The following is a 51633-nucleotide window of genomic DNA, read 5'->3' as shown; positions in this document are numbered from 1 at the left end:
AAGAGAGACAATAGATGGAGAAAGAGAGACGATAGATGGAGAAAGAGAGAGAGAGACGATAGATGGAGAAAGAGAGACAATAGATGGAGAAAGAGAGACGATAGATGGAGAAAGAGAGAGAGAGAGAGACGATAGATGGAGAAAGAGAGACGATAGATGGAGAAAGAGAGAAAGAGAGATGATAGATGGAGAAATAGAGGGAAAGTGAGGGAGCGAGAGAGAGGAGGGCGGGAGGTGGGTAGAGAGAGAGAGAGAGAGAGAGAGAGAAATGGCAGGCTCGCTAACAGGCTCCAGTAAAGAGGAACCAAATCTTTATTAATAATTGGCTTATGAGTATTACAATAATTGGATCCCCTCATCCTCCCCCCCCCACCCTTCTCCATGTATCTGGCTGTAAATTAAACGACAGAGGGAGGGAGGGGACACTGGGCGTAAGATAACGCTGACATGATCTTGGCCTGGTTTCCATATCAAACCCATCTCTATGGTAATAACAATGCGATAGGTAAATATGCCATCATCATGAATAATAACGGTACTGTATCTCTCTCTGTCTCCGATAGTTACATAGCTCTATTGATATGTAGGGTATGTTGTTGATCGATATCTCATTAGCAGTTAATTTGGGAGGGAGATTGATGCAGTGTCAGTAGCACCTAGTGCTGACTCTAGAACACAGTGTTAACCTGGCCATTAGACACACAGAGAGACACCCTCAATGGCCCAATACAGCCATTATCATTACCTGCCTAATTGTTGTTGCCATTGGGAAACAAGTGGCCATTTTATGCTTTCTGTGCTTGAGATCATTCAGTACTCATTTGTGAAAGGCTACTGCAGGGTTTCCCAAACTCGGTCCTGGGGCCCCTCCTGGGTGCATGTTTTGTTTTTTGCCCTAGCACTACACAGCTGATTGAAATAACCAACTCATCATCAAGCTTTGATGATTTGAATCAGCGGTGTAGTGCTAGGGCAAAAACCAAAATGTGCACCCGGGGGGGGGGCAGGACCGAGTTTGGGAAAACCTGGGCTACTGTACCGTGTGTAGGACTGCACATAGGCTACTGGAGTCTATAGGACTGCCATTCAAATCATATGATGGGCCAAGACAGTAGCCATTAGCTAAACTCCCTACTGTTGCCAATTAGCAGTAATGCAATATAGACTGTTTCATTAGACCTAATGTAGATCAGGCAAGAGGATTAGAAATAGCAGTGTTATAATTTATGAAACACTGTTTAAACATGGACCATGTCCTAAATCAGTTCCTCTGAAATAAAGATTTGGGCCGCGTCCCAAACCCCTGACGGAGGGCTTGGTGATGGCTTGCCAGAGTGCTGAACAACTCATTGGACAGTGTTTACGCTAATCTTATTGATTTGTGGATGTGGTGGATGGATGCCGCTCCCATTTCATTTTACATTTACGTCATTTAGCAGACGCTCTTATCCAGAGCGACTTACAGTTAGCGCATACATTATTTTATCGAACCCACAACCCTGGCGTTGCAAACGCCATGCTCTACCAACTGAGCTACATCCCCTGCCGGCCATTCCCTCCCCTACCCTGGACCAATTGTGCGCCGCCCCATGGGTCTCCCGGTCGCGGCCGGCTACGACAGAGCCTGGATTCGAACCAGGATCTCTAGGGGCACAGCTAGCACTGCGATGCAGTGCCTTAGACCACTGCGCCACTCGGGAGACCATTTCCACAGGCTGCTATGGTGGTGAAGGAACAGGGGTTACAGGGAGGGAAAGATGGATGGATGGAGAGAGAGAGAGAGAGAGAGAGAGAGAGAGAGAGAGAGAGAGAGAGAGAGAGATAGAGAGAGAGAGAGAGAGAGAGAGAGAGAGAGAGAGAGAGATTGTAAATTCATCTTCCACCCAGGTAATACTTCAGTTGGGCAGTGAGAGTGCCAACTCCTACACTACAGCTGGTGCTCTGTGGAGCCCTGTAGGGCTAACTGAGGGGGTATATCTGCAGATAGACAGTGTGCCCACAACGTCCCATCACTGACAGTAGTTTGTGTGTGTGTCTGCCCACAGTGTGTGTGTGTGTGTGTCTGTGTGTGCCTTTGCCCATCAAAGGCTGAGTCACGCTGTGCAGAGGGCCTCATCCTTCAATAGCAGTGGCGGCTCCTGAAAAAATTATCAGGAGGGGCAATTTTTCTGATGATTTAGGTGACCTACACACATTTAAAAAAAGATATGTCCAGCAACAACATGAAGACAGGGGCAGCATATAAGTCAATACCAGAAGCATTTATTGACTGATCTCAAAAGTGTTGGCTTACCAGGGTTGGTGGAGCCCTCAGTTTCATCTTTGCCTCGCAAAGCTAACTCAAACACGCAAAACTTCACACACTGGATTAGCCGGCTGAGGATGTGGCGGTTCTTGCTAATGTCGTAGTAAATATATTTGTTATAGTGAATATGGAATATGATATGTTGAGTAAAATGTTGTGCTAAGATCTATTTAGGTCAGGAGCTGGTTATAAGTTCTGTTCCTATCCAATAACAATGGACAAAAGGGTCCTATCTTGTCAGCCTTGTCAGCAGGTGGCCAAGGACAACACCCACGCCATAGGCCTCTCAGTTCTTCCAACTCACGAGTTCTTGCTCTGAGGACACACACACACACAAACACACACACACACACATCATCACTGTTAAACACACACACACACATCATCACTGTTAAACACACACACACACACACAAAAATCCCCTCTCTTAGGCTGAACATTTGAAGACAGAGAACCCGACTCAGAGCCAATGCAACAGTGACAGTAGCCTGCAGGGGACCTCGCCCAACTCATCAGGACCAATCAGAAGATCAGAACTACTAGATTGAACCTACTTCATTTATTGCATAAAATGTCTGCACACAATGTTTCGGGGCTCTCTTCAGATAATAATAATAATAATAATAATAAATAATAATAATATGCCATTTAGCAGACGCTTTTATCCAAAGCGACTTACAGTCATGCGTGCATACATTTTTGTGTATGGGTGGTCCCGGGGATCGAACCCACTACCTTGGCGTTACAAGCACCATGCTCTACCAGCTGAGCTACAGAAAGTGGATACTCATGGATGCGCATTGCAATTGTAAAATGTCAACACAATTGGAGACACCACGTCATTTTTGGAGACATGTTATTGACAGTAAACTATTGTAGATGCGACTGCTAACTAACTAAAACATTTTAGCTGGCTAGCTAATCATCTTAGCTAAATGTGGGGCAAACAATTCAGTTATTTACCGTTAATTTGAGGGATTGGGGTGAAAGAAATCGAGTTACATAGTGATACTTTACGATATACTGTATTGACAATATCGCAATATTTTAGCGCTAGTTGGCTGTACCTGCACCAAAACACCATTATTGTTCCTTCATAGCTTGTTCTCACATTGGGAGCCAATTTGTTTTCAGCACTTTTATTTCCATGACTGATCAAAACTCGTTCTCATGGCTTTCTGATCCCTCTGCAACAGACATATGGTGCGCAATAAAATCACAGTATCGAATCGCAATACGTATAGAATCATGAGACTCGCAATGCTGATGCATATATCTTATCGTGAGGTTCCTGGCAATTCCCAGCCCAAGTTCATTTTTAAGAGTTTGACGAACGGGTCCGTGAACGCGATTCCAGATATATTTACCTCTGAATAAACTGCCTTTATTACACCATATCCACATCCAGTAAACTTGTGATTATCAACACTAACCTCATCGTTGTGGCGGCGGACAGCTAGCCTGTATCCCTCGTCATCCAGTTGAGTGAGTGGCAATGTCTTTTTTCGTTCGTACCAATTTTTGGAAAATCCTCGGGTGTAGGACTTTCCGCCTTTAGTAGAAACCTGTTGAATTATTAAATTTGGTCTGGGAGGTCCTAATTGTTTCGTTGCCAATTTATCTTCATTTGTTCGCCGACAAAAAGGAACTTCTTTCAAACAATCCACTCTTTTCTCAGTTACGTTCATGGTTACGTAACGTATGACGAAAGCGCGTAAGTGCAAGCCCACAGACACCCATTGAGATTGTATTGAAGGCTCTGAAATTTGAAAAAAATAGATTTTACATGGGAGTCTATGACAGAAGTTCTGGGCGATTTTCAATCTGACTGAAATCGCCCCAAAAGGGGGTGGAGCCATTTGAAGCACGACTTTAGCCTGATTCGACATTTAGTGGCAGTGTGGCACTGTGGCAGATCAGACGTATAGATTACAACACTGATAACTACTGTTGCCGTGATATAATTGATTAGAAAAAAAATCCCTTCCTTTTCCCGTTTGGCAGTGCGTCGCCCATATCGCCCTATTGAACAGGCCGTCCCTGTTCAATAGACTGCAGCCGCCATGTAAACAAGCCTCTGCAAAACAATGAGCTTCATGGACTGAGTCAGAAAACAAGGCCTCAGCCAATGAGAGCCATGGATGGACTAAGGAAAACAAGGCTCATCCAATGAGGTCCATGGACTGGCTATGGGCCTGTCTCTGCCTTACATAAATATTACATAATGCTGTGTTACTGTATGCTCATTGATGTATTCTCCTCCAACTAGTCTACCCTGCACTTTCAAAGCCTGCAACAGTATGTGGGCATCCATCAGAACCCCTTCATTCTGGGTGATCCCTCCCCACCCTCCACCTCTCCTCAGCCATCACATCTCCTTTCCGGATCAAACCCAGAGTTTTAATCGTGACAAATCAGAGCATCAACCCCCCCCCCCCCCCCCCCCAAGAGAGAGACTCTGGCACTAGACCGTCTGCTGCTCTGAGTAGTTAAGACCGTTGTCAGACCAGACCGCCAGTTAACCAACTGCTGGTGGTCCATTCAGGGCCGGTCAATGCTGAAGAGATGATGAGCTTCCTTTGAACTGCAATCAAAACACTGCTCACTTTGTTGGCCTGAGTATGCGGCATCAAACACTCTCTCTCTCTCATTCTTTCATTCTCTCTTTTCCCCCTCTTCTTGTTGCTTTTAGTGGGTGCATACTGTCTGTAGCAGCTGCTGGCAATTAAAGGACTGTATGTGGAGTCTCGGGCCAGTGTGGAAGAAAGAAGGGAGGATAGAAGAAAGAAAGAAAGAAAGAAAGAAAGAAAGAAAGAAAGAAAGAAGATATGCCACTCCACTCCTGGCCGGCCCTGCCTGCCTCTCTAGTCTGTCCTCATCACCAGAGCTGGCTAATGTGCTGCCATGTTTCTAATTACCCACCTCAACATGCAGCGCTTCAATGGTGGCAGAACAAATACTAGAAAGGCTACAGGAAAAACAGTGTGTTTGGAAGAGAAGAAAATAAGAGATGGAGGGAGAGAGAGAGAGAGAGGGAGAGAGAGATTGTTTGTGGCAGCTGTGGGAGAGGGAGGGGGGGTGATCAAAGCGCTGGGTGTTTACATGTGGCAAGCCAACCATTTCGAGTGTCTGGGAGAGCTGATTCCAGAGAGGAAGAAGAGATAGAGAGAGAGAGAGAGGAGGGGATAGAGAAACAGAGAGAGAGAGACATGCATCTCTAGCCTAGCTGAGCCTAGCCCCATGGCACAGACAGACACTGTGCCAACCCTTTCAGGGGAAAATGAGCAAACATTGGAGAGAAGAAGGAATACTAATTTCATTAAGTCAACATTGATTCAGGGAAAAGGCATCCATGGTGGCCAGGCAGTCACAGCTGTGGAGGATGGAGCCATACAGTACTCAGATGCTATTTCGTTGAAGGAGGTGGAGGGAGGATGCAGGCTTCAGGGGACGCAGATACATTCATCTACAGAGCCTCCTGTTGGCTATGGCCACCATGCACCAACAGCCTCTTCTGGTCAACAGGCCCCATAAGATGCATTATAAGACTGAACGACATTATGACGCTCATGGAGTCCTCTCTTACTGACCTCTGCCATACCAGCAGGCTAAATCTTAGCATTTCACTCCGCTGTGTCTTTGTATGGTAGTTCAAGCAGGGCTGACAGGGGAGTGACCCCCTCTAGCTCTGGGTCAAAGAGAGAGTGGGATTAGCTCCAGAGACATGCAGCAGCGTGGAGCAGAGTAGGGCAGAGTAGGGCAGAGCAGGGCAGAGCAGGGCAGAGCAGGGCAGAGCAGGGCAGAGCAGGGCACCGTGGTGTTGGACAGCAGATGGTGATCTGACGTAATACCAGGGCCTGACCTCTTCACACACACACACCATAAAAACAGCTGCTCCTGAGTCCGGCCCTCTCAGTTACATTTTAGTCATTTAGCAGACGCTCTTATCCAGAGCAACTTACAGTTAATGAGTGCATACATTTTTCATACTGGCCCCCCGTGGGAATCGAACCCACAACCCTGGCGTTGCAAACGGCATGCTCTACCAACTGAGCTACACGGGGCCAACGCTGATCTCCCTCCCAGCATCATCTCAGCAAGGATAAACAGTTACACAACTCAGCGTGAACAGGACTATCAGCAGCACCCAGTCTAAAGAGGAATGAGTGTGATTACATTCAGAGCCCACTCAGCCCATGAGGCTAATGTTAATGGCCTGCTAAATGTTCTCAGTGAAGGCATGTTAACCCAAAATAATAGAGGGTGTTACAGTCGCCCCAGAACACCCTGCCTGCATCCCTGCATGGAGGAGAGCAAATGCTCAATTACCTTGTCTCCAGGCAATTATTTGTCCTGTCCCAGCTATGGAGTGATGCAAATTACTTTAAGTGCACTTTGTAGGGGTCGCCATTACGAGAATGATGATTGCAGCTACACACATATTCAGCTATAGCTTCTTCTTCAGAGTGTGGTTTGTGTTTAGCCAGGGCTATTCATCAAATATAGCATAAAAAGAAGAGAGAGAGAAAGAGATAGTACCACTCCTCCCCTCAATCCATCTAACTACAACCACTTCAGTTCCATTTATTCACTTTCATCACTAAGTAAGTCTGACACGTATCTGGAAATAAAGTCAGTCTACCAGGGTTGCTTCCTCTCTCTCTCTTTCTCACTCTCACTTTGTCTCTCTTTTGTCCTCACTTTGTCTCTCTTTCATCCTCTCTCTATCTCTCTCTCTCCCTCTTTCTCTCTCTCTCTTTCTCTCTCTCACTCTCAAACACTTTCAATCTGTCTTGTTCTTCCTCTCTCTCGCTCTCTTTCACTCACTCTCCCTTGGGTTGTAAATGGTTTTGTAGTAAGAGCCAGCCACCAGCAGGTGTCACTGATGGCTTCTATGGTTCAGAGCGCTGCGCTGACTCTATAGGTTGGTGAAGCAGAGTTCAGTGACCTCAGTCATATCACAGCAGAGCAGGCCAACTGCCACTCAACACCAGACGACAAAGACAGACACCTGTCTCTGAACCTGTTCTACAGCTGACTGGCAGTAGTTACTCAAAAGCACCACATACACAGCCATGAATACAGTAGGCTAGTCTATGTAGCCTTTCATTAATTGTACACAGGCTGTCATAAACCATCCCATCAATTGCTTTGCAACTGAAGGCTGATGTACCTCTGACTAGAATGTGTGTTGTAATTTTTGTCTAACTGTGTCACTGGGAGCAGAGGTTACTGAGGATAACAGCAGGCTTTGTGTCAGCCAATCAGCAGCCAGGTAGACACACTGAACAGTGGATAGAGAGATGAGGGTTGAGAGGTGAAAGTGTGGTGGTTGTGTTGTGGTTGTGTGATGGTTGTGATGGGGTTATGTGGCGAATACTCACATGTTGTGTAGGACACACCAGCCGCAGTGGGGGTCACCGGAGCTCAGGCACTCTCCACACGTCCCGTACTGATCACATGACTCTATAGGGATCTGCATCACCTGAAAGAAACACAGAGGAACACACAACAGGGTTACCATACAGTTACTATCTTAAGTTCCATCACAAGTCAGACATGACTTAGAAAGCCACTGTGTATCAGACGGGAAGCCTGCATATCAGCCTTTCAGCATCTACAGTAGAAATGGAAATACTCATGTTTTGCATTCACTGTACAGTTGCATTCACTGTACTGTTGACCCATTAAAACAAGGCCGTCGCTGTGAATAGGGATCACGTTCTGCGCATGTCAGTGGAGGCTGCTGAGGGGAGGAAGGCTCATAATAATGGCTGGAACGGAGCGAATAGAATGGCATCAACGTTGTTGACACCTTTCCACTCATTCCGCTCCAGCCATTACCACGTGTCTGTCCTCCCCAATTAAGGTGTCACCAACCTCCTGTGGCGCATGTGTTATTTTACACACATGTTGCTGCTGCTCACGCTCCACCTCCCTTCACCTTTCCCTCTTTACTCACACTCTTCTGAACTATGGTGGTGTAGTATAGCCTATGTCTCTGCCTCATATTTCTGAACAGCTGAAATAAAAAGCCTGCGCCGATTTGAACAAACATATATTATGAAGGCTATACAACCTTCTCTGTCTGTTGTAACGGATATTGCAGTGGCACAAGCAGGACACAGTCCCTACACATTGCATTGGAGCAAAAACAATCAGTGTTTTGTGTGATGATGTAGGCTTGTCTTTATAGCTGCTGCCATATTGTAGCCACTAGCCAGAGTTCCTGAAAAAAGAACATTAAATCACTGATTAGACACGCAGCTATCTGCATGATAGATAGATGCAAAAAACTCCCACTTGAGTTTTGCATTGGGGCAAACAACTATCTGCATTTCAACCACACACAGGCCCTAGTAACTGCTATTTCGCTTCTCAATGATCATGCAAGTATGGTATGTGTAGGCTCCCTAGCCGCTCCACCTCTGGGCAGCCAAACGTTCTAGGTAGCCAAGTGTGTATCCGGACCGGTAACCAAATCATCAAATCAAATTGTATTTGTCACATGCGATGAAGACAACAGGTGTAGACCTTACTGTGAAATGCTTACTTATAAGCCCTTAACCAGAGCGTGACAATGGGTGAGTTCGTTTTGCATCGCCCAGGAGACCGGCGCACTATTATTCCTTATGTTGTTTATCAACTGCTACTTTAGACTGCCTATTTGTGATGATAATATTCATAGTTATGCTGCCATATCGTAGCGAGACTTTCTGAAAGAATAACAGGTCAATGTTTGCAATGATGATGAGAAAATAACATTCCATCTCTATTTTGACTGCCTGCTTGTATCTTGCTTGTGTTTCATATGTTTGCCTAAATAACTGCGTGTAACTCTGCTAAGAAGAACATGAAATCTCTAGACTGCCTTGTGTCGCTTATGTTTGCATCAGACAACTGTTTTTCTACCAATACATCCCTGGATGCTGCCCAAAAACAAATCATGTATCCTGAAAAGCAGCTGCAATTCTTGAAACATGACTCACTCAACTGTAAACCATGAACACACTCCCACAAGGGGTCAAACTCAGCTGACCTCCCTCTCCAAGCCTGACTACTTGACTTAAATTGCTCTATTTCCATGTCTGGCCATGTCTTGGTGTGTTTGGTAATGGCATTCATTGGAGCCGCGGCCCAGGCAGGTCAATAGGTGTGATCGATGCTCTCTCCTATCTCTGCCATGGGAGTTCCACCATGGTATGGCTCCACCACTAAATTGATCACCAAGTCACTTAACTAGACCTGCTTTACTAAATCATTCTAATTACTGGCTTTGGGAATCAAAACCCCCACCATAACATCCAAGCACACACTTTCATTCACACGCTACACACAGCAGTGAACGCAAATAGAAGTGGAAACCTCCCATTACTAGGCTACTGACTCCATATTCACCCACTAATCTGCACTAACAAACATCTCTTTCTATTTACATCTACACACACACACACACACACACACACACACACACACACACACACACACACACACACTCAGTCTGCTGTAACGACAGTCCTGGTCCAGGTGGTGAAAAGCACACAGAGGTGCCACAGAGGTGCCACATAGTGTCACGTCCCTCCAGTGTGGTCCACATGCTGAGTCTAGCTAGCTCTACTGCCACATGTCCCTCCCTCTACCTTTCTGAGGCTACCTCAACATGGCATATATCTCTCTGCCTTTCAGTGCTCCGTCTGCCAGCTGGGAGGCCTGTATGTCTGTCTGTTCACCTCAGGCCCAGAGGACAGCTCCAGCTCCACTCACACCTGCAACTCCCCTGGCGCCTGGGGAGCCTTCTATACACAGTCCACAAAGACCACATACTGTAGAGCATATCTCCACACAACAGATGGACACACATTGAGAGAATGCTGAGACACAGGGGGAATACAGAGAAGCTGTCAGCTTTACAACCAGGGTAAGTCAACAACATGATGGTCACTAGCAACATGGCTTCCCCCATTATCCTTCCAACAATATCTTTACAGCTACAGTATCTTCTATTTCCAAGCATCAAACATAGCAGATCAACACTCTCTGACAGACAAGGCCAACCTCTCTCTATTCAGCTCTGTCTCGTTCTGTCTCGCTGTTCAGATCGATGGCCAGTGTGAGACTGGGGGCCCACTGGGAGGGAGGGGCAGAGTAACACCCCATTTGGTGCTTTTAAGAGGCCTCTGTGTTCCCCAAACACAGTCCTCGTATATGGCTTTATCACCCTGGGATGGGTTAGATGCTGGGGCTGGGTTAGGAGGCAGGGGCTGGGCCCCTATAGCTCCCCAGCTGTCCCCTAGCTCTGTAGTGAGGCCCCCAGCAAACAAAGGGAGCCATTGACACGTAAGTCGGGGCGTCAATAGCGGCTGTACTGTGTGAAGGGGTCTCCACACTCACTCCTGTTACATTAACCCCCCATAGACACAAACACAGACACACACACACACACACACACACACACACAGACACAGACACACAAACACACAGGGGAGCTCAGATGGGCAGGACGTGTGGATGTGGGGGGGGGTTAAATGAACCCTGTCAGTCACCCGCCTCCTGCCTCCAGTGCTCCAGGACAAACAGGTGGCAGGCTGTAATGAGTTTCACACTGCACAGGAGGCTGGACACATCAGTAACACCACCGTTCCCACAGCACAGGAGGCTGGACACATCAGTAACACCACCGTCCACACAGCACAGGAGGCTGGACACATCAGTAACACCACCGTCCACACAGCACAGGAGGCTGGACACATCAGTAACACCACCGTCCACACAGCACAGGAGGCTGGACACATCAGTAACACCACCGTCCACACAGCACAGGAGGCTGGACACATCAGTAAAACCACCGTCCACACAGCACAGTCTGACCACTAATACACACACACACCAAGAGAGAAGAGGAGTGGAGGAGAAGGAGGAGGAGGAGGAGGAGAAGGAGGAGGAAGAAGAGGAGAAGGAGGAGGAAGAAGAGGAGAAGGAGGAGGAAGAAGAGGAGCAGGAGGAGGAAGAAGAGGAGAAGGAGGAGGAAGAAGAGGAGAAGGAGGAAGAAGAGGAGCAGGAGGAGGAAGAAGAGGAGAAGGAGGAGGAAGAAGAGGAGCAGGAGGAGGAAGTACATACAGAGATCCAAATAAATAAATAATTATTGTTGTAATAAATCATTCTCTGGGATTACAGTACACACACAGCTCCAACTGTATCATGTGTGTCAGTATCATCTATCAAAATAGTTTTCTCCGCACAAAACTCTATACTTTCACTGACTGAGGCAGATCCATTTCTAGGCCATAAAAAGTTACAATGTGGAGACAGCTGTCTGGCCAGGGGGCAGTGAGGCCCTGATAATGGAATAATGTTACCAGACAAGGCAGTGTCAGAGAGTATACTAAATCATACAAAGAGAGAAACAAAGGCAGACACACAAAACAAACATAAATAGAGCTGTTTAGATAGAGAAAGAGAGAGAACATTGATTTGTTGTCCAGTGTGGGTCTGTACAGTGAAGGTGAGAATGGCAGGGGGTGGAGAAAGGAGGAGGGAGGGAGGGCAGAGAGTTGGAGGGAGGGCAGAGAGTTGGAGGGAGGGGTGGAGAGGGGGATCAGAGCAGAGCAGCTGTTGGCCAGCTCAGCACACGCTGCAGTCACTCAACACAGCAGGACAGATAGCACAATGAGGCCTGTTCTCCCACCCAGAGGAGAGGACAGCAGAGGGACTGTGTGTGTGTGTGTGTGTGTGAGTGTGTGTGTATGCTCACTTCCCCCAGTGCATATCTTTTGAAGAAAGACCAAGACAAAGAAAGGTGATATACTGTACAGTATTTGATCTAATATTCCTTAAATGTTGTTTTTCTCCTGTTTCCCCACACAACAACTCCGTAAGGTGAAGCCGGTGGCACATTACAATAAGCAACGATGGGTAGCGTTATATGATTAATGAATTGTATCATTCTTCTAAGTGAATGCTAATGTATTCTAAGATCCATGAGAGGAACCCGGCAGGTGGGCAGGTAATTAGAAAGGAGGGGAAGGTTACAGCCCAAACACACACAGGCAGCAACGCACAACTGTCATTCACACTTATACGACTATGAATGTATTTTGTATGGGTTATGAATTTTACGCAGGTACCCTTCAAATAAAGCTAGCTTATTTTCTTCACACCTATAAATGTTAAATGTGGAGGTTTACATCCATGTTGTTGGGGTCACCTTAACATTTTTTAGAATGTTCGCTGGCTACAGAATGTATGCAAACTCAGCAAAAAAAGAAACATCCCTTTTTCAGGACGCTGTCTTTCAAAGATAATTCGTAAAAATCCAAGTAACTTCACAGATCTTCATTGTAAAGGGTTTAAACACTGTTTCCCATGCTTGGGAAACAGGGAGACAGGACGGACAGCTGATCGTCCTCACAGTGACAGACCACGTGTAACAACACCTGCACAGGATCGGTACATCCGAACATTACACCTGCGGGACAGGTACAGGATGGCAACAACAACTGCCCGAGTTACACGAGGAATGCACAATCCCTCCATCAGTGCTCAGACTGTCCGCAATAGGCTGAGAGAGGCTGGACTGAGGCATTGTAGGCCTGTTGTAAGGCAGGTCCTCACCAGACATCACCGGCAACAATGTCGCCTATGGGCACAAACCCACCGTCGCTGGACCAGACAGGACTGGCAAAAAGTGCTCTTCACTGACGAGTCGCGGTTTTGTCTCACCAGAGGTGATGGTTGGATTCGCGTTTATCGTCGAAGGAATGAGCATTACACCGAGGCCTGTACTCTGGAGGGGGATCGATTTGGAGGTGGAGGGTCCGTCATGGTCTGTGTGTCACAGCATCATCGGACTGAGCTTGTTGTCATTGCAGGCAATCTCAACGCTGTGTGTTACAGGGAAGACATCCTCCTCCCTCATGTGGTACCCTTCCTGCAGGCTCATCCTGACATGACCCTCCAGCATGACAATGCCACCAGTCATACTGCTCGTTCTGTTCGTGATTTCCTGCAAGACAGGAATGTCAGTGTTCTGCCATGGCCAGCGAAGAGCCCGGATCTCAATCCCATTGAGCACGTCTGGGACCTGTTGGATCGGAGGGTGAGGGCTAGGGCCATTCCCCCCCAGAAATGTCCGGGACCTTGCAGGTGCCTTAGTGGAAGAGTGGGGTAACATCTCACAGCAAGAACTGGCAAATCTGGTGCAGTCCATGAGGAGGAGATGCACTGCAGTACTTAATGCAGCTGGTGGCCACACCAGATACTGACCGTTACTTTTGATTTTGACCCCCCCTTTGTTCAGGTACACATTATTCAATTTCTGTTAGTCACATGTCTGTGGAACTTGTTCAGTTTATGTCTCAGTTGTTGTGCCAGCACACACACCGCTCACAGCATGAAACTACCCATAACTACCAGGACCAGCACACACACACCACTCACAGCATGAAACTACCCATAACTACCAGGACCAGCACACACACACCGCTCACAGCATGAAACTACCCATAACTACCAGGACCAGCACATACACACCGCTCACAGCATGAAACTACCCATAACTACCAGGACCAGCACATACACACCGCTCACAGCATGAAACTACCCATAACTACCAGGACCAGCACATACACACCGCTCACAGCATGAAACTACCCATATCTACCAGGACCAGCACATACACACCGCTCACAGCATGAAACTACCCATAACTACCAGGACCAGCACATACACACCGCTCACAGCATGAAACTACCCATACTACCAGGACCAGCACATACACACCACTCACAGCATGAAACAACCCATAACTACCAGGACCAGCACATACACACCGCTCACAGCATGAAACTACCCATATCTACCAGGACCAGCACATACACACCGCTCACAGCATGAAACTACCCATAACTACCAGGACCAGCACATACACACCGCTCACAGCATGAAACTACCCATACTACCAGGACCAGCACATACACACCACTCACAGCATGAAACAACCCATAACTACCAGGACCAGCACATACACACCACTCACAGCATGAAACTACCCATAACTACCAGGACCAGCACATACACACCACTCACAGCATGAAACTACCCATAACTACCAGGACCAGCACATACACACCACACACAGCATGAAACTACCCATAACTACCAGGACCAGCACATACACACGACACACAGCATGAAGCCAAAATACAAAACATAAATAATGAAAAGCAAAACATAAAATAATCCCATCTCCACCCTCACCTCTGATTCGAGGACTTCAAACATTTACACTTCACATTTGTGTATTAACTTATTTCAACGCTCATCAATTCCACCCTTCAGACAGCCACAGATCAACACATCATTCCCAATAAATCATCATTCTACCATTTCCTCTCACAATACATCCCTCCATTCTCTCCCATGGTGTCTCACTAGGGACTTGAACTTCCCCATCTGCAACATTTCTGCTGAAATTGCCCCAAAAATAAACATTTTACCCAAGAGCACAATGATATTTCCTATAGACTGACTGTGGTCCTTCAAATCCCCCAGCAATACAGTATATGGAGTTGGTGAGGGCTGCAGTGGGCTGGTTGGATGGAAGAGAGAGAGAGAAAGAGAGAGAGAGAGAGAGAGAGAGAGAGAGAGAGAGAGAGAGAGAGAGAGAGAAAGAGAGAGCAAGAGAGAGAAAGAGAGAGAAAGAAATGGCAGGGGAGAGTGAGGGAGAAAGAAAAAGAGAAGTGGCTGAGCAGACAGAGCTGTCAGAACGGAACGAAGGAGAGAGAGAAGGAAAGAGAGATGGAGATAAGGACAGATCATCAGTACCGTCAGAGAAAGACTGATGTGTAAGCTCAGAGTAACAGCACGCACACACACACACACCCACCCACCAGGGTTTCTGTTAGCCGATAATAGCTGGCTTTTGGCCGATAAATAAATACAATTGCTGCTGGCCAATTGTCCAGGAGAAGAAAATAAATTCCATTGCAAAATAATGCTTTTTAGCCTATTCATTGATGGACATAACAATCAATGTAAATACATTTGCCTGGTCATGCTAGTCGGTCTATAGGTTATTTGCATAATTTAGAGGAAATAAATTGCTGCGTGTGTACAGTATATTCGTTATGCATCTTATTTATCACACGCGTACAGCATACGGATAGAGAACCTTTGAGCGGAGAATCTGTCAGACAGCAGGAGAGCTGCTGCTAAAGCATCTCAAACATCAAATGCATACGCAACGGAAGGCAGGCTTCATCAGCACGTTACATACCACTTTGCAATGATCTGGAGGCAGTATGCATTTTGAAAACATACTTAATTGTTTGAAACCTGAACGTTTTACTACATATTATCAGGCATGTCTTACCTTGCTTCAAAGTAGCCTAGCCAAAATCAAATAATATCCGTGGAGGCATTTCTTTTATATATACTTTCTTTAATTGTCCAATAGCCAAAGGCACAATCCTAGTCATATTAGCAACCCATGCTAGTTGTTGCATATTAGAGCTCCCCTACTTCTACATTTCAAACTGATATTTTCATCTCTGCCACTTGAAACAGCTCGCATGTGCAGTGCGCTTTTGACAACGGTGTTTTCCCACTAATTGTATTATGGAACGAACATTTGCGCGTAGCCTACTGCCGTGTGCGCATTGCTGCGCTTATATTGTGAAGAAATAATAGTTTATCAACATTTTAAGCTAAACGCTCTGGGCTGTTGCATCAGACTCATTGCTTTTTAACGTTTTTTTTTATGTAGCCTAAGCCTACTTGTTGTATGAATTTGGGATCTATCGTCCCACAACCGTCCCAGAGTCTATTTGGAATAGGGTAGGCTATTTCTTTCTCGACGAGCTGGCTAATAGAACCGCTCAACCGCTAATAGAACCGCTAGTAGATTGACATAGGCTAGTGATTTTGCTGTTCGTTACTCGTCTTGTTGGCTGAGGAAAAGTTAATGTAAACAATTATTCAAACATTTTCAAAGTGCTCATCAGAATTTGGTAAGAGGGACCGTCATTCTGAGCACAGTGGGTGGACACCCTAATCAAGTTATGCACCCAATGCATATCATTCCGGTAAATTTCTAAAATGTCCGATAAATTAAATAGCTGCTGGTCAAATGTCCCGCACCACATTTTCGTAACGGAAACCCTGATGCACGCACGCACGCGCACACACACACACACACACACACACACACACACACACACACAGGAAAGAGGCTACTGCTCTTTGACCAAGCACACAGCAGAGAATGACAATATATGAGCATTAGAAAGCAGGAGGATTCCTCTAAGCTGGTTCTGTACATGAGTGATAAACGGTCATTCTGAACGGTCATTTCATTCTAACCTTCTATTGGCCACGCTGTCCTGAGACCCAGCCATGCCCACTGCACCTCTATGATGGATGGAGGGAGAGGAGAAAGGGAAAAAATAGATAAAACGATAGAAAATGTGTGTGTGTGAAGCCAGATGTGTTCCAGTACTCAGAAACCCACCATTGCTGTCGCCAGGAATGCAGAGAGGAAGCAATTCCAACAGCCGTTACCAAGGCAACAGGCCTGGCACTGTCACACCCCCCCTCCACAGAGTGGTAAACAGCTGGCACCTCTGGGACAGCCTGACACCTACACCCCTACACCCCCCTCCCTTACACCCCCCCAACCCCCATCCATGTTTTATGAGAGCTGCCAGCCCACCGCGTCACTGGAATGAGACACATCGATCATCCACCATCCACACACTTCCCTTTCAGAAAGAGAGAGCGGGAGAGAGAGAGAGTGAGAGAGAGAGAGAGAGAGAGCGAGAGAGAGGGAGGGGGGAGAGAGAGAGAGAGAGAGAGAGAAGGAGAGAAAGGAAATGACTGGATAAGTGTGAGTGGGTGACTAACCCCCTGTATATCCCAACTCCTCATCCACCAACCTTAACCCTGCCTGTTCCCCCTCACCTCCTCTACCCCTATGTAATCTGGTCTGCTAAACCCACTGAGACACTCCACAAGGCCAGGGGCCACTTCTACTACATCCCGCCGCTCACACACACCCCCACTGACACACACACACCCACTGACACACTGACACACACACAAATCCACTCTCCCCTTCTGACATTCACCACACTGACCACTCGCTCAGCTCTAAGGTCACCATAGGGACCAGATACAATATACAGCCTCTAACCCCTAGTCTCTCTCTCTCTCTCGCTCTCTCTCTCTCGGTCTCTACCATAATCATCTCCTTCTCAGAAGTAAAGACAGGGAGTATGCTGGAGACAATCAGACCAGGAGACAGTGAGAGAGAGAGACAGAGAGAGAGAGAGAGAGAGAGAGAGAGAGAGAGAGAGAGAGAGAGAGAGAGAGAGAGAGAGAGAGAGAGAGAGAGAGAGAGAGAGAGAGAGCGAGCCCAAACACACAGAGCTTGATTGTGGAGTGGGTCTGTCATGGGGGGTCATGGGGAACTGATCTATGTTTGGGATTAGAGAGCTGCAGGCACACATCTGGTCTAGAGAATAACAACCACTCCATTGGACTCTGTATAGGGTCTTAGTTGACATGCCCTTTGGCAAATATGTCAAAGGTACTACACATGCATGTCTACATACTGCATGTCAGAGGTACTATATATGTCTACATCCTTTATGCATTACATGCCAGAGAGTAGGAAGTATTTTCTATTTTTGTAGACTATTGAATATCAGATTAGGGACAGCTGTAGCTCTGTTGGAAGTGAAGAGTTCTCTACAGAGTGTGGTGAGGAGACATTACCATAAATTTCCCCCTCCTCTGCTCTCCTCCTCTCCTCTCCTCCTCTCCTCTCTCCTCTCCTTTCAACGAGGTCTGATGACATAGAGCAACTCCTGTCATCCATTGAGATGTTAGTTGTGTTGGTTTAATGGAGTTAGGCTGAGCCCGCAGATTTGGTTCAATTGAACCATCTAGCCCAGGGGTGTCGATCTCATTTTGCCATGGGGGCTGCATTCGGTCTTCAACGAGGTCCATAGGGCCAAACATTTTTTTTTTTTTTTGCATTTTCTATGCTCCCTGACTGTCTAGTGATTTATTATCGGAAACTGTATGAATGTAGGTCCATTGACTGTGCACAGTGATTTTTAGCGAGCTGGACAGTCAAGAAACTGTATGAATATAGGTCCATTATCTTTTCTACACAGTTTTGATTTGTTTTTAGTCATTTTGAAGTATATTGAGTTCATCCACCCCCCACCCGCAGGCCGGGTTGGACCCCCTCGCGGGCCGTATGTTTGACACCCCTGAATTTAGACACTACAGCGCCACAAGGCCTAGTCAAGATGGCTATAAAAAGACCAGTGGGTTTACAGAAGCACGAGCGCACGTACACATGTAAACACACACACACGTGCACGGATATAAACACAAAAACACAGGGGCGCACGCACAAGAGCGCACGGTCACACACACACACACGCACACATACTAACTAACAAGTATATGCTCTGACAGGGCAGCTCTGCCAGTTCAGAGAAAAATCTAAAAAGAAAAATAGAACGGAGGAGAGGAGAGGAGATTGTGCCCCCTGGCACACACGGATTCAGTGACATCATAGCAGGGTGAAAGTAGGCCACAGCGGGCACAGCGCCACCACTGCTGCCCTGCCAAGCAGAGCCAATGGGCTCCAACTACCCACTATCCCTTCTGAGGAGTCAGTCAGCATGCCACTCTGCCACCCCTCTTACCCCAGACCAGGGCTCTCCAACCCTGTTCCTGGAGAGCTACCCTCCTGTTGGTTTTTTGCTCCAACCCCAGTTGTAACTAACCTGATTCAGCTTATCAACTAGCTAATTATTAGAATCAGATGCGCTAGATTAGGGTTGGAGCAAAATCATACAGGACGGTAGCTCTCCAGGAACAGGGTTGGAGAGCCCTGCCACAGACAGTGCCAGCCCCAGCTTGCCACCCCTGACCCCAGATAGACAGTGCTAAAGCCCCATGCTGCCCACCTCCCTTCTTCACACTGTGGATGTCTCTGGCATCAGAAAGAGCCAACAGACTGACAGACAGGAGAGAGGAGAGGTGAGGAGGGGAGAGGAGGGGAGAGGGGAGGCCTGCCGTGTGGCATCTGATGACCGCCATTTGAACCCAGTCGGTCTGAATAATGACAATTATGAGTTTACATAACCAAAGTTCTGTGTTCTGTGGGTGGCACTGTGCACTCTTTTTGAAGGATGGGTCCCGGTCTCTCGGGGGTCCTGGGAAATAAGTATAGCCAGTTATAATTGTAATGGCTTAGCAGATAATAAGAAAATACAATCAGTATTTACCTGGCTAAAAGAGAAGGAATATAATGTCTATTGTTTACAGGAAACTCATTCAACAATTTTAGATGAAGTTATGTGGAAAAAGGACAGGGGGGGGGCAAAATGTACTTCTCCCATGGGCAAAGAAACTCAAAAGGGGTGATGATATTAATTACCAATAATTTTGATCAGAATGTGCAAATTGTCCAAACAGATCCGCAAGGTAGATGGATTATTTTAAATGTTATTGGACCATAAACAGATTTGGCTAATTAATCTACAGTGGGGAAAAAAAGTATTTAGTCAGCCACCAATTGTGCAAGTTCTCCCACTTAAAAAGATGAGAGAGGCCTGTAATTTTCATCATAGGTACACATCAACTATGACAGACAAAATGAGATTTTTTTTCTCCAGAAAATCACATTGTAGGATTTTTAATGAATTTATTTGCAAATTATGGTGGAAAATAAGTATTTGGTCAATAACAAAAGTTTCTCAATACTTTGTTATATACCCTTTGTTGGCAATGACACAGGTCAAACGTTTTCTGTAAGTCTTCACAAGGTTTTCACACACTGTTGCTGGTATTTTGGCCCATTCCTCCATGCAGATCTCCTCTAGAGCAGTGATGTTTTGGGGCTGTCGCTGGGCAACACGGACTTTCAACTCCCTCCAAAGATTTTCTATGGGGTTGAGATCTGGAGACTGGCTAGGCCACTCCAGGACCTTGAAATGCTTCTTACGAAGCCACTCCTTCGTTGCCCGGGCGGTGTGTTTGGGATCATTGTCATGCTGAAAGACCCAGCCACGTTTCATCTTCAATGCCCTTGCTGATGGAAGGAGGTTTTCACTCAAAATCTCATAATACATGGCCCCATTCATTATTTCCTTTACACGGATCAGTCGTCCTGGTCCCTTTGCAGAAAAACAGCCCCAAAGCATGATGTTTCCACCCCCATACTTCACAGTAGGTATGGTGTTCTTTGGATGCAACTCAGCATTCTTTGTCCTCCAAACATGACGAGTTGAGTTTTTACCAAAAAGTTATATTTTGGTTTCATCTGACCATATGAAATTCTCCCAATCCTCTTCTGGATCATCCAAATGCACTCTAGCAAACTTCAGACGGGCCTGGACATGTACTGGCTTAAGCAGGGGGACACGTCTGGCACTGCAGGATTTGAGTCCCTGGCGGCGTAGTGTGTTACTGATGGTAGGCTTTGTTACTTTGGTCCCAGCTCTCTGCAGGTCATTCACTAGGTCCCCCCGTGTGGTTCTGGGATTTTTGCTCACCGTTCTTGTGATCATTTTGACCCCACGGGGTGAGATCTTGCGTGGAGCCCCAGATCGAGGGAGATTATCAGTGGTCTTGTATGTCTTCCATTTCCTAATAATTGCTCCCACAGTTGATTTCTTCAAACCAAGCTGCTTACCTATTGCAGATTCAGCCTTCCCAGCCTGGTGCAGGTCTACAATTTTGTTTCTGGTGTCCTTTGACAGCTCTTTGGTCTTGGCCATAGTGGAGTTTGGAGTGTGACTGTTTGAGGTTGTGGACAGGTGTCTTTTATACTGATAACAAGTTCAAACAGGTGCCATTAATACAGGTAACGAGTGGAGGACAGAGGAGCCTCTTAAAGAAGAAGTTACAGGTCTGTGAGAGCCAGAAATCTTGCTTGTTTGTAGGTGACCAAATACTTATTTTCCACCATAATTTGCAAATAAATTCATTAAAAATCCTACAATGTGATTTTCTGGATTTTTTAATACCCACTACTTACACACCTACACTAGCTGTGGTCCTCTGTAGCTCAGCTGGTAGAGCACGGCACTTGTAACGCCAAGGTAGTGGGTTCGATTCCCGCGACCACCCATACACACAAAAAAAAAATGTATGCACGCATGACTGTAAGTCGCTTTGGATAAAAGCGTCTGCTAAATGGCATATTATTATTATTAGCTGATCTGCCATCTCGAAGGTTGCTGCAGAATAGCAAATATAGATTATTTATTTATTTACTTTGGAGCAGCAGAATATTCCTTCCTCAGAGGGAAAAAAAGGGAAAGAGGGAAAGAGATAGAGGGAGAAAGAAAGAGAGGAGGGCAGGCAGGGATCCGATAGAGAGCGGAGTAGACCAGAGCAGAGCAGGCAGAAAGCAGGTCCCCTCATCGCCCCTCCCGGTCTCTCTATGGCATACCGTCACCACTGTGGGCTTTCCTCTCCTTTCTTTGTTCTGTAATTCAGTCAGGGGGCTACAGTAAGAGGAGGGAATTACATACATGGCACTCCGCTAGACCACGCTGAGCGTCCAGCCCCCTCAGGCCTCCCTCTAAAGTTATAGAGCCATGCTGACATTTAGGAGGTGTACAACAGAGCAGGGTGTGTGTATGTGTGTATGTGTGGGTGCATGCGGTGTGGGTGCATCCACATCCCGACCGTCTCACTGTGACTCTCAGCATCCCTTCCGTTCCCTCTCTTGTCCTCGCAGCAGACAGCGGCTCAAGCAGCAGAGCACTGTGGGTAGTTGTGTTGTAATGGAGGGGTGGTGGCCGCCGTTACCCTGCGACTGATTGCTACCTGGCGCCCCTCCTCTCAGTCATTCATTCACTACCTCTCCATCCAGCACACAGACAGGGAGAGACAGAACTGGCCCCACCACACTGTTGTATGTGAACGCTGTAGTCAGTTCTGGTCATTCAAAGTGGTTATGAATGATGGGGCTGGAACAAGGAGTCTTGTCTCTACTTCTCTAAAGGTTAAAGCAGTTAGAGAACACTGCTTGATGTATCCCGTCTCCAAGAGCAGAGTTGAGCATAGAGAGTGATAGAGTATCGAGGAATGGGAGTAGTTTGGACAGATCATTCTACTATATGGAGCTAGGGAGAAAATGATGGATCTTAACAGGTTTGTGGGAAGGAACTGAATAAAGATACATAGATGTCTGCTCTTCCTCCCTGATGCCCATATCTGTCTGTCTGTCTGCCTGCCTGCCTGCCTGCCTGCCTGCCTGCCTGCCTGCCCGCCCGCCCGCCCGCCCGCCCGCCCGCCCGCCCGCCCGCCCGTCCGTCCGCCCGCCCGCCCGCCCGTCCGTCCGCCCGCCCGTCCGTCCGTCCGTCTGTCCGTCCGTCCGTCCGTCTGTCTCCATGGGCCCTGCATCTGCTTCTGGCTGCCTGCCTGCTTCTGACACTGTAACCAGTAATGAGTGCCATGCTCCAGTCAGCATGTGAAGAGTTAATAACACAGTCGCCCATCAACAGGCTTGTGATGGAGAGGGTGTGTGTGTGTGTGTGTGTGTGTGTGTGTGAGGAGGGAGCCTCCCCGGCACACTTAGGGTTGTCTGTCGGCAAGGGGGGTATTGATTTAGACAGACTAGCCAGACAGAGAAGGGCATTCTGGTGTAGCAGAGGGGGGGTGTCAGTGTGTGTGGGTGTGTGTGTGTCAGTGTTATTTTCAGATATATTACCGTCTTTGTTGACACGTCTGCCTTTGTGTGTATGTTTGTTCATTGTCGCTGTGTCTCTCCCTCCTTCTCAGTGCGTGGTGTTCATACAGATGGTGGGTTTGGCTGCACCCCACCCCACTGCTCCGGAGGCTAGCGGGGCTGTGGGGCTTTGGGTTGGGGTGTGTGTGTGTGGAGGGCTGGGGTGAGGTGTGGAGCTGTGGTGCGGGGAGCAGCAGGATGTGAGGACGAGGGCAGGGAGGAATGGGAGGGGAGGAGTGGGGTGTTAGTAGACCAACCAGGCTCAGGTGGCACAGATCCCACCACAATCCCTGTCTCTCTCTTTCCCTCTCTCTCTCTTTCAATTCAATTCAATTTCAATTGAAGGGCTTTATTGGCATAGGAAACATACACTGCTCAAAAAAATTAAGGGAACACTTAAACAACACAATGTAACTCCAAGTCAATCACACTTCTGTGAAATCAAACTGTCCACTTAGGAAGCAACACTGATTGACAATACATTTCACATGCTGTTGTGCAAATGGAATAGACAACAGGTGGAAATTATAGGCAATTAGCAAGACACCCCCAATAAAGGACTTGTTTTGCAGGTGGTGAACACAGACCACTTCTCAGTTCCTATGCTTCCTGGCTGATGTTTTGGTCACTTTTGAATGCTGGCGGTGCTTTCACTCTAGTGGTAGCATGAGACGGAGTCTACAACCCACACAAGTGGCTCAGGTAGTGCAGCTCATCCAGGATGGCACATCAATGCGAGCTGTGGCAAGAAGGTTTGCTGTGTCTGTCAGCGTAGTGTCCAGAGCATGGAGTTGCTACCAGGAGACAGGCCAGTACATCAGGAGACGTGGAGGAGGCCGTAGGAGGGCAACAACCCAGCAGCAGGACCGCTACCTCCGCCTTTGTGCAAGGAGGAGCACTGCCACAGCCCTGTAAAATGACCTCCAGCAGGCCACAAACGCATGTGTCTGCTCAAACGGTCAGAAACAGACTCCATGAGGGTGGTATGAGGGCCCGACGTCCACAGGTGGGGGTTGTGCTTACAGCCCAACACTGTGCAGGACGTTTGGCATTTGCCAGAGAACACCAAGATTGGCAAATTCGCCACTGGCGCCCTGTGCTCTTCACAGATGAAAGCAGGTTCACACTGAGCACATGTGACAGAGTCTGGAGATGCCGTGGAGAACGTTCTGCTGCCTGCAACATCCTCCAGCATGACCGGTTTGGCGGTGGGTCAGTCATGGTGTGGGGTGGCATTTCTTTGGGGGGCCGCACAGCCCTCCATGTGCTCGCCAGAGGTAGCCTGACTGCCATTAGGTACCGAGATGAGATCCTCAGACCCCTTGTGAGACCATATGCTGGTGCGGTTGGCCCTGGGTTCCTCCTAATGCAAGACAATGCTAGACCTCATGTGGCTGGAGTATGTCAGCAGTTCCTGCAAGAGGAAGGCATTGATGCTATGGACTGGCCCGCCCGTTCCCCAGACCTGAATCCAATTGAGCACATCTGGGACATCATGTCTTGCTCCATCCACCAACGCCACGTTGCACCACAGACTGTCCAGGAGTTGGCGGATGCTTTAGTCCAGGTCTGGGAGGAGATCCCTCAGGAGACCATCCGCCACCTCATCAGGAGCATGCACAGGCGTTGTAGGGAGGTCATACAGGCACGTGGAGGCCACACACACTACTGAGCCTCATTTTGACTTGTTTTAAGGACATTACATCAAAGTTGGATCAGCCTGTAGTGTGGTTTTCCACTTTAATTTTGAGGGTGACTCCAAATCCAGACCTCCATGGGTTGATACATTTGATTTCCATTGATAATTTTTGTGTGATTTTGTTGTCAGCACATTCAACTATGTAAATAAAAAAGTATTTAATAAGATTATTTCATTCATTCAGATCTAGGATGTGTTATTTTAGTGTTCCCTTTATTTTTTTGAGCAGTGTATGTTAACATTGCCAAAGCAAGTGAAGTAGATAGTAAACAAAAGTGAAATAAGCAATAAAAATTAACAGTAAACATTACACTCAGAAGTTCCAAAAGAATAAAGACATTTCAAATGTCATATTATGTATACCGTAATTTTCGGACTATAAGCCGCGCCTTTTTTCCAATTTTTCGACCCTGCGGCTTATATAACGGAGCGGCTAATCAATGGATTTTTACAGCTAACGGCCACTAGAAGACCTCCTAAATCTATGGATTTTACAGGTTACAGTCCACCAACTTTAACTCTATGGGCTCTATGACCGGTCCGCGCCCCCCACCTTTAAGCGGCGGGCTCCAGCAGGAAAAGCTGGAGGCCGGAAAAGAGTGAGACAGGTAGCGCGCAAAAGTAAAAGTGGTACGAGAGACAGAACGAGAGCAAGACAGACAGACATTACGAGAGCGAGACAGTTTGTCTCTTTCCCAACATCCCCTCTGTGCACGAACCCTTACATATGGTAATTAAACATTAAAACACCTGCGGCTTATAGTCCAGTGCGGCTTATATATGTACACATCATTCAATATCATTCAATTTAGCTGCTGCGGCTTATACTCTGGTGCGCCTTATAGTGCGGAAAATACGGTATATACAGTATTGTAACAATGTGCAAATAGTTAAAGTACAAATGGGAAAATAAATAAACATAAATATGGGTTGTATTTACAATGGTGTTTGTTCTTCACTGGTTGCCCTTTTCTTGTGGCAACAGGTCACAAATCTTGCTGCTGTGATGGCACACAGTAGATATGGGAGTTTATCAAAATTGGGTTTGTTTTCGAAATCTTTGTGGGTTTGTGCAATCTGAGGGAAATATGTGTCTCTAATATGGTCATACATTTGGCAGGAGGTTAGGAAGTGCAGCTCAGTTTCCACCTCATCTCCCTCCCTCCCTCTCTGTATGCTTGGACTGGGAGCTAGCTGAAATGCATCAGTGAGAACAGACTCCATTAACACACAACTGATACACCACATGTGATGCAGCAGGACATCACACAGATGAGGATTGTTCCTCTCTGACCAGTACGACTACTGGGTATGTTTCCTACAACCACGTGTGTGACACTCTTAATTCAGTGCTATACCATGGAAAGCCGGGGAATATAGGAAAATGTGTGTGTGGTGGTAAAAACCCTTGTCAGAAAGAGAGAGAGAGAGAGAGAGAGAGAGAGAGAGAGAGAGAGAGAGAGAGAGAGAGAGAGAGAGAGAGAGAGAGAGAGAGAGAGAGAGAGAGAGAGAGAGAGAGAGAGAGAGAGAGAGACCCCCAGCCTCTTTGTTTGATGAGGTGTTATAGGAGAGAACATAATGAGATGAAACCCTCCCTCTCCCATCCTACTCTCGGGACTGTTTCCTCAGTAGAACTGTATACTAACCAGGGCAAGTTTACTAGCTTTAGATACCGCAGGGTGCAAAACGCAAGATAAACATTCTCTCTCAGAGGAATTGGTTTAGCCGATTACATACAGTACAGTAGGCTACATGTATGATGGGCGGCGGGTGTGTGTGTGAGTTGATGAGGGGTGTGTGTGTGTGAGTTGATGAGGGGTGTGTGTGTGTGAGTTGATGAGGGGTGTGTGTGTGTGAGTTGAGCTCATGGTGCTAATGTTTGCAGAGAGCAGAGTGAGCCCACTCCAGGATCTGGGCTCTCAGACAGCTCTCCATCACACCCCTCTGTGTGTGTTGTGTCAGGGGTGAGAAGGATGTGGGAGGTGTGGATCACTTATACACACACACCTTCTCTGGTCTTATTTGCATTGATGCTCTGATACTGTTCTGGCTCTGGCTTTCACATACACAATCACACACATGCTATAATTAGACACACTGCTCTCTACATTCAATATTCAAATGAATGGTCTCCATAATGCTTTGTGCGTCTCTTCATCCAGCCTCTCTCTCACTATACAGTATAGATTACATCTATTGCATATGCATGGACCCCATTAATTTACTCTGTTAAAGCGTATTCAGAAGACATTGTCTATCACTTACAAAGGACTCTCCATCTCACTCGCTCGCACGCACGCACACACACAAACCCTTGCTTACGCACATTTCTCACATCTCTCTTTTTTATTTGATCGATTCAATCGTATTGCCATCTCAAACTAGCTTTTGTTTTTCCAGCTTTAATGACAATACCATCCACCATATTAATGATTCAGTTAGATTGGTCCAATGTGAGGCAGTGTGCTGGAACTGATGAAAGCGCTGGCTGAATGGTTCCCTTTCTTCAGGAGTGATGTGGCTGTGTGTGTGTGTGTGTGTGTGTGTGTGCGGGTGTGTGTGTGCGTGCGTGTGTGTGTGCGTGTGTGAGCATGCCGTGCCTGTGTGCGTGCAGGGTGCTGGATCATCATTGACAGGACAAACTGGAGACACTCACCACTGTTATTTAATTTGATTCATACATCGCTGTGCTCCCTCCGCCTGCCCGACGACACCTACTTTTGTCTAGGGAGATATTTATGCCTTTTTCTACAGATTCATCCAGTTTGTCTTTACTTGAATGACTCTTTCAAAGTTACACCAATAAAGAAATGTGTCACATGGGCTAGAATTGAGATCAAACAGAGTGACCCTATATGTCTTCAGTCAGTCAGTCGTCATGCAGATTCTTTGAGGAATGCTTGTGTTTGTCTCAGATCACATGTTAGGGGAGTAGCAGTGCAGTCAGTAAGTTTGTGGTGTGGTGGTAGTTATTTATAGTGTTATAATACAGTGATGGGTTGTGTCCCGAATGACACCCTATTCTGTACATACGGGCCCTGGTCAAAAGTAGTGCACTATATAGGGAATAGTGTGTCATTTGGGACTTTAGCGTGGTGATGTGGAGGAGGGCCGAAGGCCAATGCAGCGAATGAAGGAAAAGGTCAGAGTTGTTTTAGAAGATTCAGCTGAACAGCCTTCCCTATGGACACGTGTGTGTGTGTGTGTGTGTGTGTGTGTGTGTGTGTGTGTGTGTGTAAGAGAGGTTGCTGAGTTTGTGTTGAAATCATGTGAAATGCCTCATGATGAAATCTCTCACATTCCTAAAACACCTCTGTGTTTTATATTTGATCAATAGCGCTGCCTTTTCAAACAGAATAACACAGTTGACATGTGTGCACCACTATCAAACACTGCCTCATCTGAAGGCTAGAGCCAAGCTTAAGGCTTTTATCAGGTCTAGGAGCAATAGAGGCTACTGAAACGGGTATGGAAAGCAGTTACACATAGAGATAGAACAATCCCTTTGTTAGATTGATGACAAATTAATCCATTCTAGAGCATTGGGGATCTATGACATAAGCCTCTCTATGATTTTATCTCTATGCTGAAAAACACCTGGCACTGGCTCCACATCCAGGAGTGTGTTAGTGCTGCCAGCCCCACCATGCCTCACCTAGCCACTTGTTACTGGCTGGCTACTGTTTGTCTTCTCCTCATGCTGGATGAGAGAACGTGCTCAGCCTCAGAATAAGACTAGGAACCAACTGACCATCAGTCCAGGTGCTCCTGGCAGCTCTGTTTGCATAGCCACCAGGTGGGGGAAACAAAAGTGAGGCTCACACACACACACACACCCCCGCGCTGCCAGTCACACACTGAGCTGCACAGGGCCGTCTACAGGGTGTTTGTTCTCTTTGTTGAGGGTTTTATCGATGTGATGCACTGGAGAGAGAGGCATGAATTGGGACAATCACCTGGCCATCAAAAATGATCTTTTATAGAGTGGATTATTTACGTTTTGATTAGGCCCTTTGATGGTCATTGTGATGGCCCCAATATCATCATCACACACTGTCGAGTCGAATCACTGGACAGATTATTATCATTGTGGCGGACGGCCGCTGGCTGTTAGGTGTGTGTTTGTGTGTCTATTCGTGTGTGTGCGTTGTGCTGTGGTCAACCGGCCGTTGTGTTCAGCAATAAATTATTCATGTGGAATAATCCAGATCTCACATGTGAGGGCTTTCAGAAGTGATACCTGTGGAGAAACCGTTATATTTACAATGGCTGCTTCTCCAAACACCAATTAGAGCCAAACATCAGTCAGATGCAGCCGCAGCACATGTGGAGGAAAGGGACTAGGCTGTTGTTTACACAGTTTTCTGATACGCACGCATGCACATAGACACACACACACACACAAACAGCAGCACATGTGAAGTCGAGGAACTAGTCTGTTGTTTTAATGGTACAGTATTGCGTCACAAACGTAGGCTGGAGAATAATTCAGGGCCTGTATTCATAAAGCATCTAGTGCTGATCTAGGACCAGGTCCTCATCATTCATTATGATGAATACTAAAACGCAAAACTGATCCTAGATCAGCAGCATTCCTACTGTGAGATGATTTGTGGATACGACTCGAGAGTGTGTGATGATGATATTGGGGCCATCATAATGACCATCAAAGGGCCTGATCAAAACGTATATAACCCACCCTATAAAATATTATTTTTGATGGCCAGGTGGCCAATTCATGCCCAGGTGTTGATTTTATGATGTTTTAGGAAGTTTGCCACAAGTACAGTGGGGAAAAAAAGTATTTAGTCAGCCACCAATTGTGCAAGTTCTCCCACTTAAAAAGATGAGAGGCCTGTAATTTTCATCATAGGTGCACGTCAACTATGACAGACAAAATGAGAATTTTTTTCTCCAGAAAATCACATTGTAGGATTTTTAATGAATTTATTTGCAAATTATGGTGGAAAAAAAGTATTTGGTCACCTACAAACAAGCAAGATTTCTGGCTCTCACAGACCTGTAACTTCTTCTTTAAGAGGCTCCTCTGTCCTCCACTCGTTACCTGTATTAATGGCACCTGTTTGAACTTGTTATCAGTATAAAAGACACCTGTCCACAACCTCAAACAGTCACACTCCAAACTCCACTATAGCCAAGACCAAAGAGCTGTCAAAGGACACCAGAAACAAAATTGTAGACCTGCACTAGGCTGGGAAGACTGAATCTGCAATAGGTAAGCAGCTTGGTTTGAAGAAATCAACTGTGGGAGCAATTATTAGGAAATGGAAGACATACAAGACCACTGATAATCTTCCTCGATCTGGGGCTCCACGCAAGATCTCACTCCGTGGGGTCAAAATGATCAGAAGAACGGTGAGCAAAAATCCCAGAACCACACGGGGGGACCTAGTGAATGACCTGCAGAGAGCTGGGACCAAAGTAACAAAGCCTACCATCAGTAACACACTACGCCGCCAGGGACTCAAATCCTGCAGTGCAAGACGTGTCCCCCTGCTTAAGCCAGTACATGTCCAGGCCCGTCTGAAGTTTGCTAGAGTGCATTTGGATGATCCAGAAGAGGATTGGGAGAATGTCATATGGTCAGATGAAACCAAAATATAACTTTTTGGTAAAAACTCAACTCGTCGTGTTTGGAGGACAAAGAATGCTGGGTTGCATCCAAAGAACACCATACCTACTGTGAAGCATGGGGGTGGAAACATCATGCTTTGGGGCTGTTTTTCTGCAAAGGGACCAGGACGACTGATCCGTGTAAAGGAAAGAATGAATGGGGCCATGTATCGTGAGATTTTGAGTGAAAACCTCATTCCATCAGCAAGGGCATTGAAGATGAAACGTGGCTGGGTCTTTCAGCATGACAATGATCCCAAACACACCGCCCGGGCAACGAAGGAGTGGCTTCGTAAGAAGCATTTCAAGGTCCTGGAGTGGCCTAGCCAGTCTCCAGATCTCAACCCCATAGAAAATCTTTGGAGGGAGTTGAAATCCGTGTTGCCCAGCGACAGCCCCAAAACATCACTGCTCTAGAGGAGATCTGCATGGAGGAATGGGCCAAAATACCAGCAACAGTGTGTGAAAATCTTGTGAAGACTTACAGAAAACGTTTGACCTGTGTCATTGCCAACAAAGGGTATATAACAAAGTATTGAGAAACTTTTGTTATTGACCAAATACTTATTTTCCACCATAATTTGCAAATAAATTCATTACAAATCCTACAATGTGATTTTCTGGATTTTTTTCTTCTCATTTTGTCTGTCATAGTTGACGTGTACCTATGATGAAAATTACAGGCCTCTCTCATCTTTTTAAGTGGGAGAACTTGCACAATTGGTGGCTGACTAAATACTTTTTTCCCCCACTGTATTTCAAGGCCTATCTTCAAACTCAGTGCCTCTTTGCTTGACATCATGGGAAAATCAACAGAAATCAGCCAAGACCTCAAAAAAAAAATTGTAGACCTCCACAAGTCTGGTTCATCCTTGGGAGCAATTTCCAAACACCTGAAGGTACCACCGTTCATCTGTACAAACAATAGTACGTAAGTATAAACACTATGGGACCACGCAGCTGTCATACAGCTCAGGAAGGAGACGCGTTCTGTCTCCTAGAGATGGACGTACTTTGGTGCGAAAAGTGCAAATCAATCCCAGAACAACAGCAAAGGACCTTGTGAAGATGCTGGAGGAAACAGGTGCAAAAGTATCTATATCCACAGTAAAACAAGTCCTATATCGACATAACCTGAAAGGTCGCTCAGCAAGGAAGAAGCCACTGCTCCAAAACCGCCATAAAAAAGCCAGACTACGGTTTGCAACTGCACATTGGGACAAAGATCGTACTTTTTGGAGAAATGTCCTCTGGTCTGATGAAACAAAAATAGAACTGTTTGGCCATAATGACCATCGTTATGTTTGGATGAAAAAGGGGGTTGCTTGCAAGCCGAAGAACACCATCCCAAACGTGAAGCACGGGGGTGGCAGCATCATGCTGTGGGGGTGCTTTGCTGCAGGAGGGACTGGTGCACTTCATTAAAATAGATGGCATCATGACGAAGGAAAATTATGTGGATATATTGAAGCAACGTCTCAAGACATCAGTCAGGAAGTTAAAGCTTGGTCGCAAATGGGTCTTCCAAATGGACAATGACCCCAAGCATACTTCCAAAGCTGGCAAAATGGCTTAAGGACAACAAAGTCAAGGTATTGGAGTGGCCATCACAAAGCCCTGACCTCAATCCTATAGAAAATGTGTGGGCAGAACTGAAAAAGCGTGTGTGAGCAAGGAGGCCTACAAACCTGACTCAGTTACAACAGCTCTGTCAGGAGGAATGGACCAAAATTCACCCAACTTATTGTGGGAAGCTTGTGGAAGGCTACCCGAAACGTTTGACCCAAGTTAAACAATTTAAAGGCAATGCTACTAAATATTAATTGAGTGTATGTAAACTTCTGACCCACTGGGAATGTGATGAAAGAAATAAAAGCGGAAATGAATCATTCTCGCTACTATTATTCTGACAGTTCACATTCTTAAAATAAAGTGGTAATCCTAACTGAACTAACACAGGGTATTTTTACTAGGATTAAATGTCAGGAATTGTGAAAAACTGAGTTGAAATGTATTTGGCTACGGTGTATGTAAACTTCCGACTTCAACTGCATCTTCTCCCTCCTCTTTACAGCCAGATACAGACATGTGCTGCTGTCTCTTGTCACTCTCTAACAGTTACTTTAGCAGGGAGGGAACCCCCCCCCCCCCATCATCATACCATGTAACATCGGCAACATTACCGCTCAGAGATCATTTAAAAAGAAAATACTCCCTCTTTTTTTCAAGCTTGGCAATTTCTCCCAAGTGCTCAGCTGTGAAATTTGAAATCCATGCATGATTTATTATTTATATTTATTTATTTTTGCAGGATTTGGGGCTCAATGCCCAACCACCCCCCCTCCATCCTCCAACCCCTATCCCAAACCCCCCACTCTTCTTTACCTTTGTTTAAGCAGCGTAAAGACATTCAGAGGAAATGGGTTCAGTGGTTATCAAGACGGGAGAAATTGGAAATAGGATTTATTCACACCTTCTGCTGCCAGGCTTAGATTGGGTGACACACCACTGGATCATTAGAATACCAGATCTTGGTGCATATGACAGTGTGATTTCATGTGTTAATGGGCAAACACTGTCTGGAGAAGTGCTGATATTAGGCTGGTGTGATCCTGCAGCGGCAGGGCTGATGTTGCAGAGCAGAGCCCAATCTAGTCGTCCATAACCTCCTGAGAACCAAGGAAAATATTGTTTTTCCTAATCATATTTTTTGTGATTCAATAACTGTTTAGGGTTAAAAAAAGCATCCTACAATTTCCACATTTTAATTTAATTTTTTATTTTTTTATATTTTACAGCATGTCCACTGTAGTGGACAACAGGATCATCTGAGTACGAAAAGAGACACATTTGGTAGATACAAATTTTAACAGAGTTCTTACAGATTACAGAGTTTTTATGAACTAAGAATACATACATTTTGGGCTGTAGATTGATTATTATCCAAGAATACAGACATTTTGATTATACAATACACATTAATCATTCTTGAATCCTTTTCCTTACATTTCGCAAGGATAGCTTTACTATTAAAGCTTAACACTTTGTTATGTCCATATCCTTTGATTGGTCCCCTTGAATCCTTTCAGTGTTATTTGAACAATGAACACATAACTAATGTGTAACAGATTTATTTTGGATTTTTTCCTTCTGTCAAACTGAATCCAATCTAGCTTTTTCCTTCACTCTTCATTTTGTTCTTAGTATTTTCTTTGTTAGTGGTGAAAGTCCTGGAAGCAATTTCTCTTTTTGGTAATGCAGAGGAACATCTTGCATTTGGTACATCTCATGTACGTCTTGCTCTTGCAGCCCTTATTTCTGCATCTTTCTGCATGCTTGGTATCCATCATCTCAGGCATGTGCATGGCTCCTAGTCTGCGCACAGATGGCTCTGGTTGTGGGATCCTCATTTTAGATGGTGGCGCATACTCATCCTCACTCTCTTCACAGCTGTTTTCCAGTTCCGGACTCTCCAACAGCTCCTCAGCTAGGAGTAGTTTGAAGTCCAGGTACTGATGTGTGTTCTTGGATGGTCTGTGCAGAGCTTTGCTGTCAGACTGGTATTGTATCCAGGAGTTGGTGATGGCAACATCAAAGAAGTGACTGATCACGCGCGATGTCCACTTCTTGGTCCTGCTTGACATACGATAGAAGCTAAGCATGCGATCACAAAGATCTACGCCACCCATGTTATCATTATACTGCTTAATTACTGCTGGTCTTTTAACCTGGACCAGGTGCTTTTCTTTCTGGGACCATCTGGTACAGATGTCTTCTGGGTCTTTCCCATGTACAGTGGATGCCATGAGCACTGGTTTGTTGTCGAACCATTTTGTGATGGCCAGCTCAGGACTCTTTCTGGCCACTGACACTGATGTTCCTCTCCCCTCTTTTTTCATCTGTTTGTCTACTGGCAGCTGGCACAGCTTTGGGACACGGTTCTTCATTATAGTTCCAGTTGCAGGAAGGCCCTTTGCCAGCAATGCATCCAATAGATCTATGGTTGTGAAGTACCTGTCAAAGAATATGTGGCTTCCTGTTGGAACAGATTCAACCATGCGTAGAACTGCTGCAGCTCCAACTCCTAACCTTTGGACTGTAAAGGTATTCTTCCCTTGGTAGACTTCAAAATCAAGCATCAGACCATTTGGGGATGCAAGGACAAAGACCTTTAGGCCAGTAGGGTTTGGCTTGCCGGGAACATATTGCCTGACTGGACAACGGCCTGTGAATGGGATGATTTGCTCATCAATGCAGACCCTTTCTGGCTTTGCAAGGCTGAGACAGCCTTGGCGCACACGATCGAGTATTGGCCTGACTTTCCAAAGAATATCTGCCTTCTTTGTTTCCTCTGTTACAGCCAGGTCATTGACAATCTTGAGGGAATTTCTTATCCTGAAGAATCTATCCCTAGTCATTTTGCTACTTATGACTGGCACTTTAGTTTTGTTGGCCCAAAACATTTTAATTCTGGGATAGCCAAGGCAGGCCATGTGGACTGAAATGCCCAAGAAGATTTTTATTTCTTGTGGCGTGGTGTTCATGCACACTCCTTTGATTTGCAGCTCTCTTTGATTTGTGTATGTTGCCAAATCTTCAAAGACCTTGTTGTCAATGTACTGTGAAAAGTATTCAATTGGACTCCAGTCTGCACGTGTTGTAGGGTCATCTTGACACACAGGAAGCCCAGGTAACACAGGTGCAAATCTGATATGAAGGAAAAAAGAATAATAAATGATAAGTAATAAAAGTTTAAATACTCAATGCAGCTGAATTTAAAATTGTGGAACTGCATCAAACATACATGTTACTCCTGGCCCACAGAGGGCGACGAGTTTCCTGTTCATCCCTGTCTGTATCTGTGTCTGTGTCTGTGTCTGCATCTGTCCCTTCAACTGAGCCTTCTGCATTGTCTTCCTCTTCTTCATCACCGTTTTGTATCACTGGTTGAAACTTATCCTCATCTCTCTCATCATCTGACAACTCCAAATCTGAATCTCCCTTGACTATTCGGTAAATAATTCTTTCTGCTTCAGTTCTGTTTCCTACGACAATGTGGAGTCATTATTTACATGAAGATAGTCCTGATGTCCACTATAATTGACATTCATAAAATGGCAAATCTTTCAAAAGATACATAATTTAGTTGCTATCAGAACTAAATATATGATTCCTAACACCTTCATGAACAAGAAAATATATGATTATCATAGTAACAAAACCATAGACAAACAATATTTGACTTACCTCTCATCTTTCCATAAAATGTGCTTGTTCCTATGCCGTCCATTTTGAAAGGAAAGATAGAGGCAGTTCCCGGCCTCCCAGCCAATCAAATGACATATCACTGAAAAGCCCAGGATGTCCTCTGTACAGTACATCAGGAATTAAGAGACTTGCACAAAAGATTCCAAGAAGAGGGATGAAACTCAAATGTCCACTACAGTGGACATAAGTCAATGGGCTCGGTCTCAGGAGGATAAAGCAGCACCGTTCCTGGAGAGTCTTTTGTTTCCCAGGTTTACACCTTATAGACCACATGCAGATTGGATTGGCTCACAGCCTTGAGAGAGGGAGCGGGAGAGAGGGAGAGAGGGCGAGAGAGAGGTTTGTGTGTGTGTATAGAACTCAGGAACAAAACGGAACAGGAGGATGTGATTAATGAGAACAAAGCAGCATTAATATTCTCTTAAGAGCTCTCTCTCTCTCTCTCTCGCTCTCTCCTCCCTCTTCTACTAGCCTCTGCCTTTAAAAGGAGCCACTCTATTTTAAACTCTTCTTCAGACAGCAGCTCCAGGAAGAGGACCTGAGGTCTGGAATGTTATCTCAGTGTGATTCCTGTATTCTGGAGCATTCAAGAACAGGAACAATGACCTGCACATACAGTAGGTGGAGAGGGGAGGTCTGGGAAATAAAAGTAATGACCAACAAAAGAAGGCAAAGAATAGTGAGTGAAGTCAAGATGGCAGCTGGACAAAATACTGGTGGTTAATGGTCTCTATGTCTTTCCTTTTCACCCTATCCCTCCATTTGCTTTCTCTTTTCGCTCTACTGACCCTCTCCTTCCTCTCTTTCACACTCACTTTCTCTGAGTTTGTAGTCAAGTTCACCTTCCACACTCTACTCCAACCCGGTCTTGTCCATCTCCATCCCGTGACCCTGCTCTGACCTGAAGGCAGCCTTGTTAGAAGGCAGCTGTTTCAGCCTCAGAAAGGGAACAAGTAGAGGGTTTTGACCGTTGACCCTGATCTCTCGTGGCTCTCCTCCATCACTGTCACCCTGCCGGCCCCGCACAAAAACTGCCATTAAATAGACTCTCCACCGCTGGAATAGAGGGGTTGACCCCTTGACTTTTTCCACATTTTGTTACGTTACAGCCTTATTCTAAAATTGATTAACATTTTACAAAATCCTCATCAATCTACACACAATACCCCATAATGACAAAGCAAAAACTAGTTAAAAATAAAAAATAAATATATAAATGAAATATCACATTTACATTAGTATTCTGACCCTTTACTCAGTACTTTGTTGAAGCACCTTTGGCAGCAATTACAGCCTCGAGTCTTCTTGGGTATGACGCTACAAGCTTGCAAGTTAAAAAATAAAAATTGAAAATAATAATAATACTTTATCTACATAAGTATTCAGACCCTTTGCTATGGGACTCGAAATTGAGCTCAGGTGCATCGTGTTTCCATTGATCATCCTTCAGATGTTTCTACAACTTGATTGGAATCCACCTGTGGTAAATTCAATTGATTGGACATGATTTGGAAAGGCACACACTTGTCTATATAAGGTCCCACAGTTGACAGTGCATGTCAGAGCAACAACCAAGCCATGAGGTCGATGGAATTGTCCGTAGAGTTCCGAGACAGGATTGCGTCAAGGCACATATCTGGGGAAGGGTTCCAAAAAATGTCTGCAACATAGAAGGTTCCCAAGAACACAGTGGCCTCCATCATTCTTAAATGGAAGAAGTTTGAAACCACCAAGGCTCTTCCTGGAGCTGGCTGCCCGGCCAAACTGAGCAATTGGGGGAGAAGGGCCTTGGTCAGGGAGGTGACCAAGAACCTGATGGTCACTCTGACAGAGCTCCAGAGTGCCTCTGGTCTGATGAAACCAAGATTGAACTCTTTGGTCTGAATGCCAAGCGTCACATCTGGAAGAAACCTGGCACCATCCCTACGGTGAAGCATGGTGGTGGCAGCATCATGCTGTGGGGATGTTTTTCAGAGTGTCATGACTTGCCCTCATAGGCTGAGGATCAAAGATGCCGGCTAGGCAAAGGTTTGAACACCCCCTCTCCTGGGGGCCAGTTTTATGACCGGTCGTAAATTCCTTGCGGAAAATTTCTCCTCTGTGTCATGCAGTATTGGGAGAGGGAATTTCCCTGTGGAACAAAGGAAGTCATCCCGCCAAGACTCCAACATCCAAAAGTGGATAATGAAACAATATTCGTACTTCAAAGAATGTGGGAAATGGTCGGTGGGGACTTAAAGAACAATCATAGCAAATTTGTTACTATGTTGTGATGTCATTAAGACGGTGGAACAACATAACTATATCTCTGGGGGTGTACACTTCCCAGTTATGAGGTTTGCATCTAATTGTTGTATAAAATGAATTATTATTAAGTATAATAATACTTTTGTGAAGATAACAATGTGATTTTAGAATTCTAGATGAGATGATTGTTTTCCATATTGATTTGTTCTCAGTCAGTGGCCACAACCCAGATGAGCACAAACATGATGGAACGCCCCTTTTACCCCGAGGGCATAAAAAGCCTTGAAAAACAAATTAACATCAGACCAGGAAGACCAGAACATGTGAAGCGTGAGCTAAACGTTACAAAATCGTTAGACCAGGAAGCCCCACGGCTTAAAAGGGTTGACACTCTACAGACCAGCAGACGTGAAGCGTGAGCTAAACATTACAAAATGGTTAGACCAGAAAGACCAGAAAACGTGAGGCGGTAGTTCATACGTTTGAATTGGAGAAACTCCCACCTCTACCCGAGGTGAAGAAGAAGACAACGCACTAGACTTTAACATTACCAGTCTGCAGCTGGCATGTATAGTCGTCTAGAGAACTTTCACTAAAGACACGAAGTGGGAAGGACGATCCCTCTCAGACAACCGTTGGTACATGTGAAGTATCTATTCTAACCACCACTACGACCAGAAACTCTACGAAGGACATTGGGATCTCTGGTGGGCAAACCCGAGTCCTATATCATCACATTTACATTTACATCATTTAGCAGACACTCTTATCCAGAGCGACTTATCAACTCAACTATCGAGGACAGCTACATGTAAAGACATGTTGCATTTCTAATTGGAATGAGCGGTTATTAGGGTTCTAAGCATTTGTATTTCTGTGAGCATAGTTTCCAAAGTAACAACGATAGTTTGAGTCTCCGTCTCTACCTTCCAAGCATTCATGCTATTGTTAGTCCAGTCCACTAGGGACCTGTTTTCATTGTATTACGTTAGTAATCAATAACCTATGTGTGTGTGTGTGTGTGTTTGTATTGTGTTATTATTTAGTTAGTTAGTAAATAAATATTTAAGCCAATTTGTGTATTGCTGATTCATCAATAAGGTTAGGGTTCTTGCAGGTTCAAGGATTATGCGACGTTCAGAATGAGACTGATAAGAGGTAATTATTTAATAAGTGACTGTTACATATATATATCTTCTAAGAGTTTAATTCGGGAGATGGTAACTCGTTAAACAACTTCTTCCGTGGTTCCCCAAATTCCTAATGATTAATTTAATCGAGTGACAATTAAACATAGTTACATGATTCGATAAATAACAGTCACCATATTAATGAAAGTCACGTAACGACAAGAGGCAGGGACTGGGAGACTATTCATGATCGAGGGAAAGATGAGCGGAGCAAAGTACAGAGAGATTCTTGATGAAAACCTGCTCCAGAGAGCTCAGGACCTCAGACTGGGGCGAAGGTTCCCCTTCCAACAGGAAGACAATGCAGGAGTGGCTTCGGGACAAGTCTCTGAATGTCCTTAAGTGGCCCAGCCAGAGCCTGGACTTGAACCCGATCGAACATCTCTGGAGAGACCTGAAAATAGCTGTGCAGTGACGCTCCCCATCCAACCTGACAGAGCTTGATAGGAACTGGGCAAAGGTTCTGGGGCTAAGGTTCCCCTTCTAACAGGAAGACAACGCAGGTGTAGCTTCGGGACAAGTTTCTGAATGTCCTTGAGTGGCCCAGCCAGAGCCCGGACTTGAACCCGATCAAACATCTCTGGAGAGACCTGAAAATAGCTGTGCAGCGACGCTCCCCATCCAACCTGACAGAGCTTGAGAGGATCTGCAGAGAAGAATGGGAGAAACTCCCCAAATACCCAAGAAGACTGAGGCTGTAATCGCTGCCAACGGTGCTTCAACAAAGTACTGAGTAAAGTGTCTGAATACTTATGTAAATGTCATATTTCAGTTGTATTTATTTATTTTGCCAAAATATATATATATTTTTTAAATGTTTTTCGCTTTATGGGGTATTGTGTGCAGATTGATGAGGGGGGAAAAAACAATTTAATCCATTTTAAAATAAGGCTGTAATGTAACAGAATGTGGAAAAGTCAAGGGGTCTGAATACTTTCCAAATGCACTGTATATAATATATATGTCCAAATATCAGTCATTCCCCGTTAATGTCTTCTGAATAGGAGCTGTGAGGCTGTATTCTATCCATGTAGTGGTCTCTGATGGGTTCATGAATTCATCCTTAATCCCTCAATTGTGTCCATCCATGGTTGGGTTTTCTAGCCATGGCGATTTGAGTACCAGGAATCATACAGCCAAACAGCCATATTAGAGTTTGCATTGGGTTTAAATGGGCTTTCCACTACACGACACATTTGACAATGGAACACCATATATGATGCCATGCGACCATGAAATCCATGCAGCTGTGTTCATATGGAAGAAGGGGTAGGGACAAAGAGCTCTATGTGAGGCGGTCGAGCCATGATGGTTCACGCAACACGTCCACGTATGGGCAGTACATCAAATAAAATACAATCACATTTTATTGTTCACATACACATGTTTAACATATGTTATTGTGGATGTAGCAAAATGCTTGTGTTTCTAGCTCCGACAATGCAGTAATATCTAACAAGTAACAACTAACAATTTCCCAACATATACCCAATACACACAAATCTAAGTAAGGAATGGAATTAAGAATATATACAAATATAGACGAGCAATGTCAGAGCGGCATGGACTAAGATACAGTAGAATACATATGAGATGAGAAATTCAAGATATGTAAACATTATTAAAGTGACTAGTGTTCCATTTCTTAAAGTGGCCAGTGATTTCTAGTCTATGTCTATAGGCAGCAGCCTCTAATGTTCTAGTGATGGCTGTTTAACAGTCTGATGGCCTTGAGATAGAAGCTGTTTTTCATTCTCTCGGTCCCAGCTTTGATGCATCTGTACTGACCTCGCCTTCTGGTTGATGTCCTTGATGATCTTTTTGGCCTTCCTGTGACATCGGGTGCTGTAGGTGTCCTGGAGGGCGGGTAGTTTGCCCCCGGTAATGCGTTGGGCAGACCGCACCACCCTCTGCAGAGCCTTGCGGTTGCGGGCGGTGCAGTTGACCTACCAGGCGGTGATACAGTCCAACAGGATGGCACCTAAAACCCTCACAAACTTTTACAGAGGCACAATTGAGAGGCTCTGTTGCGCCTTCTTCACCACACTGTCTGCGTGGGTGATCCATTTCAGTTTGTCAGTGATGTGTACGCCAAGGAACTTGAAGCTTTCCACCTTCTCCACTGCGGTCCTGTCGATGTGGATAGGGGGGTGCACCCTCTGCTGTTTCCTGAAGTCCACAGTCATCTCCTTTGTTTTGTTGACGTTGAGTGAGATGTTATTTTCCTGGCGCCACACTCCCAGAGCCCTCACCTTCTCCCTGTAGGCTGTCTCGTCATTGTTGGTAATCAAGCCTACTACTGTTGTGTCATCTAGAAACTTGATGATTGAGTTGGAGGCGTGCTTGGCCACACAGTCATGGGTTAACAGGGAGTACAGGAGTGGACTGAGCACCCACCCTTGTGGGGCCCCAGTGTTGAGGATCAGCGAAGTGGAGGTGATGTTTCCTACCTTCACCACCTGGGGGTGGCCCATCAGGAAGTCCAGGAACCAGTTGCACAGGGTGGGGTTCAGACCCAGGGCCTCAAGCTTAATGATGAGCTTGGAGGGTACTATGGTGTTGAATGCTGAGCTATAGTCAATGAACAGCATTCTTACATAGGTATTCCTCTTGTCCAGATGGGATAGGGCAGTGGGCAGAGTGATGGCGATTGCATCGTCTGTGGATCTATTGGGGCGGTAAGCAAATTGAAGTGGGGGGAGGTGAGGGGAGTAGTCACCCCGACTAGTACTGATCTGTTTATAACATAGGGGCCTGGGACACACTACATTAGACTACTCTACACTAGACTACACTACACTAGACGGCACTAGACGACACTAGACTACACTAAAAACGACACTACACTAGACTACAGTCGTGGTCAAAAGTTTTGAGAATGACACAAATACTAATTTGAACAAAGTCTGCTGCCTCAGTTTTGATGATGACATTTGCATATACTCCAGAATGTCATGAAGAGTGATCAGATGAATTGCAATTAATTGCAAAGTCCCTCTTTGCCATGAAAATGAACTTAATCCCCAAAAAACATTTCCACTGCATTTCAGCTCTGCCACAAAAGGACCAGCTGCCATCATGTCAGTGATTCTCTCGTTAACACAGGTGAGAGTGTTGACGAGGACAAGGATGGAGATCACTCTGTCATGCTGATTGAGTTAGAATAACCGACTGGAAGCTTTAACAGGAGGGTGGTACTTGAAATCATTGTTCTTCCTCTGTTAACCATGGTTACCTGCAAGGAAACACGTGCCGTCATCATTGCTTTGCACAAAAAGGGCTTCACAGGCAAGGATATTGCTGCTAGTAAGATTGCACCTAAATCAACCATTTATCGGATCATCAAGAACTTCAAGGAGAGAGGTTTAATTGTTGTGAAGAAGGCGTCAGGGTGCCCAAGAAAGTCCAGCAAGCGCCAGGACCGTCTCCTAAAGTTGATTCAGCTGTGGGATCGGGGCACCACCAGTGCAGAGCTTGCTCAGGAATGGCAGCAGGCAGGTGTGAGTGCATCTGCACACACAGTGAGGCGAAGACTTTTGGAGGATGGCCTGGTGTCAAGAAGGGCAGCAAAGAAGCCACTTCTCTTCAGTAAAAACATCAGGGACAGACTGATATTATGCAAAAGGTACAGGGATTGGACTACTGAGCACTGGGGTAAAGTCATTTTCTCTGATGAATCCTCTTTCCAATTGTTTGGGGCATCCGGAAAACACCTTGTCCGGGGAAGACAAGGTGAGCGCTACCATCAGTCCTGTGTCATGCCAACATTAAAGCATCCTGAGACCATTCATGTGTGGGGTTGCTTCTCAGCCAAGGGAGTGGGCTCACTCACAATTGTGCCTAAGAACACAGCCATGAATAAAGAATGGTACCAACACATCCTCAGAGAGCAACTTCTCCCAACCATCCAAGAGCAGTTTGGTGACGACCAATGCCTTTTCCAGCATGATGGAGCACCTTGCCATAAGGCAAAAGTGATAACTAAATGGCTTGGGGAACAAAACATCGACATTTTGGGTCCATGGCCAGGAAACTCCCCAGACCTTAGTCCCATTGAGAACTTGTGGTCGATCCTCAAGAGGCAGGTGGACAAACAAAACCCCACAAATTCTGACAAACTCCAAGCATTGATTATGCAAGAATGGGCTGCCATCAGTCAGGATGTGGCCCAGAAGTTAATTGACAGCATGCCAGAGGATTGCAGAGATCTTGAAAAAGAAGGGTCAACACTGCAAATATCGACTCTTTGCATAAACTTAATGTAATTGTCAATAAAAGCCTTTGACACTTATGGAATGCTTGTAATTATACTTCAGTATACCATAGTAACATCTGACAAATCCATCTCATAACACTGAAGCAGCGAAGTTTGTGAAGACCAATACTTGTGTCATTCTCAAAACTTTTGACCACGATTGTACACTAGACTAAACTAAAGTAGATTACACTACACAACACCAGACTAGACTACACTAGACTACACTACACTACACTAGACTACACAACAGTAGACTACACTACACAACACTAGACTACACTACACTAGACTACAGTACACTATACTAGACTACACTACTCTACTCTACACGACATTATATCAGTTAAGCCAGCCAGCCAGTCAGCCAACCAGTCAGCCAGTCAGTTGTTCCTACAACAGTCCCTAATAAACATGGCTTCAACCTTCACCTGAGATGTTATACAGTGGGGGAAAAAAGTATTTAGTCAGCCACCAATTGTGCAAGTTCTCCCACTTAAAAAGATGAGAGAGGCCTGTAATTTTCATCATAGGTACACGTCAACTATGACAGACAAAATGAGGAAAAAAAATCCAGAAAATCACATTGTAGGATTTTTAATGAATTTATTTGCAAATTATGGTGGAAAATAAGTATTTGGTCAATAACAAAAGTTTCTCAATACTTTGTTATATACCCTTTGTTGGCAATGACACAGGTCAAACGTTTTCTGTAAGTCTTCACAAGGTTTTCACACACTGTTGCTGGTATTTTGGCCCATTCCTCCATGCAGATCTCCTCTAGAGCAGTGATGTTTTGGGGCTGTCGCTGGGCAACACGGACTTTCAACTCCCTCCAAAGATTTTCTATGGGGTTGTGATCTGGAGACTGGCTAGGCCACTCCAGGACCTTGAAATGCTTCTTACGAAGCCACTCCTTCGTTGCCCGGGCGGTGTGTTTGGGATCATTGTCATGCTGAAAGACCCAGCCACGTTTCATCTTCAATGCCCTTGCTGATGGAAGGAGGTTTTCACTCAAAATCTCACGATACACGGCCCCATTCATTCTTTCCTTTACACGGATCAGTCGTCCTGGTCCCTTTGCAGAAAAACAGCCCCAAAGCATGATGTTTCCGCCCCCATTCTTCACAGTAGGTATGGTGTTCTTTGGATGCAACTCAGCATTCTTTGTCCTCCAAACACGACGAGTTGAGTTTTTACCAAAAAGTTATATTTTGGTTTCATCTGACCATATGACATTCTCCCAATCCTCTTCTGGATCATCCAAATGCACTCTAGCAAACTTCAGACGGGCCTGGACATGTACTGGCTTAAGCAGGGGGACACGTCTGGCACTGCAGGATTTTAGTCCCTGGCGGCGTAGTGTGTTACTGATGGTAGGCTTTGTTACTTTGGTCCCAGCTATCTGCAGGTCATTCACTAGGTCCCCCCGTGTGGTTCTGGGATTTTTGCTCACCGTTCTTGTGATCATTTTGACCCCACGGGGTGAGATCTTGCGTGGAGCCCCAGATCGAGGGAGATTATCAGTGGTCTTGTATGTCTTCCATTTCCTAATAATTGCTCCCACAGTTGATTTCTTCAAACCAAGCTGCTTACCTATTGCAGATTCAGTCTTCCCAGCCTGGTGCAGGTCTACAATTTTGTTTCTGGTGTCCTTTGACAGCTCTTTGGTCTTGACCATAGTGGAGTTTGGAGTGTGACTGTTTGAGGTTGTGGACAGGTGTCTTTTATACTGATAACAAGTTCAAACAGGTGTCATTAATACAGATAACGAGTGGAGGACAGAGGAGCCTCTTAAAGAAGAAGTTACAGGTCTGTAAGAGCCAGAAATCTTGCTTGTTTGTAGGTGACCAAATACTTATTTTCCACCATCATTTGCAAATAAATTCATAAAAAATCCTACAATGTGATTTTCTGGATTTTTTTTTCTCAATTTGTCTGTCATAGTTGACGTGTACCTATGATGAAAATTACAGGCCTCGCTCATCTTTTTAAGTGGGAGAACTTGCACAATTGGTGGCTGACTAAATACTTTTTTCCCCCACTGTATATGTTAGGGCTGTACTGGGGTCAGGTTGGCTGCCGCAGGCCGCAGGGGTGAGGGCCAACCGGCTGACAGCTTCACTTGATATTGACACCTTGGCAAACCAGGATAAATGCCCGTCAATACAACCATCCCTCATTCCACAGAAATCATTTTCAATCCCCCCAGCTAACTGCTCACTGCAGTCTCGCTCACTGCAACATGCAGCAGTGTGTGTGTGTATATAAATGCGTATGTGAGACTGAGAGTGTCTGTGCTCTCTCTGGTCGGTTAGGTCAGGGGATGGAGGGTCAGAGGTCAACTGAGATTGTATATCAAACCACAGGGGTCACTTGACAGGGTCAGCCTGGGGATGGTGGGTGCTGATTGGGTCACGAGATGCATGGAATCCATCTGTATGACTAACGGCTGTGTGTGTGTGTGCATGCTGAGTGTGTTTACATGCCATATGTGTGTTTCTACTCTCTATTTCGAGAGGCCACTCCTAGTCTTGTTAGCCATGTTCCTGCCACGTTCCTCTGTCTGACGTGTGAACGCCACGGTCACCGAGTTCCTTCACCCCTGCTAACAAAGCAGCTAGCTCATTAGCATAAATCCCTGAGTATGCATTGTTAATTGACTTAAGCCAGGATTAGTGTTAATCAGGTTGTGTGCTCTGGAACCATGGTCCAATCCTAACCTCATTATCTGATAGCAGCACACGTCCTGTCAGCCCTCATCAACGCATTAATTATTAGGAGGGAGCAAAGCTCACGGAGGTCCCAGACTTCCCCCTGCTCCCTTCTCCCCTCTTCCGCTTCCCCCTTTCCCTTTCCTTCACCCCCCACACCCCCACCCTCTCCACTAAGCTCAGGTCAATTAAAGACTACTCACTGAATAGCCAAGGCTGCACCATCCATGCAGCTGAAGAAGGTTAAATAATTGCTAGTAAACAGCCATAGCCTCATATGAGATCTTACCATGCTTCCCGGTTTAGATGGGTTATTAGTGATATTAGTCAATAGAGGAGGTCCCATGCCAAGGGTGGTCTGTCTGATATTAGTCTCGTGTTGCCATACCTCAAAAATCACATCGTAGTCACGCCTCCCTTGGAGGTCTGGAGAATTTTGTATTGCAAAAACGGTTTGAATGGTCCGCTGGCTCCCAGCAGCAAGACTTTGATTGGATGTTACATTTCAAGAAATCATCCCCCACACGCCTGTAGAGGGGGTGCTGTGTGTATTGTGCGTCACTGTTTTCCATTCGGGTAGTCCAACCCTGCTGGAGGTCTGCTGGGTGTGCAGGGTTATGTTTCAGCTCAGCAATAACACACCTGATTCAATTTATCAAATCTAATGAGTTGATAATCAAGTATGCTATTGCTGGGCTGGAATAGAACTCTGCTCACCCAGTAGATCAAGGATCAGTGGAGCAACGTTGGCCAGCTGAAATTATGCTTTAGTAATAATAGCCTACTTGTTACTGCTCAATTACGGTATATAATGTTGTTTAGACTAAGATGTCTAATCTTTACATACGAGTTTGTTTATTTGTACATTTTGAAGTGATGAAGTGTTGATTCTTTGAAGTGTTTAAACTTGTTTTAATCTTTACATTTATTCAAAATGAACTAGTGTCAATGCTGATTAATCACATATCACAATCCTACAATAAAAAGGAGAAGAGGTTCTGTCTCTAATGTGTCTGTTTTAGGGCTGACCCCAATTAGTCGACTGGTCGATTGTTTGGTCGATAGGCTGTTGGTCGACCAATATTTTTTTAGTAGAGCAGTAGCAAATATGCAGTTGAAGTCTGAAGTTTACATACACCTTAGCCAAATACTTTAAAACTCAGCTTTCCACAATTCCTGACATTTAATCCTAGTAAAAATGCCCTGTCTTAGGTCAGTTAGGATCACCACTTTATTTTAAGAATGTGAAATGTCAGAATAATAGTAGAGAGAATGATTTTATTTATATCATCACATTCCCAGTGGGTCAGAAGTTTACATACACTCAATTAGTATTTGGTAGCATTGCCTTTAAATTGTTTAACTTGGGTCAAACGTTTCGGGTAGCCTTCCACAAGCTTCCCATAATAAGTTGGGTGAATTTTCTGACAGAGCTGGTGTAACTGAGTCAGGTTTGTAGGCCTCCTTGCTCGCACATTCTTTTTCATTTCTGCCCACACATTTTCTATAGGATTGAAGTCAGGGCTTTGTGATGGCCACTACAATACCTTGACTTTGTTGTCCTTAAGCCATTTTGCCACAACTTTGGAAGTATGCTTGGGGTCATTGTCCATTTGGAAGAACCAAGCTTTAACTTCCTGACTAATGTCTTGAGATGTTGGTCGCAAATGGTCTTCCAAATGGACAATGACCCCAAGCATACTTCCAAAGTTGTGGCAAAATGGCTTACAACTTCAACTGTATACAAATGTATGTGGACACCCCTTCAAATTAGTGGTGTCGGCTATTTCAGTCACACCCGTTGCTGACAGTTGTATAAAATCGAGCACACAGCCATGCAATCGCCATAGACAAACATTGGCAGTAGAATGACCTTACTGAAGAGCTCAGTGACTTTCAACGTGGCACCGTCATAGGATGCCACCTTTCCAACGAGTCAGTTTGTCAAATTTCTGCCCTACTAGAGCTGCCCCGGTCAACTGTAAGTGCTGTTATTTTGAAGTGGAAACGTCTAGGAGCAACAACGGCTCAGGCCACACAAGCTCACAGAACGGGTCCGCCAAGTGCTGTAGCGCGTAAAAACCTTCTGTCCTTGGTTGCAACACTCACTACCGAGTTCCAAACTTTTGACTGGTACTGTATGTGTTAGCTTATGCTGTCCTTCAGGTTCTCATGCAATGATACATTTGAAGGAGAAAACAAATAAACAGATTAAATAATTAAACCGCAAAGAAAAAATTACTTTTCTTTTTCTTTTTAAAAAGTTGTATTATTATTTATGCCTTGGAGAGCTGTGGTGTCATTTAACAACAAGGAACCAATGTAATAATTCACTTCACTTCTCTCTTTCTCTCTTTCTCTCTCCCTCACTACACTGTGGATCACCTTACAATGAATGACCTGTAGCTAGATGGTATGAAGTCTGTATGTCTAGTGTGGTCAGTTGATCATTCACTATCAGAGACAACAGACACAAAGTTGTCCATGAACTTGGAGAGAAAGAGTACCCAAATGTGCTTGAACTTGTTTCAGGCCCCAATTATCCAGAAACGTATCTCTTCATCTCTGATTACACTGATTAGGTGATTAGGTGCAAAGCAAAGCATCTCTACTCAATATTCTTATTTGGCTGTTTTCTTACTCACTGTGAATAAGAATGGATTTTAACTTTCCCATCTAGTTTGCTTCTCTCTCTCGCTCTCTCTCTCTCTCTCTCTCTCTCTCTCTCTCTCTCTCTCTCTCTCTCTCTCTCTCTCTCTCTCTCTCTCTCTCTCTCTCTCTCTCTCTCTCTCTCTCTCTCTCTCTCTGATGTGTAGAGGGCTCAGGAGCAGAGCAGAGCAGGGCTGGCAGGATAATCATGGAGGAACACTAATTAAGATGTTACTCTGTCATCAGTCGTCATCTCTGCCTCCATGTGTATCTCACTGTGTCTGTACGTGTGACTGCATAATGTCACCCAGCCTTTGTTTGTGTTTCCCAGCCCGTCTACAGAATCCTCCGGCATCCTTTGTAACCACTAATGGCGGCCTGCCGTTTCACTCTCCTAATTGTAGGCTTTAATTGCAATAATTATTTACAAGCCTATTTAAAGCAGTCAGAGTCTGGGGGAGTTGGTGAGTGCCAGTTCAAGGCATCAGGCTGGCTGGAGTTGGTTCTGTTTGTCAGGGGAAGATAGTAAGACAGCAGACAGTGGTGGTGTGGAGGGGAGGGTGTCGTGCTGCTATCATTATTGTTTGTCATCTAATTGTAGGAGGAAGTGGTGCTGTGTGTGCGTGTCTCTCTCTCTCTCTCTCCCTCTATTTCTCTCTCTCTCTCTCTCTCTCTCTCTCTTTTTCTTTATGTGCTCAAAGCCAGTCCTATTCCCCAGCCTGCCCCTCTCTCTCTGTCTCTCTCTGTCTGACTACAGCTACAGTCTGCAATGCATAATGACTCTCTCCTCCTCTGTTGTGAGTGTGGAGAGGACAATAACAACAACAACTTGAAATATCTCCCAGCGGCGTCTTAGTCCTGAGGCGCTATGGAGAATGCTATAGTTCTAGAGGAGAGAGAGCGCACGGTGTTTACTGTGGGTATCCGGTACATACGACTAATAAAACATGAAACTGAATTGAAACTAAGTTCTCTCGGCTGGCCAACGCTACAGGTGTGGTCGAGCCTTTAGGGGTGTGTGTTTAAATTGTTTTATTTAACCAGGTAAGCCAGTTGGGAACAAGTTCTCATTTACAACTGCGACCTGGCCAAGATAAAGCAAAGCAGTGCGATAAAAACAACAACACAGAGTTACATATGGGGTAAAAAAAACATAAAGTCAAAAATACAACAGAAAATATATATACAGTGTGTGCGAATGTAGTAAGTTATGGAAGTAAGGCAATAAATAAATAGGCCATAGTGCAAAAATAGTTACAATTTCATAATTAACACTGGAATGATAGATGTGCAAAAGATGATGTGCAAATAGAGATACTGGGGTGCAAATTAGCAAAATAAATAACAATATGGGGATGAGGTAATTGGGTGGGCTAATTTCAGAATGGCTGTGTACATGTGCAGTGATCGGTAAGCTGCTCTGACAACTGACGCTTAAAGTTAGTGAGGGAGATAAGAGTCTCCAGCTTCAGAGATTTTTGCAGTTCGTTCCAGTCATTGGCAGCAGAGAACTGGAAGGAATGGCGGCCAAAGGAGGTGTTGGCTTTGGGGATGACCAGTGAGATATACCTACTGGAGCGCAGACTACGGGTGGGTGTTGCTATGGTGACCAGTGAGCTAAGATAAGACAGGGATTTGCCTAGCAGTGATTTATAGATGATCTGGAGCCAGTGGGTTGGCGACTAATATGTAGTTAAGGCCCACCAACAAGAGCGTACAGGTCACAATGGTGGGCAGTATATGGGGCTTTGGTGACAAAATGGATGGCACTGTGATAGACTACATCCAATTTGCTGAGTAGAGTGTTGGATGCTATTTTGTAAATGACATCGCCGAAGTCAAGGATCGGTAAGATAGTCCGTTTTATGAGGGCATGTTTGGCAGCATGAGTGAAGGAGGCTTTGTTGTGAAATAGGAAGTCTGGAAGGAGATGCTTAATATGAGTCTGGAAGGAGAGTTTACAGTCTAACCAGACACCTAGGTATTTGTAGTTGTCCACATACTCTAGGTCAGACCCGCCGAGAGTAGTGATTCTAGTCGGGTGGGCAGGTGCAAGCAGCGTTCGATTGAAGTGCATGCATTTAGTTTTACTAGTGTTTAAGAGCAGTTGGAGGCTACGGAAGGAGTGTTGTATGGCGTTGAAGCTCGTTTGGAGGTTTGTTAACACAGTGTCCAATGAAGGGCCAGATGTATACAAAATGGTGTCGTCCGCATAGAGGTGGATTCGAGCGTCACCAGCAGCAAGAGCGACATCATTGATATACACAGAGAATAGAGTCGGCCTGAGAATTGAACCCTGTGGCACCCCCATAGAGACAGCCAGAGGTCCAGACAACAGGCTCTCCGATTTGACACATTGAACTCTATCTGAGAAGTAGTTGGTGAACCAGGCGAGGCAGTCATTAGAGAAACCAAGGCTATTTAGTCTGCCAATAAGAATGCGGTGGTTGACAGAGTCGAAAGCCTTGGCCAGGTCGATGAAGATGGCTGCGCAGTACTGTCTTTTATCGATTGCCGTTATAATATTGTTTAGGACCTTGAGCGTGGCTGAGGTGCACCCATGACCAGCTCGGAAACCGGATTGCATAGCGGTGGGATTCGAAATGGTCGGTGATCTGTTTGTTAACTTGGCTTTGAAATACTTTCGAAAGGCAGGGCAGGATGGATATAGGTCTGTAACAGTTTGGATCTAGAGTGTCACCCCCTTTGAAGAGGGGGATGACCGCGGCAGCTTTCCAATCTCTGGGGATCTCAGACGTTACGAAAGAGAGGTTGAACAGGCTGGTAATAGGGGTTGCGACAATTTCGGCAGCTAATTTTAGAAAGAAAGGGTCCAGATTGTCTAGCCCAGCTGATTTGTAGGGGTCCAGATTTTTCAGCTCTTTCAGAACATCAGCTGTCTGAATTTGTGTGA

At 45.4% G+C, this 51633-nt stretch overlaps 1 long non-coding RNA gene across 1 annotated transcript; it reads right to left on the bottom strand.

Annotated features, from left to right (window-relative positions):
* Positions 1 to 34764: 34764 nt before the first annotated feature.
* Positions 34765 to 35681, bottom strand: LOC311116503. Its single transcript, XR_014611429.1, has 2 exons — positions 35644 to 35681; positions 34765 to 35103 (listed from the first exon to the last, which is right to left on the bottom strand). It is a non-coding gene; the product is annotated as an uncharacterized lncRNA (long non-coding RNA).
* Between the last annotated feature and the right edge of the window lie 15952 nt (positions 35682 to 51633).

Source organism: Coregonus lavaretus, assembly GCF_964263955.1.
Source record: "Coregonus lavaretus genome assembly, contig: HAP1_SCAFFOLD_4316, whole genome shotgun sequence".
Lineage (NCBI taxonomy): Eukaryota > Metazoa > Chordata > Actinopteri > Salmoniformes > Salmonidae > Coregonus > Coregonus lavaretus.
This window is presented reverse-complemented; position numbering and strand designations above follow the sequence as displayed.